Genomic DNA, 70,458 nt, shown 5'->3' on the forward strand with positions numbered 1-70,458 from the left:
ACACCTAATTTACCTTTTCAACTATTTTTCAAACTTTTAGAGTAAAACCTTTCTGCTTCAGTACATTTACGTGAAAAATCTCAATGGGTGCCATACAAGAAACGATCTGATACTAAAAACAGTGCTGTTGTAAAATCTGCCCCGAAAAAAAGTGAAGGTGTTGTGTATATTATAGTTAAACCGTACATCTAGGTTTATTCCTACGGCGCTCAAATGCCTCTTCCGCTTGGGGTGAGCTCAGACCTCCTCGCTGTCTGTATCGATGCAGTTGTTTCAAAGATGGCGGATTTCCTGCCGTCCCGTTCCCTCTTATCTGTATGTTTCCCCAACTGTCTCCTTACAAGCGGCGAGGTGGAACAGTTGCGGAAATCTAAAGAGATAGATAAGTGTATTAATCGAGATAAGCCTTATATTAAAAGGCTAGTGAAGATTCTGTTGCTTGGAGCAGGCGAGAGTGGGAAGTCCACTTTCCTCAAGCAGATGCGCATTATCCATGGGCAGGACTTCGATCAGAAGGCAAAAGAAGATTTCAGAGCTACTATATTTAGTAATGTTATAAAAGGTAAGACAGCCACTTGCTCATATTATAACGACATTTGTGATGCTTCAGTGTGTGTTGATCAGTTGCTTTAGAAAGAGTGTTAAATTGGAGGTTAGCCATGCTAGCAGAAGCTGAACCAGACACTTTTCAGTGTTCGACAATGCTAGTATGGTAAGCTGGTTAGCGACCAAGAAACGCCCGTGTTGTTTGTGTTTGTCTACGCGGTGGGTGACTGAAGGGGGCGGTGGCGTGTGCGTTTAGGGTCTTTATATGGATTTATTCTGGATCCCTTAAACGTATCTGCTCCTTCGTTCAGACAAGTCGCAAAACGTCAGTGAACAATGGTTTTGCATTGTCTCACTTCCCCCTTGGCTGAAGTAAACACATAAACTTGACACTTTATCTAGGATAGAAGGAATATTACACCAGTGTCCTTGAAAATGTGCCTGTTTACTGTTAAGCTGACCATCTTTGAATTGCATCAGAGTTATCTCCAGCCGAGCTCCAACACGCCTCAGCCTGAAAACGAAACATGGGCGACGTTCTTCGGAAAAGCCAAGTGTCTTCTGTCATTGTCAAGTTTTCCAAAAACGTATGATTGTGTATAAAGATTTACATTTTGATTAAAAAGATGAATTCTTTGATTGAATGATGTCTTGCCCTTAACACAGTTTCAATTCTGACAAGTGGGAGGCTTTTTCCTGTAGCTGTTGTCATCATAGAGGTACCGAAGCACTCCATCCAACCCTCCAGACAACTTTTGAGTTGGCACAGACTGACACCACGACAGGCTGTTATATTTCTGCGTACGTTTTCAAGAAGCCATGGAAGGTGCATTTATTTTGGTTTACTCCAAACAGTTCAACCATTTCTTAATTTAACAGCTGGCTTTCTGGGTTTTACCCAGTTTCACTGTTTGGGGTGATAACCTACAGTGAATTAGAGAATGGCCTGTTTTTTTATTTCCATGTTGAAGTTTTTCATCTCATCAGCACTGAACAGACTTAACTGCTACTGCCTTGTGAAGCAGTCGACTGTTTGTATTCACATGTGGCTGTTTTTCATTCTCACTTTTCATGTGGCTTGTGTTCCACATTAATGTACCATTTGTTGTTGTTTTCCCATCAACTTTAAGAGACTGGGCAAACTCAGAGGGCTCACTTATACTGATGCATTAGTGTTCGGCAGCAAATTGTGCTCCGTGATGGCTAATGTGAATAATCAGATGAGATGATCTGCTGCAGTGTCCATTACAGATCTATTAAAAAAAGCTAAGACCAGCTCCAATCAGGATCACAGGATCAGGACTCCCACTTGCTGGATGATAACGTGGGACCCTAGTTACAGCCCTCTTATGAAATCCCATACTCCTGGATGACTGTCATGCAGTTTATTTTGTCTGTATTGAGGAAAGTCTTTGCCCCATCACCACACACTTCCTCATTTTCAAGTTTGAGTCATTAAAATTTTGGGAGGCTACAAAGATGATTATTGATCTTAAGCAAATATTTTACTGGCATACAAGTAGTCAGAAGCTGAAACAATCATATTGTATGATCAAACTGGTTACCTCTCTGCAAATGCACCCTGCACAGGCACAAATGCGTATGTTACACATGAAGGTTTATCCCAGAACACCCAAAGAAACTTTCTTTGTATATGGAATCTTTTCTGATTCCCATTAGAATCACTGGCAGAACTGGGATGTCTGGGCAGTTTCAAACTTATTGATCTTAAAACTCAATTGGCTATTTGTAATAAGTAAGATTGGCCTGTGCTTTAGGCTGGTTAGTATTCTTACCACACCCCTCTGTGTTAACATGACACCATCAATGTTTCCCATACAAACACTTCATGTTGGTGGGCTGCAAAATATAGGTATGGTCTCTTATTATTTTTCTCCTTATTTTTTGTAAGAGATGCCATCAGCGATTAATTACCCATCTCCCCTTGCTTTTCACTCTTTGCATACCTTTCATAACTTGTGTCACCATACATGCTTTACGGGTATAGGAACAAGACATCTTCTGGTATTGCCCTGCTTTGAGACTCTAGCCATAAGACTTTATAGTGGTATGGGTAGTTTTACTTTTATTTTGAGCCAGTCATTTACAGAGAAAAGAAAATCAGTCATTTAAAGAGGGGGTATGGTGTGTTCCCATACAGATGTTGAGCTAGAATGCTGAATGTCTGGACTCAACGTGCAGCTTTTTAAACCTCTATATATTTACATGTTGGAGATCAGGGGTAGGCAACCTTTTCCATGACTGGTGCCACTTGGAATCACACTCATGCCCAAAGTGCCAATACTTGCTTCTTTCATTAAATCATCGTCAGTCGATAGGAAAGTCTCCTTTATGTATTCCCTGTCAGCGAATGGTTTTCCATGCTTCACTATGCAGTGAAAAAAGGTATAATTTCCTCTGTTGCCTGGTTTTTAACAGAAAGTTTAATGTGTTGCCCTATTAAACTTCGCTAAAGCTGTTTCGTGTTTGGTCCCCAACAAAGTTGCACAGTTGATTTCCTACGCACCATATTATGTTGGACAGAACAATTGGAACTTGTGTTTTTTGTCGTGATAAAAACCAAGAAATGGATGTGATTGCAAGCTAGCAGACTGACCTCCCAGGAGAGTCGCAGTGATGCACTTGCAAGTCACATTCAAGCACTTGTAAAGCCCTGATTTGAATTTATTATTTAATGTTATTTGTTAAATTTTGACATAACATTTATAATGTGCTCATTTTCTTGGGAAGTGTTAAAAATAAGACAATACAATAGTTTTTTTTATTTATTTATCTATTTTGTCCCCTGCCTCCCTGAAATTATTCTCTGCGTGCAGACATAAATAGCCTTCCGTGCCAGTTTTGGCACCCGTGCCCTAGGCTGCCTACCCCTGTTGTAGATATTCTTGCATCAGTCTGTAAACTGCTCAACAAATAGTCTGTTGCCTACTCTTACTTTTTTGAGTAATTGTGTCTTTTGTTTTTAAGTTATTTGGTATTAAAATCTTTGATGGATTGGATCTCAGCTCACAAAGTTGGATTTAACGAGAGAACAGGAGATAGAAACCAGATACAAAGCAATTAAGAAATGTATGTATTAGTAGTTAAGTAGCACTATGGTTTGAAATGTGACAACAAGCAAACTTTTAGGACTGTAGTTTAGTAACAAGCTATATGTAACCTGGTGCTCTAAGATGTGTCTGTAACATGTAACGTTAGTGAATCCTGGTTATGTCCAATTAGTGCTCATCTACCAGGGCTCTACACCAAGTTTTTTACTGGTAGCACTGGTGCGACCAACTTTCTCAGCATTCACAGCAGTCCTTGCAGTAGCATGTTCTCAAATTCCCAGCATCCTGCCTGTGAAATCACTGTCAGGCTCTATTTCTCTTTTATCAAATCCACTTATGATTCTGGTTCAGTTGCTAATTAACTCTGGTGTTAGGTTTTATCATTAAGTCAGCTCAATGGCACATAAAAAGTTAAATTTTCCCTGTTTGAAGAAATTCCTGGCTTTGGAGGAAGACACTGTCTGATAGAGACCTTACAATGCAGACTACAGTTTGCTTCCTGTCAGCTCCGTGGCACACAGAATAGAACTTGCAAGATGAGATCCCGTGAGTGGAAAGTATAGTGAGCAATGATTGTCACATTGGCATGAGTGGCCCGTGATACTTCATTTTACCACAAATACAGTCCATCTGGAAGGTTTTCGCATGTCTATACTTTTTCCACATTCATACCTCACACCATACCTCAAAATGGCAATGTGAGAAAGGTTGTTTATTGTATTTTGTTTTTTACATTTTTTGCAAATTTATTAACAATCAAAAACTAAAGAATGACATGCCCATCAGTTTTCTCAGCCTTGTCTCAGTCCTTTGTTGACTCACCTTTAGCGGCAGGTACAGCCTCCAGTCAGTTTTGAATGAAGCCTCGGGCTTGGCTCACCCTCTTTGGGGAGTTTGGTCCATTCCTCTCTGCAGCTCCTCTTGGCTCCATCAGGTTGGATGGGGATCATTGGTGCTCAGACATTTGCAGATCTCTCCAGAGATGTTGGGTTAGATTCAGGTCTGGGCTCTCGCTGGGCCCCTCAAGGACCTTCTCAAAATTGGCTTGAGGTCCAAAGCCCCCTGCAGCAAGTTTACATCCAGGATGTCTCTTTACATTGCTGCATCCATCTTTTCCTCAATCCTAGCTGGTCTCCCAATTCCTTGTGCTGAAAAACATCCCCACAGCATGATGCGTGGTGCCTGGCATTCACGCCAAAGAGTTCAATCTTTGTCCAATCAGAGCAGAGGATTTTCTCTCTCATGGTCTGAGTCCCTTTGGGACCTTTAGGCAGACTCCAGGTGGGCTGCCATGCTCTTTTTACTTAGGAGCTTTGCAGTGATTTCATTTTTTAATACATTTTGTATGTGGATATTGTAGTGTGACTTGACATGGTGTCGTGACTCAGTTCCTTCCTCTAAAAGACCAGTGGACTGCAAATCCTAGAAAATGATTCTTGTCGTCTTATCAGAGCATCTGGGGCCTGTCAGGTTTGTCTTTGTGGATGAGTAAGACAGCTGCTTTGTACAAAGTTGACATACCACCCCATCTTTGTCTTGAGTTTTGCCAGCTACACTGTGAAAACCCAAAATATTTCCACACAGCACTTCCAATAGCTTCTGTGAAAATGAATTTGGTACGAGGTTGAGTGTATCTGAGAAGACCTGCAGATCACCAAACAGCCTGAAAATCGTCTGACCCAGCCAGTCGATTGGTGCATCTCTAGCTTTAAGCATTTATAAATACAGGCTGTGTTGGAGGGGGAGAGCACAGGTAACACAGAAAAATGATTCACTTTTGGGAAAAACTGATCTTTATTTGGAGAATTATTAAGTTTAAAAAAATGATTGTGGCTCATGGTGTGTTTCTGCACTGTGTGAGGACCAAAGAAATATTGTCCTTTTTGATATCAAAGGGATTTTGGGAGCAGCCTCATAAAAATAACCCTTTAAAAGAGTGTGAACAGAGAAGTAAGATGCGTGAGGCTGGAAATACTTAACTGCAGCGTCAGTCAGAGGGAAGTAAATGATGCTTGACGTGGTTAGTCTGAAAAGTGTCGAGGGGGGTTTCCTCAGTGACGTGCCATCGAAGTCATTATACCTGTGACCATTTCTTCCCGTTCAAAGTTTTTTAATTTTTTTCCACAGTGAAGGAAATTATAGAAAACTGTGAGTGTTACCACCTTCACACCTTCATGCTCACATATCACATCCTGAGACAGCAGAAGTGTTGGTGTCCCATTGTTTAAGCTAGTGTCACATCACAGTGAGGCTGCCTGTAAACACAAAACAGAAGCTCTATATGCACACATACACACACTCAGACACTAGGGATGGGTACCTTTCCCATTTGAAACAATACAGTACCAATGCCCGGTACCTGGCAATCAGTATCGGTACTCAACAGTACCAATTTTCGGTACTTTTTTGTGTTCATGTGGTAAAAAGTATCAATTTGTTCAGTAATATAATATATATTTTTAAAACACATATTTATTCTTCAGTATATAATCTTGCAATGCTGTGTTCATTTCCAGTATGGAAAATTGTCTACTCTCCTATAGGGGTGTAAATCACCAGTTTCATGACGATACATTACGATATCGATTCTTTGGACAACGATATATTTGCCGATATCACAAAGTCTGTCACGATACGATGCGATGCGATACGATACGATACGATTCAGGGGCCTTTCGATGGATTTAAGACGATATAATGTCCTCACTGAACACAATCAGCTACATTTCACCTGAGACAAGAAAGAAATACAAAACAATTTTGATAGTTTTATTACTGAAATGTGGAATGATGTGCTGACCTTTTTGGTATGATAGTTTGTAGAGGATTATAGCCATCTTTATGATGTAATTATGTTTTAAAATTAAACCTGGTTAAATTCAGGTAAGGTATTTTTTTGGCCCCACAATTACCTTATGGGTCTTACTGTTATACTGTAATATTTGATCATTATATCAAGTAATGATGCAACACTATAATTAAAAATTACTGATTACATAAACTTTATTATTGACCTCCAACATTTGACCATTTTCTATCAAACCAAAAATGTGAAGCTTTGATTTTAATTAAACCCAAACATTTCTATTGTTCAAAATTAGAACTATCAACTTAACTAACTTAACATTGATAGTTTTTTTTACTGTGATGCCTGATAACCACAGTGTGTATGTCAGTGTGATCAGACTTTGTTTCACTGTGTAATAGTCGATGTGGAGGAGGAATGACACTAAGCTCTCGCCGTTTTACTTTTTAACTATATGAAATTTCATGAATCAGTGGCTACAAAATCAAATTATGAGACAACTCACTGCAGTCGTGTGATGATGCACTCCTGTCGTGTGTGCAGCCTGCATCCTCTGCAGTCAGGTCGACCGTATCTTACCCGGATACAGGAGAGCTATTTTATGATTGGCCGATATGTCCGGCTCCCTTTTAGCTCTGTGATGCCAACAGCGTCTTGCTACACGTTCGCCTACAGCAGTGTGACTCGGTGGGCGCTAAACAGTACATTTCACAGCAGGAGAAATATCAGGCGTTGCGTGTCAGAGTGAAAAGGTTCATGTGTTCAATGTGTGTCTCATACGCTGAGTGCGTGAGGCCTGAGAGGAAACTTCAGAACGACTCGCGGTTGGACGGAGATGGACATGCGTGTCCGGTGGGGATTTCAAAATAAAGGCGTACATTAAAGACCACAATGATGATCGATGTTTAGACTTTCCATCGATGTGATTGGATCATTGCTTAACCAATCGATGCATCAATGTATATTGATGGATCATTACACCCCTACTCTCCTACTCCCTTACTGTCACAAGGATGCATTTAGGTACCTTAACATGGTACCTTTTGAATTCAAGTGAATCGGTACCCGGTACTTCTAACAGAATTCGGTCGGAACCTATAAAAGTACCTAATTCGGTACCCATCCCCATCCCTATCAGACACTCACACTCATACATAGACATACATAGAGCATTTTCTGCCCTGCTGCCTCTGACACATCACCAACTTCTTCAAGCCTCTTTTGCATCGTCTCAGAGGCTGAAACAGTCCTCCCCTCTTCTTGTTGGCACTTCAGCAGGTGAATAAGGTGGTCTGCTGTGTACCAAAAGGTTTCTTGACCAATATAGACCAGAATAATCTTAATTATGGCTTCTGAGACCACACTGACTTGGGTTAAAGAGGGGCAGCTTAAAAAAAAAAAAAGAAAAAACTATTTTTCTCAAACTGGTGTCTTTGAAAAACCTTCTTTCAGCCTCTGTCTGAAATGCTCTGTTTTAGCTGCTGTCTCTTTAAAGGTAGGGTTGGCAGGAATTTTTTTCACTTGTTAGCAAACAAAACATTCAAACTGGGCTCCTCATGCTCAGTGCCAGCAGCAGCTCACACCCACAGCCTCCGACCGTGACTACAAGAACACACTCACTAGCCCAGCAACCACCTGTAGCATCACGTTTCTACATGGGAGAGATTTGAGAGCTGTGCATCTGACTTGGTGCTAATCAGGGGTATTTGACATATGCCTGGTTAGCAGAAAGCTAACTCAAGTTGCTCTTTGTCTTGTGCTGCTCTCCAAGTTCCTGAAAGTGAGTGAAAGTCGAGTCAAGCTTCACCCTTGTTTTGGAAAAAGCTTTATCTTTTTGGCACTTGTTCCACTTTGGTTGTTTTTTTCCTCCTTGCTACGTCCACTATCGTAGCTTCTTCCACTCGCCAATCAACATGCAAAGTTCCTTGCGCACTGGGTGTGCTGTGATAAGCTGAGGTAACCATGCTTACTCTCCACCCAGAAACGTCTCAACACAACCAAAACATTAACATACAGAAAGAATCATCCAGGCAGAGGAGGGGGTTGAGGCAGACACAGACACATGTACAGAGGCTGAGAGGAGACGACTGAGCAGGATCGTTCCTGTAAAAGTTGACATTTCATTTTTAGGAAATTCTGCAGACTCTACCTCAGGCTCCCTGGGTCACAAACTGGTACCCGCTCATTAGCCAGCCCTCTGGAAGTCTGGTGGGGCAGAGCTATAGGTAGACCTTGGTGTTTGAGACCGGACCCTTCAGTGTGTCATGAACCAGGTAAGAGATCTTAGAGTGATGGCCTCATCATTTCACCAAGTTTGTGAAGCTCTCATGCTATTTGTGAACATCCAGCATCTCTGTTCAAAACATGGGACAGCACAGTACCTCCTCTTTAAAGAAAACAAATAGTGGCCTGAAATACTGCATGCCTACAAAAGAGTTCAAGGCCAGAAATCATGTGTGTGATCAGTGAATTGTAGATTATATTGACAGATTAAAAAAGAGTGGACAGGAAGTGTCAATGACGAAACTGTAAAGAAATTTGGTAGTAATGAATAGGTAGATTGAAAATTTGCAGTTGAGTTGCTGCACCAGGCCGCTGGCATCATTATGATGTAGTTTAATGTCAAGATGTTGAGCTTGCACACCACACACAAAAGACCGAGGCTGCTCCTTCTCTCAGATGGTAACAGAAAACATGCTCCAACGACTGCACTGTGCTCTCAGACAGAAAATGCCACAGTGTAAATGCACTTTTACAGATAGAAAATGCCACAGTGTAAATGCACTTTTACAGACAGACTGCAGACCCCCCCCCCCCCCCCCCCCCCCCCCCCCCCCCCCCCCACACACACACACACACACACACACGCACACACACACACACACACACCACGGTTGTGACCTGTGGATACCCCTGTGTGCTGTTTGCAGAGCTGGCTCATATGTGTCATCTGCAAATAAGGGATTTCGAAAACCATATCTCCACTGATGAGCAGATTTTTTTCACAAGCATCATTTAGGTTTGCTGAAAGTTCTCACTTCTAACACAAAGGACTGTTTTAAATAAATGTATGGTCTGTAAAGCTACTTTGTGGCCTGTCAGTATCTTTGGAAATTTTTGCAAGAGGCTGGGTACTCTTCTTTGATTTACATTTGGGCACACTATACTGTAGTTTGTTATACTGTAAAGAAGGTGTTGATTTCTTCTGAAGGCTGTCGTTTATGCTTCTTATGATGTCTATCCCATGCAACAGAGAGGTTTTTGACCTGTGTTTTAACTTGATGTGATTATTTATTATTTTTAACTAGGGATGTCCTGATCCCTAGTATCGGATTGGGCCGATTTTTGCCTTTTTTCAAGTTTCGGTGATCAGGAATTCTAGCCAATCCTCTCAACCGATCATCCACGTTAGCGTCATAGAGCTAAAATTGCTACGTAGAACAGCAGCCACACTTAGCTTTATTACAGAACACGTGCAAAACCAGATACGTTACAGCAATAACATCTGCTTTACAGCATCCTATGGTAACTCTACAGGGACAAGCTGCTCAAAGGGTGAAAACAAGCAAACAGGGTATAGTCTGTTAGCTTTGCACTGTCAACTCTGTGGCTTCAGTATCAGCAATGTGGAAATACATCAAAATAGAAAGTGAAAACAGTCCAGCAGCCACATCTTTACTCTACGATCTTTTCAAGAGGTTTTCAGCTCGACCAAAACTTGGGCTGAACTATTAATGGAATTTAAACTGACAACGCAATGTCATAGAGTGCATTTCTCAAATCGCAGAGTCTGCAATTACAAAAAAACTAAAATTAAAAAAAAGTTTCATGTACACAAACCTGGAGGGGACCAAGTAACTTGTGCTCCTTCTTTCTCAAAACCAGCAAAAGTCAAAATGCTGTTTTTTTCTGGCAAAAATATTACACGTCCACAAGGCTGGAAGTTAAATCAATCAGTCAATATTCTTCTGTGATCGTGATAGTTAAGTAAAGATATATTATTTGTATCAATTCATGCTTCAATCTATTTCATTTCATCAGAACATGTAGGCCTTGCCTTCATACTATAGAATGATAAAGAATGATTTATAATTGTTTTTAGTAAATAATGCAAAAGATACCGATTTGAGAATCTGACGATTAACCCCAGTGTTTTCAGTTTTTGAACTGGACAAATGGCTTGTAAATGCCAGTCATATGAAAATAGGTGGTATTTTGACCCCGCTGAGGGGTTTGGGATCCAGAGAGTTTTAACTTCAAACTAGCTGGACTAGGTTCAATGGACTTAATAAGCTTTTACTATTATTTTTTACTATTTATTTACTTTTTTTTTTTTTTTTTTACTATTTTAAGTGTTGTTAACACACAAAACAAAAAGACTGCTGTTTCACTTTCTCACTTCTTCAGCAAATTTTAAACATGGAAGCAGTGTGGCCATGGCAGAGTCCTGTAATAAGGTGCTTTATCTTGTCATTAGTTCTGTCAGGTGTTTCACCTCACACAAGTGAACCTGTCTCTGCTGAAAGCAGAGTTAGCTTCACCCTTAACCTCCAGATATCCGAGAAATAAAATCATCCATCCAGTTTAATCACTTTGAGGACAAGAAATAAACCGTACATACACTGAAGTAGTGAGAAAGTACTCAAGTTGTTCCACGGCTAATTGTTACATATCCCAAGCTCATGTAGCTAGAAAACTTTGACTGCATGTTAAAATTTGTTTCATGCATTTCTGTAACAAGTTCTCAATATTTAGGTATTCGAGTGTTGGTGGATGCTCGAGAAAAGCTACACATCCCATGGGGGAACCCATCCAACCAGCAGCACGGAGACACAATGATGGCGTTTGACACCCGCTCAGCAATGGCTCATGGTCACGGCATGGTGGAACAGAAAGTCTTTCAGCATTACCTGCCATCAATCCGGGCCCTATGGGCAGATGAAGGCATTCAGAACGCATATGACCGGCGCCGAGAATTCCAGTTGGTGAGTTAACTGCTGTTCCTGCTTTGAAAATTAATGTTATTTCCCTTATAGTATACAGTATAGAACCATAAGCAAAAGACTGGATGGCTATATGGATAAGCTCAAACTTTATGGTTACCCCAGTTTTAACAAAGACATAACCAAGTTACAGTCCCCATCTCCGGTCTGCACACTGTACACAAAGAGGGCTGCAAAATTCTGTTAATTTTTGAAATCAGAAAATTTTAGCAGGAATTAACGGGGTTTTTAAAGTTATTTTGAGGGCTTTTCACTCTAATTGGATAGAGGAGGACATTTGATGGAGTAGGAAATAGGGCGTGAGAGAGGAGTGACTTGTGGGAACGAGGCCACAGGGTGGATTCGAACCTCGGCCACCCGCACAAGGACAACCCTCATGGAGTGTAACCAAGACCATTAGGCCATCTACACTCCAATTAATAGAATATTTTAAGTCAGGTTTTAGTTAATATATTGTGGCATTGTTTGACATTACAAATATATAATGATTATGAAGTATTTTACAAGTTTCTTGTTATATAACAGAAAAAAAGCCCCCCATGCTATCCAATGTGGGGGCATTTCAGATATGCTCACCTGGATCAGTTCCCATACATGCCCATATAAAGTGTCTGGGAATTAGAAACCTTAAACACAGCACAGATTAAGCCATGGCGACAGGTAGAAAAAAACTCTGTTAACTCTGTTTTATTTCCTGCTCCACTGTGACATTTCACCAAAGCAGGAACTGACTTACTTTTTTTTCCCTCTCCAAGTTTGATGCCTGCAAGTACCAGCACAGCAGGGATTTGTGTCTCTGTTAGGCTGGGCAGCCTGCTCAAACTGTGATTCAGCAGATGACTAAACTGTCTTAAGCCTAAGATAATAACAAGAGGAGAGCTGCAGAGCAGCAGCACATACTGTAACTCCTGTCATTCTCTGCTAAAAGTAGTTCAGTTAGTTTGATGAAAAACACACTCCAAAATTAAAGTCACTGTTTAAAAATATGTTAAGAATCCTTTATTCTGAAACAGTCTTGTCAGAAAAGGCATGCATCCAACTAAACGCAGCTCAAGGAGTAAAATAAAGGAAAGTTTTCAGAATATCTAGAGGGAAAAGGAAAATAATGTAAATATGGCACACATTCATCAAAAAGATCCAACTTCTGTTCACCTGTTGGGTGTAAAATCATCTTTCTCTGGTCTCAGGCGCACACATGAGGTGATCGAAGCATTGACAGGCTTTTAAAAATGAGGGGTCATTTCCCTCCTCAGTTTAATAAGAATTACCCAATACATTTCCTAAAATAACAAAATATTATTGATGTGCATAACCTTAAATGCTGACTTTTCTTCATCCATTATTTGAATGTGACTGTAAACATTTGGTGCATAGCTGGTGTATCCTTGCACAGAGGAGCATTGACTGTAACAGACACCCCCTCACAGTGGATGGAGCTGAGCTGCAGCTGCTGAACACACACTGACTGATACACACAGGTTTATGTTGGGCTGCTTTCTCATTACTTTCTAATGCTCTGCTTCTTAGTTCCCTCAAATCCATTACTTTTATCAGGTTAAGATTCTCAACATTTTAACATGCAGCCTCTTTCACTTACTCTGTGTCCTGACAGATATATCTTAAACTGTGCTTACAAACATCTGAAGCTCAAATCAGGGATTTTAGAGATATATTTATTTATATTTTATTCTAACACTGCCAACAAAAACACGAGTTCCTCAGACCATGCATACACACAAATAATGACCCCCAACTTTCTCAGAAAATGTAAACACACTTTTATCTAAATATATGACATATTTAAACCACTGTCAGTAAAAGAAAAAAAAAGTCTTTGATAGAATTTAGTAATAAAAACTGTGAATTCACTAAATGTGTTAAATAACCATAAAAATGACGTATTTTCATCAATGGCGTATCCTTGTGACTGTGAAGGAGTGGAAGAGTGGGAGATTTTTAATGCTGGACATGAACACAGCATTGTAAGTTTATAAAAATATATTAAATTAAGAAACTTTGAGATTTTAGTATTAAAAAAATAATGTTTCTTACCATATAAACATACACAAAGGTACAAAAAATTGGTACAGTTGAGTACAGATACCAATCGCCAGGTACTGGGCGTTGGTACTGTATCGCTTCAAATGTGAAAGGTACACAACCCTAGTGGTCCTAACAAAATTTGCTGGTATGCACGTGCCATGAATCCGACAGGGATTTTGTGTACGAACACTTATTGTATGCACAGAGTAAGAACATTTTTTAGCAGTTTCAGTGAATGATGCCCAGGGTCTTCCAGCTGGGGAAATGATTAGAAACTGCCCTGTAAAGAAACTTTCTGGCACTCTTTTGCAACTTCTGATGTTCAAACTTGGGAACTTGAACAGAGAGAAATATGCTCATCATCGTTTCTAACACTAACACAGTTGTTCACTGTTTAGCTTCAAAACATTGCTTTCAGTTTTTGGGATACAACAACAGTTTTAAATTGAACAATCACTTTAAATTACCCCAGATTCCATGTTCAAGTGTTTTGAGTCAAGACAGCAAACCCTTAATGTTCTCTGAAGCTGTCTTGGTGTGTTTGTAAATGAGTGCATTAATTTGTGCATGAATAAGTGAAATTGTATGTAGTGTCTGAGTGCTTTGAGTTCCCTGTGTTGACCCAGTGCAATATTAGAAATGAGCCATAGCCCTGGTACCATTGGTGTGTAAGTGTGCGGGCTCCCAGGCTAACAAGAGACTAATAAAGTTGGTTAAGAGGTCAAAAATGTGAAAAAAAAACCTCTAAACATGAATCCATCTCTCCCTGCTTCTCCACTGTTTCCTTTGTCTTCTTTAGGGGGAGTCAGTTAAGTATTTCCTGGACAATTTGGAAAAGCTTGGCCTGTCGGTAAGTCCCACCCACACTGCAGAGACTTCACCAATTTCAGGGTAAGGGAAAGCATGGTCGCAGATGGCTGTGATAACCTTCAAGTCAGTTTGTTGAAAAGAGAAGTGAAACTGTTTTCTTCCTGTTATCGATCATTTCCTCACACTGGTTTGTTTCTGTGTTCTCACCATGAGGAACACTAAGCTAAGCAAAACTGTCTCTGTGTCTCTATGTTCATACTGTGCTCTACAGGCTTTTTCCAACAAATCACTTGAAATAATCGTATCAATCACTTTCAAACAAGGCATTTATTGAATGAGGGAGATAAAGCTACAACAGATCAGTGCTGAAGACTTGAAGAGGACCATTTGCTAGCTCACAGTGTAAAGAGTTATAATGTCAAAGGGCTGTGTCAGGTGGACTTAGTGCTGAAAGGTACGACTGACCTAAAGTTAAGCCCTGTGCACCAGTTAGACTCACGCCCACCTAGGAAGGAGCAGGCATTCGTCTGTAAAATCAGACTAGTCGGCCTATTCAGGGCGATATAAACTGAAAATAAAAAAACTGATGGTGACACATGTTTCCTGGATGATTGATGGAAGTAGGTTTGAGAACAAAGAGGGTAATCCTTACTTTGTCTGGTGATTGCTGTGTTAATCAGTGCAGTGCGTTATCAGTCCATTCCCATTCAAGTCACTTAGAGCTAAAACCATTCCTGGAATAATTCCTGTACCTCGATTACAAAAAAATGATCAAGGAATTTCCTCCACTTTGGGAAATGGTTTAATTTTAGAAAGCTCAAAGAATTTTGTTTCGCCAGGACTACTTTTGATATGACATATAGCCCTAACACTATTTTAAGTGATTTTCTTGACCCCACCAGTGATTTCTCTTCAAAAAAGCAACCAATGACAAATCTAGTGACTTTTCTGGATTGAAAGCACGTATAGATCTGCAGCACAAGCTGCTTCTCAACAAGCAGAGTGTGCTGAGCCCCTTCCTATCTGAAATCTCTCACAGTTGGACCCCGAGCTCGCAGCTGTCTCTCTCAGAGCGCGGTAACTCTGGCCACATGAACCTTGCCCAAGCACGCTTCAAAGTCACATATGATGCAGAACATGATCGCAGCAACCACTCCTCACGACAATCAATTTTTGTTAGAGGGCTGTGTCAGACCAAAAGGACTTACCATCAATCAAAAAGTCTCTAAGTTGTAGCAGTGCTCTTTGTGTCACATTGTGCTGACTCTGATGAGATTGCGCTTCATGTTAGCAGACGCTTCACGTAGGCGGGCCATGCATGTGCCTAAAGTCTGGTTCATGTTGGAGTTGACCGCAGGCCGTACTGTCTGGCAGATGAATGGCACTGCAGGACAGTCATGCTAGAGTACAGCAGGGTTTGGATGGCCAGTGTGACTGCACCAGAGCAGGGTTAAAGCTGTGGTGTAAATTCCGAGATCTGTTTCCAGACATCTTCTATCTTCTGCATATCTTTTTTCCTATAACACAGCACCTCATTTATTTGATATAATTCACACCTTAGTCTCAGTCACAGGACCAACCAAACTACAAAAAAAGTGTGACTTACAGTCCGGAAAATATGGTAGATCAGATCATCAGATCATTATTCATCCTCAAGATCTTCACCTGGTCTTACTTTGAGTGTCTGGATCCCACAGCTCTTTCATTCTTCCTGCTCTTACCTTATGCTACCACATTTCATTTCAGTCCTGAAACATCCTTTTACTGGTTTTTCAGGTCCCATCACCTGCGTTTTCCCGCTTGTCACTGTCAGCACGTTCAGCAGTTTGAACCCCTGTGGCCCCTGTCCACGGGTCAAGTGTCATAGATAAAAAAAACCCAATCCAGTAGTGGTTACCATCAATGCACAATGTGAAAAAGCAGTTGCTTACACATTTAGTGAGTTGAATCCTCAAAGTCACTGCTCAGAATTGGATAAAGTGATTGGTTAACTTTTTTGGGCTTCAGGACCATTTTATGATCTGTTGCCTTTTGCATTGATAAGTCCAGCAGTGTTTCCAAAAAAAGGGAAATACTTAGGGAACTGATGCCAGTGTGTGTCAGTGTAAGCAGAGTCACAGCAGCATGGTCTAACTCAGGGACCCGGTGATGACTCATCACGTGATGAATGAGGATCCAGCAGAGCCAGAGCAGAGAACAGCATGTGTAAATAAAGGCTGGCCCAGGTCACATTAACATATTTACACATGAAACAAGCTCCTTTTACCTTAGCTTACAGGTTGCTTTATCACACACACACACAGACACACACACACACACACTCCTAAAACCCACTTTTGTTTAGACTTTGTGGTATTTGAGGAATGCCAGGAGTTCAGTAGGGATGTCCCCAAAGCATGAGCATGAGCAGTAAGTGTACTGTTTTGTTATTGATAGAAGAGTGAGATATGCATTTCTTTCCCTGACGTTCTTTTGTCATGATGATCTGTTTAATGCTCTGCTGAACCTTGTATGACCGTGGTCCATTTAATCATGTGCTCACAGGATTACCTCCCCAGCCAACAAGACATTCTCCTGGCCAGAAAACCCACAAAAGGCATTCACGAGTATGACTTTGAGATCAAGAACGTGCCCTTCAAGATGGTGGACGTCGGTGGGCAGCGGTCCGAGAGGCGACGCTGGTTTGAGTGCTTTGACTCAGTTACTTCCATCCTTTTTCTTGTTTCTTCCTCTGAATATGACCAGGTGAGTGTTGACCTTGTCACCACTTCAGGCTTGTATTTAATTCAAACTCATCAAACTTTCAGAGAGCTAATTTGACAACAAGGATTTAGAAATACTCAAAATAATCCAAAATGTAGTTTAATGATGTGTTTTGAGTGTTTTTCACTGTTCCCTCTGATTATAACCTCAATCTAAAAACACAGGTGTGACACTCTTCCAGATATTTGCTTTACTTTTGTGGGGAGTTTGTATGTGAGTCTCCCCCTTAGACATCTGTCTGATCCTAAGCCACACTTTAAAGTGAGATTATCTGCACCAATATTTCAGGTTATTTCTAAATGCTACTTCTCAGCTTCCCGATCGGGTTGAACAGAACCACATTGATTTTCAGTGCGGCTAAGTTTCTATGACGACACAACGCCAACTGATGAAGTTTAGTAAAGAGGAGAGAGATCTGAGGATTTACAGCAAATTGAAAGAAATATTTGGTACATTTCATTTTCATACAGTACATGTAACATAACAAATAGCACATGCTGCTTTTCTGTGTTTTTTTTTATTTTGCAGTAACTTTCCATGAAAAACTCTTAGGCTGATTGTGAGCAATAATAGGAAATAAAGGAGAATTTTGAACAATGTTTTTTTGAAGAGGTCAGACATTTTACTGACTGAATACTCTGCCATAACTTACTTGTGGTCTTTTTTATTTTTTATTTTTTATTTCATGTATTTATTATGTAAATACAGAATTATTAGATCATGTCTGCATTTTAGATATTTGTTTATAATGCAAAGTTGGTTAAAAAATTCAAGCATTTAAGTTGAACTTCAGAACCAGATGGTGATTTTTCAAAGTTGTTATTTTGACCTTTAGTTCCTGGATTTTTTTTCTGCCCCCCTAATCGAGGCCAAGAGAAACACCTTGGAGAGGTTTTCTAGTGCCAGGGGCCCATGACACATGTTGAAAAGTGCTGCTGTTGCTGAAAAGCAAAGCTGTGACTTTGAAACTTGTCATCACAGTCACCTGCGACCCCAGCACATGTATTTGTACTCTTCTTTCAGGTGCTGATGGAAGACCGGCAGACCAACCGGCTGTGTGAGTCCCTCAACATCTTTGAGACCATTGTCAACAACCGGGTGTTTGGCAACGTCTCCATTATCCTGTTCCTAAACAAGACAGACCTGCTGGAGGAGAAGGTGAAGCAGGTATCCATCAAAGACTACTTCCCAGAGTTCTCAGGGGACCCCAGGAGCCTGACAGACGTCCAGCGCTTCTTAGTAGAGTGCTTTCGCAAAAAGCGCCGCGAGCAGCAGCAGAAACCGCTGTACCACCACTTCACCACAGCCATCAACACTGAGAACATCCGGCTGGTGTTCCGAGACGTCAAGGACACCATCCTGCACGATAACCTCAAACAGCTGATGCTGCAGTGAGGAGGCCTGAGGGGAGGAGAAGGAGGAGGAGAGCTGGGTGGAGGAGAGCTGGGTGTCACGGTGCCTTTCTTTACACACACACACCCCAGCCTGTAGGGGGATCAGGTCGTTCCTGTCCAACCCCCCCTCCTCCTTCCCAGAGTTTGATCCACTCAGTTTTTGAACCTGACAGTGTATTAACCCACCACTACTACAGCCATTCCCCGCCTGCTCTCTGCCTTACTGAGCTTCTTCATCGGGACCCATGACAGCGGCCTTCGGCTCAGAGCCCAGACCATCCTCTGAAACCACTGTAAATGACTTCTAACCCTCGCCCTCTGTCCACTGTCTACGCTCTGCAGTGGACCGTCCCAGTCCCTGTGACTGGATTCCTCCTCATGTGCGGCTCTAACTCAGATGAACACATACTGTTGTGTTGGTTTTTGCTGCTCAGTCTGTTGCTGCAGGGGGAGGAGAAGGAGAAGGGGAGGGGTTTGTTGTTTTATTGTTGTATATTGTCACTGTGTGGCCTTCAGGCCCCCTGCAGATGCTGGCCACGTCAGCGACTGTTGCCTTCTATTATACTTCCTCCTTCTGTGTTGTTGCTAGTTTCTGCTTTCCCCTGGCGCTTGGTGATGACATCACTGGGTGCCTGGGTGGGGATTTCCTCTGGAGGCAATCGAACAGGAAAGTACAGCATTGACACTGTTTCTCACACACACACACACACACACACACACACACACACACACACACACACACACACACACACACACACACACACACACACACACACACACACACACACACAGAGAGCGGTTCCTGTTCCACAGTCCACTTAGTTCTTATTTCCTAATGGTTGTGCTTTATCTAATATATGAACATACTGTCTGTACCTATGCATTTTCTTTAACTTATATTTTATAGGGGTTTAATTTTAGTGGCTGCTAATGGGCTCAGCTAACTGCATCATCGGGGGGGGGGGGGGGGGGGGGGGGGGGGGGGCACGGACACAAACACTTAAATCACTTGTACAAATGAAACGGTGTATTTGAGGCTAGCTAACGCAGCATTATGAGCAACCAGTCAAAGTTTGCTGTTCCTCGGGGCGCATGCTGGACCACTCGACCAACTGAAACTTTTGTGCCTCTGACCTTGTGTATAATTCAAATGGCTGTCTTTCTCTGCGTCCACCAGAGAAAGCCGGCCTACAGCCAAGGCCATATAGCAAAGCTAAGCCCCCATAATTTGAGGGCTTCAGAAAAAGCAACACTATCAGTTTCATTTTCAGTGAATTTTCAGATATCAGCTCAGAACCTGAAACAACACAGTGATGTATGAAGGTTTTATATGTTTTGAAGACAGAGTGCAGTTTGGGCTGAACATTCCTCCAAAACTGTGGAAAATTATTTATCCACCACTCAGATCCTCCTTTTGAAGAGGAACTCATTGTTTGAAAGCATGAAAACAGATTCAGATCTCAAGCTTCCACCACGATTGGATCAGTTGACACAAGGCTCAGAGCACCCAGTGCATGGAGCTGTAGGTGCTGAAGTTAGAACTTCTAGGAAGCCAAGATCGCCCCCCAGGGCCGACACTGGTGCTCAAGTCCATGACCCTATGATCCCAACGTCTCCAGAAACAGGTGGTGTTCTGCGTGGATTCTTCCTGTGCTTTGGAAGAACAACTGTTTATTTGCTTTGCTGATCTTTTCACACTGTTGTAACAGAGATGAAGCCCCATGTGTGATCAGCTGATGAACTTTGCTCCTTTTTTAGAAGGTACCACCTGTTTTCTGTCTCCCTCTTTCTTCAATCAAAGGTTAAAAAAAGAGCTAAAGCCAACCTGTACGTCACTCCTAGTTCTTACTTCTACACTGTCATGTGCAATCTCTGTATAGTTCACAGTCTCCTCTGAACTCCTCTGCAGTCAAATGCATCAGTATTTCTCCGTCTCACCAGACATCCTCTTGTTTCTAACAGCAGATGAACCCTCCATGCACAGTGTATTCACAACCATAGTGTTATAGTCAGCCGTACTATGTTTTTAATGGTGTTTATTTGAGGCAGAGCTGTTGAAAGGTATTACCCAACGTTTTCCAAAAGTTTGAGGCCATGAACACCAGAGGGTCACATGTTTCAGAAGGTCAGAGGCCACTCTGCTCTTTGCCAACATCTTGGCATACGCTGGACGCTGATGGTCCAGGTGATCATTAAATTAACACAGGTTACAGAGTTTTGTAGTTTGTCTTTTATGCAGCTGCTTCATCAGCTGGAACAGGGAGGAAGAGTCAGAGAAAAATGCTGTTTGAAATATCAAAACTACAAGAGTAAAGTCAGGAGTCAGTCAGGGGAGAAAAGAAAAAACAATCATGATTCTTGGGAGGAAGGGCCTCTGGGGAAAAAAAAGTTAAGACGTGAGAAAATGATCAAGCTTCTGAGGAAAAATCACAAATTACACTTTATCCTCAAAATTCTAAGAAAATGAGATTTCAGGCTGAATTTTGACAGGAAAAGTAACAATCATGAATTAAAAGTCTGGATGTTCTGGAAGCAAACCAAGATATTCAGAAAGAAACAGGGTATTGAGAAAAACAGAAGAGAATTTTGAGGGAAAAGGCCAGAATCTGAGAAAAGCCAGGAGACTTCAAATTTATATCAGGGTCCTGGTGTTATTAAAGGAGTCCTACCTTCAAGTCAGAATTTTAAAAAATCATCCAGGTGTTCTCTTTTACCAATTTGAGTCAAGCTCAGGTTCTTCTTTTATTGGACTCCATCCTGGCTGTGAAACAGGGATGAGCTTAAACCATCAGTTCACAGCTTGGAACTGTTCAATGGCAGCTGCCAGCCACAGTCAGACGTGTGTCACATAACGAGTGGCTTTTCACTCTGAGAAGCTCGGAGCTCCTCTCTGAGTCGTGGTCATGAATCAGAGTGAAACTACACCCACTTCAGTCAGTTTGGAGATGACTGAAAACATCTGAAGAAGAAAACTTTATTGTTTCCTGTTTCCATGTAGCTTTACTCATGTAGCTTTAATCCAGATCAGCAGAGTCCAGGTCACTCTGACTGGGTGCTGGCGTGGAGCACTGAGGTCACATAGCTGATTGTGGTCGGGGTCCTGAGCCAGGGGAAAGAGAAAGTAGACCTAAGGGGCCGTCCACCTTAAACTGTTCATTCCTCCAACCAGCGGAGCGCTGGTCAGGGTGCCCCCCCCCTTCTTTCTGCATCTGGACGGAGTGTGCTGTGTCTGTGTGTCAGCATGACACACAGAGACTAGTGTGTGTGTCTGCTCAGAGCAGAGACCTCTTTGTCTGGACCCAGACTGATGTCAGGCCTGTAGATGGGTATAAACACAACATGAAGTCATAGCAGAGCTTGTACCCTGAGACGCTCTGTCAGCCTGAACAGACTCCTGTTGGTTGTTGGAGCACAGACTGTCACGCAGGTCTTTCAGAGGAGGTGGTGTGCTCTTATATACTGCTCTGTGTCATGACCTCTATACCATGGATGAAAACCAGAGGCCACAGAGACCGTCTCTCTCCTCACTCCTCGAACCCCTGAGCTTTATTGCCACCCATTTCAGCATGAGCAGTGCACATCTCTCTGACTGCCAACTGTTGCCATCCTGTGCCACTGGTTTGACCTATGGTATTTAACCCTGTTGTTTGTCTTTCAACATTTAAATCCATTTACACAAGATGAACTTGAGTTGGCATTTACTGCATCTGAAAACAAGTGGTAATAACTGAATGAACACTGGCGTCCACAATTAGTGCTTGTTTTCTCAGGCCCACCCTTTGTGACAGCCCTGGCTCCAGTAAACAGGAAACAAACCAGATCCCTGACTAAGCCAAAGAACACTATTCAGACAGAACTCCAGCTTCCTCCTCTCTGACCCTATCCTCTGGCTTTCACCTGCTTACTGTTGGGCTGCAGCGTCATAGGGATCCATGGAAAGTGTTGGGTGATAAGATTCCATCAAATTGTCTCCAAGTTTAGGAGCATAGCTCAAATCCTGGACACTAGAGGAGATGGAGGGGGGGGATTGAAACAGACAGCAGCAGGGAAGGGTTAAATCCTGAGAGAAGACGGCTGATTGGCTCAGAGGAAAAAGCCGTACTGAGGAAGATGAGACTTTGAATACTTGATTAAACTTTATGGAACAGTAGTCTTTCCATGTGTGGTGGTTACAGAAAATGTTTTGAAGCTGTTTTGGGGAATCAAAAAAAAGAAAGTGGCAGAAATGGAAATTTCAAGTATCTAACATTTAGATTTATATTTTTCTCCCCAAAGACACTTTCAAACTCTGGAGTCGTGTCTTGAAGAATCAAAGCTTTCCATTTTCAAACACAGTGTAATGTAGCGAGAGGAGCTAGCTCAGGATGTGAAGACTCCCCTGAATGAGAGCAGCCTGTTGGAGAATCAAAATCTGACTTTTTATTTTCATGTCATTTTTTTTAGAAGTCAGAGTTAGAGACCCACCTTTATGGGCTCCTCCAGACTGCATCACAGTTTCTTCTCTGTTAGTCTCAACTCCACACGGCCTGAAGTCAAAAGAAGCCCCAGGTTGGTTGGTTTTTTTTAAGGTAGATGCATGTTTAAAGGGTGAAAATACTGAGATCCTAAACCAGACTGAAGTTTGATCTGAACATGTGAGATGGGTTCACTCACTTTTCCCCTTTGAACAGCTCATGGTCAGTATTTCCTGTCATCGTCTGCCTCTCAGCTCTCCAGTTGATTTGACACCTGATCCCAAAGTTAAATAGAGAGCTCTATTGACAGGTTTGATTTCAGTGTTCGTCAGTGTTTTACCTAATTTTATCAACGTTCCTGTTCTCCAAAGCTCTGACGTGTTTGTAATATCTCTGCTCTCCAGGTTTTGTGTCTTGTGTGTGATCTGATGTGACTGTAACAGTAAATGTAATGGTAAGAATGTGATCCACTGTAAATAGTCGTCCATGGAAGCCACTGTCACCTTAGATAGTTCAAACTATGCAACATGGTCTGATGTGCTCAAACTGAACTCCGATTGGACTGACTGACTGAAGATTCTCCTAATGCCAATGTCTTACTGATGTCTTAAATCAAATGAGCAAAAAGAGAACTGCTAATAATCTGCCAAATGTACCGATGTTTAGTGCCTCCTTTTCCACACCCTGCCTCTGCTCGGCTCAAACCTCAACAAAGGTTTAGACGGGGGATGGGGGGTTTTGGAAATCACACCACCTACAGAATCTGATGTCCTGATGTAAAACGCAATAGGACATTTCTCTTCCCAGTTTTGTAATTTATAGTTATACAAGCTTTCAATGTACAGTCTAACTTATGCTGTTTGTCCTCTAATCTCCTTAAAATACAGTTTTTCAAAAAAGAAAACCCACGTTTGTCTTTTCATCTACATTAACTGACAAAATACAAGAATAAAAAAAGGACAAGTAAAAAAGAGTGTTGCCATCCCGATCCTCTCACTGCGGGGGAAGAAGAGCCACTGAGAAAAAAAAAGAAAGGGCCTTTAACTTTTCTTTATTTCTTTATTATTATTAATATTATTTTTTTTTTCTCTTTTTATGTCTCTGGGAATAAAGTTGGATTTCTGAGAACAAAAGCCAACAACAAAAACTGGCCGTTTTCTCCAAATGTTGAGATAACTAAGAATCAGACACTTCAGAGATACATTTCTGACTTATATCTTAAAATTATGAGGAAGTGACAGAATTCTAAGATTTATGATAGAATAAATTCTGAGAAAAAGTCCGAATTTTTTTTTTCTCATTGTTCTAAGTTTTCTGACTTAGGTTTTGAAATTAATTGTCGGAATTCTTAGATATGTGTTAAAGTTCTTAGAAAAAGACTGAATTAATCTTTAATTTTTCTAAGATTTCTGAAATTTGAGCTTCTTTCAGAACTCTTTGACATGTTTCATAACTCTGGCCTTGAGCTTTGAGTTTTAAAATGTGTCTGTGATGGAAAACAGAAATCTGACTCAAGTCTTGGAAGATAAGGGCCAGTAAAAAAAAAAAAATTCAAAATGAGGCCAGAAATGTTCCCATTAGTCTGACTCTTGATTCAGATCGCTAAAATTTAAGTTACAAACCTTACAAACCAAAGAAAAATGGCTAATTTGTGACTTTGAATTCTGAAATTCAAGTCAGGAGGACAAGTTTCTTCGTTTCCTTTTTCTTTTTTCTAAGTTTAGAATTTTGAGATCAGATTTATAACCCTGAGTTTTCTCAGAATTTTGCCTAAACATCAGAGTTGCGACAGAAGAAAAGGACATATACTAACTACAATCTTGGCAGAGGGGACTAAACATTATTTTAAAGGTTGGCTTCACCAAATTTTTTTAAACATTGTCTTTTATTTTGATTTAAAAGTTAGAACTTGGAGATTAAGTCAGAATTCTAAGATTTATTCATGACTTATTGAAAAAAGGGAATTTTTCTTCTCTGAAAATTTATTCACGCATTTCTTTGATTTCTGAAATTTCACACCTGGTTTTCTGTACTCACCTTAAGAATTTTATTTTGCGGGGCCCTAATTTCTTCTGTGCCTCAAAACCAATTTGCAAAAAAAAAAAATAAAAAGATATTTTTATTTATTTATTTTTTAAGTATAAGAAACCCAAACACAGAATCTTCTAAAAAAAAATCTCCCTTCCTGCCTTCACATGACGAAGAGTCCTTGAGCAAGACACCGAACCCCAACTTGCTCCCACTGATGTCCAGTGGTATGTGAATGAGTGTGACTGTGTTAGACAAACTGATGAAGCAGTTACTGGTGTCAGAGTGTGGATGGGGTGTGGATGGGTCACTAAGACCAGCAGTGTGAAGTGCTTTTACCAGAGACATGAGAAAAGACTACATGAGCACTGGTCCATTTACAATTCCCATCTTTTGGAAACTGTACTCCCTGGTGATGTTGACAGGGGACCAATGCTGTCACTGGTCACAGACAGTACTGCTGCTTAGCCAGCAGAGGGCGCTGGCTACTGCTCCAAACAGCACTGAACATGCATCAGGAAGCTGGAGTCAGTCAGCAGGTGCAGCTCAGGGAACAGTCATACTCCTGTTCATCGGTCAAAGAAAATATTCACCAGGTTTAATCTGTAGTCTCTACGCCTGGGGTCACCAACCTGGTGCCCACGGGCACCTGGGTGCCCTCAAGAACCACTTCAGGTACCCGCGAGGCATGTTCCAAAAAAGCACTGGTCACAATGGAGCTACTTCCTACAATCATTGTTCTGCAAATCATCAATAATAACTATGAAATAATTAACATTGACTTGTGAGCAGTCTCTTTACATAGTATTACCACTCCTACAATGATAAGTGTTGTTAAAAATGTGATACAATTTTGTTCAGAAAGTTTTATCAGACAAGTAGCCCTTTGTGCCACTCATTTACCGTGAGGTAGCCCTCAGTCTCAAAAAGGTTGGAGACCCCTGCTCTAGCCTCTAGCTCTCTAATAGAACTCTACTAACAGCTAACTTCAGACTGTGGTAGACAACCACACTTTGAACAAGACGCTTACTGTCAGCTTCCTACACTCACAGCTGACTCTCACATTCTGATTGTAAGAAATGATTTGGTGAATGAATTTAGAGTGAGGGTCTTTTCTCTTTGAGTACGCGAAGAAGCATTGGACGGTGGACCAGCCTGCCTTTCATTGCAGACGTGTTTATGGAGTTTAAATGCAGGAAGAAGCCACACAGGTGCTGTTTAATGCATAACACTGCTGAGTGAGTCTGAACATGACTAAACACTGTGAATGCGCAAATACACACACACAAACACACACACAGCTGAGATACAGGAAGATTTTATTAAGGAAATACAAAAGAAAAGAGAGCACTTATTCGATCAAATACAAAACTAACCAAAGTCATTTTAAAAAAGGATGTAAATTAGAAATAATTTAACAATATCAACAGTTTAAATAAAGGTCATACAGTGATTAAGAAAAGGTTTGTGAACTTCAAGTCATGGTTGGCAGAACATCACCTAAGTGATGGGGAAGAGGAGAGAGGAACAAATGGGAGTGGCTGTATGTGGAACATGTTGACTGAACAGCTGTACATGGCCTCTTCAAGTTTGAGACCTGTGTTTGTGCACCGTGCTCATGGAATGCCACTTTCAAGTCTTTTTAAAGCCAAGCCAGTGCAAAAGGTTTCAAACCTACATTCTGTCTTTTGGCCAGCTCCACTGGTTGAGAGAGCAGCTGTAGAGCTGAGGTTCTGAGGTTAAGTCTGCCTTCCCTCTCATGAGTTATTTTTGTTGATACAGAACGATGTCGGATATTTAAACCCTGACCCCATTTCACAGAAGAATAAGGTACACGCTGATGTCTGTTACATGATTAACATGTCACTACCAAAGTGCTGCTCAACCCTCACAAACTCCTGCACTCATCATCACTTTGGTTCTTAAACAAACAGCAGCAAGGGTCAAATAGCCAGCTTTAGATTTAGAAAACGTCGTGCACCAGGCAGTGGCTGACATGCAAGTAGCACAGGTGAGAAGTCTGGTATTGAGTATTAGTTTCTGTCACAGAGATCCCAAGTTCTGAGGGGTATGATGTTTGTTTCAGGAAGCTGCTCGGTGTGAACAGAGCCTCTACATAGGGCTTCTCTACGTATGTGATGAAAACATGATCAGAGATCAGTCTGAGTGACAGAAACCAAACAACAGATGAAAAAAGTGCATTAGACAGGCAAAAAGATGATCTCTGTGTAAACTGCATGACTACCTGTTCAAGTTTAGCATTAGCAGGAATCATTCTCCATACTCAGATTGTCTTCTGTTCATTTTGGTTTTCCCATAGCAGCTTAAAGAGACGGATGTGTGACGCTAAGGTGTGACACCATGTGTGACAGCCGTGCCTCTGATGTTGGACTGCTTCCTTTGTGCAAAGGACTCAAATTCAAGCTTGTAAGAATGTTAGAGGGCAGCACCTGAGATCCAGAGTCTTGTAGCAGCTATAGTGGTCTTGGTGACCATGCTGCCCCTCCCAGTGCAGGCTGTGAGGGTGGGGTTTAGATCACAGAAGCTTTGTCTGAGGACTGTCTGGCTGGACTGTCTTCTGGGGCCAAGTCCACCTCCAAAAAGTCCTGATGGTCACTGTCTTGAGTTATTCTCTCCTGTTCCTCTTTGTTCCTCTCGACCTCTGGGTTTCTGCTCTGCGTCCCACACAAGCCGGCCTTGGCCGGTCCCACCAGAGCCAGGCAGACGGCACTGAGGCCCATACCCACCGCACAGGAGTAGAAAGCAGCACCATATTCCTGGGTCACATCCACCAACACACCTGAGGGGACAAATAAGAAAGTGTTAGGATCTCTTCAGCGCCTCAGTGAGAAATGAAAACTAGAGTTGACCGAGGAGAAGAGCAGAGGCCTGGTATACCTCCTAGCGGGGGCCCTGCCAGCCCAGCAAAGCTCTGGATGAAGACATACACCCCCACAGCTGAGGTCATCTTCTGGATGCCCACCACGTCTTCCTCAGCCAGCATGGGGATGTGAGTGGAAGCCACTGTGCCCATGAAGAAGCCGTAGAGGGCGCAGCACACCACGAGCCCCCAGAACTCCCACACTTGAGTGAAGGCCACCAGCACCAAGCACAGCATGACTACACATCCCAGCAGCACCAGAGTCTTTCTGCAGCGCACTTTGTTCAACGCCACTCCGATGGACAGGCGGCCGAAGATCTCTGCCACAGCCATGACGGAGAGCATGTAGGAGGCCATGCTGGACTCCACACCTTTGCTTTTGCTGAGTTCAATGATGTAGAGCTGAGGGGCGAAGAAGCCCAGAGTGGCAAACAAACCAAAGAGGGAGTACCAGATGAAGGCACATTCTCTGAACACAGAGAAGTCCAGGAGCTTGGGGCGGGAGTGCTGCAGAGGACCTGCCTCCACCTCCATCACTTCACACTCCTTCTCTTCTCTGCTCGGGGTTTGGGGTATGGACGACGACGGCTCCTGGCCCGCTTTCTCCTGGCCCTCTTTCTCATGCTCTGCCCACTCCATCAGTGCCCCAGCAGTCCTCAGGTCAACATTTGACCCAGAAAGAGAGGTAACACCAGAGTCCTCCGACCCCCCAGAGACCCCTGAGCTAATGGAGGTTCTGGTTTGTTCATTCTGTAGCTCGCAAACACTCTGAAGCTGCTTCAAGGAGGGAGACTCATTTTCCAATTCGTTGTCCTTCTTCTCAGGATCTTCCCTGATAATGATTGGACGGAGCAAAAGTCCACAGCCAATGACAGAGGCCTGAATGATGCCTAGGATGAGCAGACAGTAACGCCAGCCGATCCGCTGCTTCAGTGCAGTGAAGGCTGTGGAGAAAAGGCAACAAAGGTTATTGTTTTTAGCTCCGTCATGATCTACCTACAGGGTCATACGTGGTCTTATATCACCAGCATCACATTTACTGACACTGCTCTGTCCTCCTGGGGTCTTTGCTGCTGCTCTTCCTGCCTTGGCTTTGGCATGCAACCCAGGCACATTAATACAACTTACCGAATGTGCAAAATAAGTTTTTTGTTTTTTAAAAGCATGGTCCCAGCATGGTGCTGGATTGTGTTTTATTTTTATTCGATTGGCACATTCAATATGATCCAGCTAACAGAGTTTGCCAGGAACAAGGAGCAGGGCTCTGACTCTGCTGCTGACTCCATGTTTGCTATCTCTTCCTCACGCAGGGTTGACCGTTGGAGCACCTATGCCAGCTGTCAACTTCTTGCTTGTACTCACCTTAAGAGCAGCTTGATGTGCAGGCCCGTAGTGTTTACAGGGGTCTTTACCCTGACCTAATCCTAATTCTTGTACTGCCATCTACTGGTCTGTGATGCATACTCCAGCATATTCAGACATCTTAGCAAGAACACAGTTATTTTTTCCAAACTGCAGAGTGTTGACTGGTCTGTTTTCAGTGGGGCAGTTTGAGAGTGAAAAAGCTCTTTGTCTGTGTTTAACCCAATGGCCGCTCTGTGACAGAACACACACCTGGAGCAAATGCAAATATGGCGAAGGATTCCCCGGAGGAAGCAACAGAAGTGACGAGGGCCCGCCGTCTGGAGAAATACTGGGCAAGAATGGTGACAGTGGGCAGGAAGGTCAGGCAGTAGCCGAGGCCTGTAAACAAGGGGAGAAAACAGAGGGGGCATGACAGCCACTGCCCGGCATGGGAGGGACACTGCATGGCTAGGGCTGTGGATCAAAGATCCAGGTGTCAGGCCGCTCCTCTGCCAGCTGAATGAGCTGATTCAACTTTGCTACACCTGCTGCAAGACAAACGTCATGTAAAGACAAAAAAAGAGAGACAAGGGAGAGGGAAGAAGAAGGGTTTGTTAAATTAGCTGTGGTCCATTTCAGCAGCAGACATGGTGGGAGAGCTAGCAGTGCTTTCTGTCCAAAAGAACACAGTTAATGTTTCCTGATACAAGTTTCATTGACCAATTTGTTCATCATCCAATCTTTGACTTCATTTCCATCCAATCATTGCGTCCTCCTCAGCCACTTCCTGTTCAATCCTTCAGTACTCATCTGTAAGAAAACTGTTTGGTTTTTACACTTTTCAGACTTTTTCCTGCTCTGCCCGGCTCTGTCACTCCCTCGCAGTGAGGGACAGACTGGAAAAACCAGTCTCAGTTTACGAGCAGGTCTGAAAGAATCAGATTAATGCTGCTTTTCTCATTAACACTGCTAGGAGTCCCTTCAGTTCTTACAAAACAAGCTGTTGGACAAAACAAAGCACATCAGCAAAACACACCCTGACAGAGAGATGGATGGACAAAGAGATGGATGACAGGTGGAGTGTTGTGATTGGAAATTACCTGAGACAATGCCTATAGTGATGTACATCTCGTTGATGGAGTTGGTGAAGGCAGAGGTGATGGTTCCCAGGCTGATAAGAAAGCCTCCTACCATCACCACTGGACGGTATCCGAAGCGATTGCTCAGAACGGTGGACAGGGGGGCTGGAACAGGAGATGAAGAGGGGGAGGGTAAAAATCCTCCAAATCCATAAACTGTAACTTCCATAAACACATGTCAGGAAGACTCAGCTGGTGGTTTTGTTAGATTGACCCTCGCTTTGCTGACTATAGATGGTGTCCAGTGACCACAGGTAAAGTATTTCAAACAGAGCTGTTAATCCTGTTTACTGTTGGGGATGACCGGATCAGCCCCTCAAAGCTAGATCGGGTAATGGTGGGAGAGGATCAGTCTGAACTTGACACTAAGGCTAAACTATGATTTGTTTTATGGGGTATAAAATTTTACAGCTGAATTGTCATTTCTGTAAGTTCTGAAGCTTTGCTTCGACTGATCCATCCATCCATCCATCTTCTTCCGCTTATCCGGGGTCGGGTCGCGGGGGCAGCGGCCTAAGCAGGGAAGCCCAGACTTCCCTCTCCCTAGCCACTTCAGCCAGCTCTTCCCGGGGGATCCCGAGGAGTTCCCAGGCCAGCCGAGAGACGTAGTCTCCCCAGCGTGTCCTGGGTCTGCCCCGGGGTCTCCTCCCGGTGGGACGTGCCCTGAACACCTCACCAGAGAGGCGTCCGGGAGGCATCCGTACCAGATGCCCAAGCCACCTCATCTGGCTCCTCTCAACGCGGAGGAGCAGTGGCTCTACTCCGAGCTCCTCCCGGATAGCCGAGCTTCTCACCCTCTCTCTAAGGGAGAGCCCGGCTACCCTACGGAGGAAGCTCATTTCGGCCGCTTGTACCTGCGATCTTGTTCTTTCGGTCACAACCCAAAGCTCATGACCATAGGTGAGGGTGGGAACGAAGATCAACCGGTAAACAGAGAGCTTCGCCTTCCGGCTCAGCTCCCTCTTCACCACGACAGACCTGTGCAGAGTCCGCATTACTGCAGACGCTGCACCGATCCGCCTGTCGATCTCTCGCTCCATTCTTCCCTCACTCGCGAACAAGACCCCGAGATACTTAAACTCCTCCACTTGGGGCAGGATCTCATCCCCGACCTGAAGAGGGCACTCTACCCTTTTTCCGGCTGAGGACCATGGACTCGGATTTGGAGGTGCTGATTCTCATCCCAGCCGCTTCACACTGGGCTGCGAACTGATCCAGAGAGAGTTGGAGGTCACGGCTTGATGAAGCCAACAGGACCACATCATCTGCAAAAAGCAGTGATCCAATCCTGAGGTCACCAAACCGGACCCCCTCAACACCCTGGCTGCGCCTAGAAATTCTGTCCATAAAAGTTATGAACAGAATCGGTGACAAAGGGCAGCCCTGGCGGAGTCCAACCCTCACTGGAAACGAGTCCGACTTACTGCCAGCAATGCGGACCAAGCTCTGGCACCGGTCGTACAGGGAACGGACAGCTCGTAACAAGCAGCCCGACACCCCATACTCCCGGAGAACCCCCCACAGGACTCCCCGAGGGACACGGTCGAATGCCTTCTCCAAGTCCACAAAACACATGTGGACAGGTTGGGCAAACTCCCATGCACCCTCGAGGACCCTGCTGAGGGTATAGAGCTGGTCCACAGTTCCACGGCCAGGACGAAAACCACATTGCTCCTCCTGAATCCGAGGCTCAACTAACCTACAGACCCTCCTCTCCAGTACCCCCGAATAGACCTTACCAGGGAGGCTGAGGAGTGTGATCCCCCTGTAGTTGGAACACACCCTCCGGTCCCCCTTCTTAAAAAGAGTGACCACCACCCCGGTCTGCCAATCCAGAGGCACTGCCCCCGATGTCCATGCGATGTTGCAAAGGCATGTCAACCACGACAGACCCACAACATCCAGGGCCTTAAGGAACTCTGGGCGGATCTCATCCACCCCCTGGGCCCTGCCACCGAGAAGCTTTTTAACCACCTCAGCGACTTCAACCCCAGAGATGGAAGAGCCCACCCCATCATTCCCAGACCCTGCTTCCTCCAAGGAAGACGTGCCGGTGGGATTGAGGAGGTCTTCGAAGTATTCCTTCCACCAATCCACAACATCCCGAGTCGAGGTCAGCAGCGCACCATCCCCACTGAGCACAGTGTTTACAGTGCACTGCTTCCCCCTCCTGAGATGCCGGATGGTGGTCCAGAACCTCTTCGAAGCCGTTCGGAAGTCGTTTTCCATGGCCTCACCGAACTCCTCCCATGTCCGGGTTTTTGCCTCAGCAACCGCCGAAGCTGCATTCCGCTTGGCCTGTCGGTACCTGTCTGCTGCCTCAGGAGGCCCACACGCCAAAAAGGCGCTTCAGCTGGACGGCATCCCTCACCACTGGTGTCCACCAGCGGGTTCGGGTGTTGCCGCCCCGACAGGCACCAACCACCTTACGGCCACAGCTCCGATCGGCCGCCTCAACAATGGAGGCACGGAACAAAACCCATTCGGACTCAATGTCCCCTACCTCCCCCGGAACACAGTTGAAGCTCTCCCGGAGGTGGGAGTTAAAGCTCTCTCTGACGGGAGACTCTGCCAGACGTTCCCAGCAGACCCTCACGATACATTTGGGTCTACCAGGTCTGACCGGCATCTTCCCCCACCATCGGAGCCAACTCACCACCAGGTAGTGATCAGTTGACAGCTCCGCCCCTCTCTTTACCCGAGTGTCTAAGACATGCGGCCGCAAGTCCGATGACACGACTACAAAGTCGATCATCGAACTGCGGCCTAGGGTGTCCTGGTGCCAGGTGCACATATGGACACCCTTATGCTTGAACATGGTGTTCGTTATGGACAGTCTGTGACGAGCACAGAAATCCAACAACAAAGCACCACTCGGGTTCAGATCGAGGGGGCCGTTCCTCCCAATCACACCCCTCCAGGTCTCACTGTCATTGCCGACATGAGCGTTGAAGTCCCCCAGTAGGACGAGGGAATCCCCAGACGGAGCACTCTCAAGCACTCCCTCCAAGGACTCCAAAAAGGGTGGATACTCTGAACTGCTATTTGGACCATAGCCACAAACAACAGTCAGGATCCGTCCTCCCATGCTTCGACTGAATTGGTGTTAAACATTTAAACACTTATTGTTGAAATTAATATCAACTTAAGTTATTCCATAAGCACTATTTTTTTCTATTTTAACCAAAACATTACCAGTCTTATCCCCAAAGCCTGGGTATTGGTATTGGGACCAGAAAAGTTGAGTAGTGCATCTGGATTTATTGTGGTACCTTTGATACTACAAATCCACACATGCAGAGCATGGGGAAAGAACTCACAGTGCTTCACTTTGTCCTCATTTTATTATGTTACAGCCTCATTCCAAAAGGAAAAATTCATTTTCATGATATTCTCATTTTCATAACAGGCTGCTCCATAAAATCTGTTCAGTACCGTTTATGAAACAAGCAACACATGACATGGCACACAACTGGAGCCTCATAGCTCGTCTGTGTTCTTCTCTAACGAGGTGATATGGGCTACTGACTGAAATCCAAATACTGTATAACACAGACACACACACACACACACACACACACGCACACACACAGCTCAGACTAGTCTTACAAGATCTCCTCAGGTTAATAAGTTAACTGTCTGTGGTTGGGGTGGATGTGAGTTCGGTTTGGCCCAAGGTTTCTGCCTGTTCAAGAAAGTTCCTCCTCTCTGTTGTAACTTGCTGGAAGCTGCTGTACTCATGGTGAATTAACCTGAGATCAGACTCCTTATCTGTTTCTTGAGGTTGGCTCTGTGTTAGTAATTTAACGTTGGCAGACCATCCCCTGCTCATGTTTTAGAAAAGCATCTTAAGATAACGTTTGCCATCTTTAGACATTATATAAATACAGTTAGATTGATAGTTTATTCATTGATTTAGAGCTGCTGTATGAGTTAAAGGCCAATGGTAACTGTGCCAGCTCCAGTGTCAGTCAGCTCAGCCCCTTCAAGGATCAACCACTGGGAAACAGGCTGCAGTGATCCACAGACAGAGGCAAGTCTGCCATGAGCTTTAGCTCATTTTGCAGAGTTGAAAAACAAACAGGCTTTCTGATGGCAGAGCGAAGTGCTGAAACTCAACCTGAGGTGAGTGATGGGCCAGACTCTCTTAGATCAGCTTGACTTGGCAGACCCAGCCCAGGCTGCACAGAGCTGGGGCTAAGCTTGTGTGTTGTTTCTGCAAACTGTTTCTCATTAATGGGGCTGAACTGATCTATATCCACTGGGTCTGGACTGCAGACATCTAACCCAAACAACACCTTTTCAACAAACTGAGCTCTTCCTCTAAACTTTGGTTTTGGCTGTTTTTTCCCCTCACTGACTGATGTTAGCACTTGTGCTGAAAGCACTCTCATCATTTGGTACAGTGAGATACGAAAAGCTGTCTGACCCGTGAAGGTAAAGATGAAGACACAGATGGAGATGACCCATGACACTCTGCTGTTGCTCTCCCCAAATTCCTCCATCAGGTCCTGGAGGAAGACGCCGAGGCTCTTCAGAGTCCCATACGTGCAGACTTCCACCACGAAGAAAGCAACAGCCACAGCCCAGCCCCAGCCACCATCAGGGACCTCTGGGTAAATGTTTGGACCTAAGCAACCCTTGGATTTAAGACCCCTCATGGTTCAATCAGACTGCCTGGAAAGAAAAACACATGGCATTAGACAGAAGAGGCTAACTGAACAGATGACGCTGTGAGCCAATCACAGGGTAAGTCCTTCACAGGACAACATGATGAAAGAAGATCCCATCATCTCCAGCAGACAGATTTTTCCTCCATAGCAAAGTCATATTTTTTCTGAGCAACAGAAAAGCTTCCACCATGGAAAGCTTCACTGGAGGTTTTTTGAGCTGCCAGCTGCCTGGGACCAAAAGAAACAAACCTGAGAGCCGATTACTCACACACAAACATACAGAGCCATGTGAGGCGGGTGCGTCACATGCAGGGGAACATGTGTACGCACACACAGACACACACAGACACACACAGACACACACACAGAGACACACCTGTTACTTTTGTCAAACACAGATCAACACCAAATTCCTTTGGCTTCAGAGCTACTCCTCCCTGATGTGTTATTTCTGTCATAATAGACCGCAATCAAACAAGATGATGTAATCACTGTTTACCAGAAAAGAAGAAGCCATCAATAATAACAGCAAGTAAAGAATCCATGGTTTCTTCAACTTACACAGCACACAGACACCAAAGCATTTGTCTCCACCCTGTAGTGTCAGCTATATTCACATGAACCATCTTTTTTCTTACACCAAAGTTATAAAGTTATGGCTAGGGTTGAGTATTGGCAAGAACCCCACAATATGATTCACATCACGATACTTGGGACATATGATAATACAATAATACGATACGATGTGATAATATTACAATATCACAATATAGTGATATATTACAATATTCTACACAGTTAACTATTTGATTAAAAGCAACTTTTCTATTTTCTTGTGTTTGAAATAATGAAAGTCAGATGCAGTGTTTCATCCAAACACTTAACTTGAAAAACATAAAGTGCATCAAGTTTGTCACTCAAACTGCTGTGACATTAAACTAATGTTGCAAGGAAATGATTGGGTGAAAGATGTGGTCAGTTGGTGATACTGATAAATGTCATTTGATGTAACAAATGTTACTTATAAAAATCTAATATTGCCCAAACATGACTATAATTATTATTCATCAGTCTACCACAATGTAAGAATTAATTTTTAAATGTTTATAAACTAACTGAGCCAAGAATAAAGAGAAACATTGATGTTTACGTCATCAAAACCCACATCAAGTTTAAGAAAACAATATTTTAAATGTACTGTGAGATTATATTTAATGTACAGGTTATGGGCAACACACAGTGGAGTAGCTCTTTGGCGCCATCTACCGCAGTGGAGGTGCCAAAGACCTACTGTACTTCCAATTCACCTTAAATATGAAATTTTATTTGAAGAAAAGTATCCATATCAAAACTTAAAATATCAATATTTATCACAGGTCAAAGTATCGCGGTATTTTGCTGTATCAATATTTTTCCACACCTCTTGTCATGGCTGTAACTAAATATCAGATCGCTTTGGGTTTGATGTCTGCAAGCTTCCAAACAAGAAGAAAGAATCCTAACCACGAGCATAAGCTCTGTCAGTAACTGCCAGACCTCTCATAGGACAGTTACTTACTCCATTATGTTTCATTTTTCAGGCTAATCAACATCATCACCTGTAATCTGTGGCATATAAGCATTTAAAACTACGACACTCAAAGTCATATATTCACACAAACAGTCATTTGAAACTGATGCAAGAGGTGCCATTCACCATTCTACTATATATATATATATATATATATATATATCTATATATATATATCTATATATATATATATATATATATATCTATATATCTATATATATATATATATATATATATATATATATATATATATATATATATATATATATATATATTTTTTTTTTTTTTTTTTTTTTTTTTTTTTTTTTTACACACACACACACACACACACACACACACACACACACACACACACACACACATCTGGGCGACGCAGTATTTCACGGGTGTATTTTCTGGATGCTCGATAGCCTATGTCCCAGGCTGCTGATGTTCACTATCTTCGCATTTTTATTAAGACTCCCTGTTGCTTTCTGTGTACGGTCCAACTTCCTTCCGCTCGACCCTTTCAGAATAAGATGGAGTGTAAACCATGCTGTGGACCGGCTACCGGTCCTGTCCGGACTTCAGGTCTACCATGAGGTCGGGTTTTCCGCAGTGCAGAGACGGAGTGATATCACCGTGAGGGCATCCATCGGGTTCTAAACCCTTGAATGCGATACAAATAAAAACAGGCAACAGGGCATCGTTCATGCCAGGTTTCTCTAGCTATTTTAAACAAAGACAAAATGAAATAAAGGCGCACATTTTGAACAGGTTGGTTTGTTCGTTCTTATTACAGAAATGTAGTCCCAGCTTAGTGCCTTAAATATGTAAAACAGAAAGATGAGTGTAGTTTAACCTTTAGCAGCACATGACACCCCCTCTCATCAACACCACCGTTACACATGAAGCCTAATCGCCCTATGCCACATCTGTGCCCCACGGTGACCTCAGCCCACACAGCATCACACAGAGAAAAGTTCACATCTTACCCACTGACAGCTCAGCACAGAGACTGGAACAGCAGCCTAGTCAAGCAGTTTCGTCGTTATTTCATTGGGCTGAGAGGAAGTTATTACTTTAAGGCTTTCTGCCGAGCTGAGCAGATGATCCACTATTCTAACATCGACACCGAGCTAAAATAATCATCCCAGTCACTGCGGCTTTTTCTAACTAGGTTTCTGCTCCATCACAACCAGCCACATCTTTTGTCTACAGTAGATTATTTCCTGCCTGTTTTGGCAGCTCTTTACCGGCTCAAGCCGGTATTTGGACGAGGGCGCGCAAATCCACGGCGTCATGCACGCGCTGGGCGTCCCTGGTGAGAGATGGGGAACGTCAGCCTCTCAGCGAGCAGGCTGCAGCCTTTCAGAGCAGCCTGCTTCCTCCCAGAGAGCTGCACGAGCCATGTAGCTCCATCAGGACTGCAGAGAAAGGGAGCTGGCTGTGTCTCGTCCCAGGCTCCAGCCCAAACGAGACTGTGCTTCTGAAGCTGAGGATTCCTGAGGAACTTTGAGAGCTGTGGACATTTTCTTATAATGTATGAGTAGACAGACACGTCTTCATATAGTCACAAGACTATAGCTGTTGAATTCAGTATTTCGAACAGTAGGCTAAGAAGGAAATATTGAGCTCGTGCACTTTTTGGACCAATACTGTAATTGTAGGAGAAAGTTAACACATGCGCAGTGAATACAGTGTGAAACCAAAACATGTGCTTATTACGACAATGTTCAAAGACAAGTCTGTTTCAGTTTGATCGTGAACGCAACACCGCTCCGTGACGCGCGTCAAAACACCTGTGAACACCTGTTTCTCTCGCTCTCTCAGACCTGAGTCCAAGAAAAACAAACAGCATCTGTTTAGGCTTACGAGTCAAACTGAACCAAATGTAAACAACGTTAGAGTTTTTGTTATGATTCAATGATGTACAAGTTTTTATAATCTAGTTCCATCACCCCTATGGGAAAAGCTTAAACCGAAGATTCTTGTTCAGTTTAGCTCAAGATTAAACTTAAACTAAAGATCATGTTTAAATGAATAAATAAGTAAGACACACCAAGGCAGCAGAATTACATTAAAAGCAGTTTTTAAACAATTTAGAAATGTTTTTTTTTTCACTTAAAAGATGTCATCTAATGTCAAAGTTAATGAAGATTTCTAGTGTAAATAATCCATTTTCATCTGTAATTCATGAGCGACCTACCTGTGTCTCCGATCTTCCTTTGGCAGGCAGAGTGTTCAAAGGTGATGTAAGAACACCTCACAGCGACAGGCTGAGTATGAGCTGACCAGAGGAGGTCCAACCCTAAAATCTGGTTTTCATAACTGGCTGAGAATGCTGCTGAGGTTTTGGTAACAAATGACCTGCATCTTAACACAAAGATAAAAGTACATTACAACAATTGTTGTCAAGACGTCAAGCTTGTCTAATTTTAAACTAGACAAGTTTTTTTTTTTTTCGATTAGATTTATTTATTTGTTTATTTATTCATGCTCCAGCCATTACCAAAACATCTTTGCTATTCTGTTCTACAGCTCTGGGATTGAAATCCAGCAGATGACTTTTTATTCTTGGGTTAAAAAGTATCTGACCCTTTTTAGTGTTGAACTCAGTAAAGGTCACACCATGTTGTCCTTTCTTTTCAAACGGCTCAGATACTCTTGTGGTGCACTGTGTTCTCAGTGATAATACAAATGTAACAAAAGTCAAATGGTTACATAAGCAGGTTGTTGAAAGTTCAGCACTCGCTCTGATAAAACCTGTTTAATGTGTCATGGAGTGTAACTGGCTGACACTTCCCCTGACCTTCCAACATATGAGACTCGGGTTGTCTTTCTCCCTTTGAACAGAGTGTCTCCTGTTGGTCAGTTGTATTATCATATCCTGTCAACCTGGGGGCCTTTGTTTTTAGAAAGTTCCAGTGAAATCTCAACTGACTGAAAATCCAAATATTAGATCAACGTTAAACTTGTTACTGTGGTTAAATGTGACGTGTCAGAATTCTCACTTTAATTTCTGAATTCAATGGATAAGTCAAAATCCAGAGATTCATCTGAACATTTAGAGAATGAAGTATTAGTATTAGTATCGGTATTAGTATTAGTATTTTGAGGAAACAAAAGGAAATAAAAAAGTAAATAAAATGAAAAAGTTTAATCCTAGAACTCAGAATTCAAAGCTGAACACAATTTTAATTTTTTAATTCCCTTACCTGTAATCTGCTCTTGAATGATTTACTAACAAGAAGATTTTGTTTTCTGAGCTATTGTTAAATAAAACTTGATGCCAGTGTTCAGTATAGCCTCTTCCGTCGTAGCTCCAAAGGAAAAGCACGTTCATTAAAAAGTGTGTGAGATGGAGCAGTAAGATGTTGGATATGAATTAATTGAATACTGCCACAAGCTGCTGTTTGACCAGAGTTAAGGTTTTTCAGGTCTGTTGCTTCATCTCCAAAAACAGTTACCAGACCCCCCTCAGGTTTATATGAATATCTGTTGGTTTTTCCAACATGATGTGAATCTTCACATCATCTAATGATGACTGTGGACTGTATGTAATGGATAAGCAGCATTTTGATTGTAGCGTACTCACCTTAGATTGTAAAATAACAAAGTTTTTAATGTCACTACAGACATCGCTAAACAGCACTGAGTTATAATCCTTTTCAAATAAAACACAGGAATAAAAACATGAACAGGTCAAAATCTGTGCTTTGCATAGGTTCATTCTTCCCCCACAGCAAGAGTTTATTGTTTCACTCCTGTTTTGGTTTTGTTCTATTAGCAAAACATTACACTACAAATAATAATAGGCACAAAGAAACGTACAGTACATACACCCCTCCTGAAATGTACCCATGAGGCATACACAGAACATGACAGTGTAGTAAAATACAAAGTAAAACACGTCTGAGTCTTTTATCATATACGTAAACTAAGTTTAAAAGGATGAGAAAGAAAAAAATTTGCTACGACATTGTGGCGTAATGTCAAATCTGTCAAGTAATAAAGCTTTAAATATTGTGGGTATGACTGCTCTGACATGCACCTTTAATGAGAACACCACAGAAAGATAAACTCCCTGACATATTTTCAGCAGCTCTCAACAGTTCACAGTTGATGTTTTTCAAACTCAACAGAAGTATTGGAGGAAAGTCAGAGGTACTCATGGTGCAGTGGGAAAATCAGAGAATTAAACATGAAGACCAGATTAATCTCTGAAAGATAGCTCAGTATCTCCAAGTTCAAATGAAAACATGAATCTATGCCATAGGAGACTTTTTTTCCTTCTTGCTGTTAAACTCATTTGCCAGCAAGTATCCATCTGTCTGTCTGCCTGTCTCTTTCTGGGATCACGAGCTCCGTGCCTGGCCTCCTCCAGTCCCGTCACGGCACCAGTTAATCTACCAAAAGACAAGAACAGACCCATCAGTTTAGTCCAGACAATGTGCAAATGAATTATTCAAGACATTAGTTGTAAAATGTGTTGAGCTCAATACATATCCAGTCAGCGTCAGTTAGAACTGCTTTTATTCATAATGTTGATTAGAAGGAACTTGTACATTTGGTTGTCCAAGAAGGAGTTCCCAGATTTGTTGTGATGAACTGATCACCAAATGTTTTTCTTGTGTTTGTTTGGCTCTAACTGGCTAATTAAAACTACTTTAATTAAACTTAGTATGATTGAAGAAACATGGGCTATTTTCTTTCGCTCTTTATGAAGTTACCATAAGCCTGAATGAGAATGACTGCATAGCAACAACACCTTGGTTAAGCTACCAGAATATCCTTCTGATTCAAAGCAACATAATCCTAACCTAAACATTTCTGCAGAGAGACAAAGCTATTTAGTTGAGTAGCTATCTTTTATAGCATTCATGTACTGCCTTGACAATATCTACTTTTTAACCAAAATAGTGGCAACAATAAAAGCACTGGACATCAGTCCTCATGTTGATAAAATGTCTAAAAACTGCAGTCCTGTGACCCTGAACATGTGTTTCATGCAAAAATTGAAAATACTCAGTATCTGAACCAATCATTCACTTACACCTCTCCAAAAAGTGTGACCAAAACATCACATGACCTTTATGAAGAGCTTTAGTCTGCTTAGCCAATGCTCAGTGCTACATTGGTTTAGCCAGGTGCACCAAGTAATGAATTGGCAACTTTCTGGTTTTTAGGCGTGGTAGGGAGTTTTTAAGTAATCCTGATCAACTCTCCCTTCTAGATATCTGCCTGATCCTAATCCACACTTTAAAGTGGGATTATCATCACCAATATAGGTGATTCCTAAATGCTGCTTCTTAGCTTCCTGATCAGGTCGAGGGACCAGACTGATTTACAGCATGTCTAAGTCTCTATGACAACACCACGCCGTCTGATGAAGTTTAGTAGAGAAAAGAGAGATCTGTGTTTTTCTCTGCTGAAAATGATTTCTGTGATTAATTTTGTAGTGATGGTGGACACTGGAGCCTGACTGTCAGACAGAAAAAGGACAGAAGAGCTGAAGAAAGATAAACAGGAGATAGAGCACCAGCTAAAGGCTAACACACAGGCCGAAGGCTAAACTACAGGTTAATGTGTTTGTGATGACCTTGACTCCAACCCACAGTCAGCAATTATTCTGCAGTGGTCTGTTCAAACTTGAGAGTCTATCAATAAAATGAAGAGCCAGGTTACGTTAATTCTGCTTGGTGAGGTTGGAGTTGGTAGATGAGCTCTGGTAGGACAGAGCCCGGATTCACTAACGTTACACGTTACAGACACCTCTCAGAGCACCGGGCTGGGAGTAGAGATAAATATAGCCGGCTACTAAACCATGCTACAAACTTTGCTACAACTACAGCCTGTCTGTTTCTTCTTTGCACATTCATTTTCTTTTTAAAATTGCAAATTTCTTTGATGTCTCACTCAGCGCACTATTTAACTTTAACGTGTACATATTTTAATTTTCCTCTGAACATAGTTTTTTTTTTATTATTCTCATTATTTCTTACTACTTAAGCTCTGTTCTATTACTTTTGTAATATTAAGCGTTAATTCACAAATAATTGTGTAGAAAGAGTGCAGTTCAATCCGGAGTCAAGTTCCTTGTCTTCTTGAAGATACTTGGTGAATAAAAGCTATTCTGCTTTGTCTTGTTGTTACGTTTCAAACCGTAGCTCTACCTAACTGTTGATAAATACCTTACCTCGTGGAGTTGTCTCGATCAAAGAAAAGCAGAGTTAAAAAGAAGATCTGGTCTGGCGCCTTGGTCCTCAAGGCAGTGGGGAGCAAATGCTCATGGGAAGGGAGTTTTTTATCGCTGGAGCAAACGCTAGTTTTTCCTCTTTAGATTGGTAAACTTGTGCCATTGAAGGAAGAAAACTGGTCTTTGATGCGTCTACGTAGCCAGTATGACGACCATTGAGTGTGAGAAGTGTCCAGCGTTCCACGGTCAACTTTTAGATCGTTTGGAGTGAGCCATACTGCTGCACTGTCAGTGTGAACGCACTAATGCACTCAGTACAGTCAGTGTAGATGTACAAGTGCACGATTTTGGTCACAGCATCAGAAGTCAGCTAGCATACTCTGTTAGTCTGGCTTTTGTTTTGTTGTGTCTGCAATAACACCTGTCACAGCAGAGCCAGCTACAGCTGAGAATTAGTATTTTTGGATGCTTACAGGAGGAAACTCGTTCTCGTCATCCAGGCACACAGGTCCAGCAGCAAACTCATGCTCTGGAATGACTTCTCCTTTCTTTGCTCCACTGTCTTCAGAGTAGCCTGGATAGAAAGATGTGAAGGTACCATGAATCAGAAGACAGACATTCTGGTTGTAAAGGCGGGACAGCACAAAAACCATGCTTCAAACTTATTTCTATGGCCAACGGTGTTTATAAATGGTGAGACAACAGTTAATTTAATTTTGTGGCAAATTTGAAGAACTCTAATAAATCAAACAAGAATTGGGAACCCTTAGTGGACAATGAAATCCCAGTTAACCCACCAAATTTGTAACTGTCTCACCCTCACCTCTAATCAAATGAACCAGCGTGAGCAAACAGAAGGACACCTGTTGGTGAACACTAACCTGTGAGGGTAGCCGTGACAGGACCAGAGGCTGGTAAAGCAGCGGTTGCAGCATAGGATGGACAGGCCTGTGTTTGCCCCACTGACCTCTCTGTCTCCTTTCCTTCATTGAGCTCATCATCATCATCATCATCATCACCACCACCACCAAAAAGGCTAAAAGGAAGAAGAGAACATGATGAAAGCACTTACAGTTTGCTCTGGTTCATTTCTCAGAAGAGAATTAAAATTCTCAAAACTCTTTGTTCAATCTTCACGTCATTGTGTCAGTTTCTCATTTCTTTGAGCAAGCTGCAAATGCTTTAGGACATCCATGCAAAGGATTGTGTACAATTCTCTGCTGTTTCCTACATTATTAGCTGCTTATGTCATGTGATTAAAATGAATTATCATGGGCCTCTGATGAATAGTCCCACCACCCACAACATGTAGTCATTAGTTCATTAAATAAGTCCTTACATGCAAAAAGGTTGAACAAGTTTTCAAATATGTCAAACATCTTTCCACACATTTTGGTTAGACTGTTTTTCTAAATCTGTCTGGATTGGTAAACTGCTCCCTGGTCAATCTTCTTGACTTTCTGTAAATAATGGAAATGTGTAAGGCATCAGATCAACCAATGATCAACCATTTTTCTGGAATAGCTCAAAGGTTCATCTCATGAACCATCAAATGGTCAGTATGTCTGTGTACTTTCCTCTGCACAGACAGTGGCAACAAGTTTCCCTTAAAGGACAACAAAGATCTGCCACACCCGTGCATCATGTTCTCAATCATAAGCTTACAATGGCCCAGGTTGGTCGAAGGATGCAGCCAAAAGCTGGGAGAACAACTGAATTCTCAATCATCAAGATTTTTTTGTGGACAGAGAAGATCTTTGAATTGATGTGGATAAGAATTTTTGGCCCAGCATACTGGAACATAAGGAGGTGTAGAAAGACTGCACTGCTCTGTAATTCCCACAGCACTGCATGACCACTTTTCCCTAAAGAGACTGTTCTATGTTCACATTTCTACTTTTGTTTCTGTTTCTTTGTGCTATGCAGCGCCTTCTTCTCCTTTCTGTATCAATGATGGGGTCAGTCAACAAATTATAGCACAAACTGTGTAAGAGAAAATGTGAACTTTGACCAGTCTCTTGTAATCAATCTCCCACACACACTAAGATGTAACTTACAATTTACAATAACTGTCTTTAGGCATTGTTTACATCAGAACATCCTCCCAGAGTTCACCGTTATACTGACAACATGACTCAGCGCTTTGATAGGTTCACTGACACAGAGATTTACTTTGAGAGATGAACTACTAAGGATTCTGAGAAAGAGCCTGGCTTTTGCATGTAATCTGTAGTGTTTTGCATTTTGAATGAAGTGTTTTGAGAAATGCACTGATTGTTTTGCAAATGGCGATGATGATTTGAGCAATGTTCAGAGCAACTGAGAAAAACTGTAACTTGCCAGGACAGATCTTTTTTTTGGTCTCTATATGACTGGTACCTAAATATTTGTGATCCTCAGAGGCACCAGACTATCTCAGCTGCCTGGTTGACTGTGAGGTGAAGATGTTGGTTTTGGTAGCTTCCATCTGATCTGCAGCGTGCAGCAGCTGTTGGGTTCAGTAGTTCAGGTTCCCTGTAGCCTCACCTGTGTTTGTGGGCCAGCATGCACTCTCCTCCATCCAGGGGATCCACGGTGTAGATGAACAGCTGACCATCAGTTGTTGCTACTAGCAGCCGCAGAAGCTTCTGGATTCTGAAACATGAAAATAAGTTTCAGTTAAGGTTGCCTTAAAAATGTTTATATCCATTTACATACAACTGTGAAGTGTCTTACAGATAGACCTTCTCCTCCTGTAAACATTCAACAGCCCCTGCCTATAAGGACCTGTAAAGAAGCTTACATAGCCAGGGTGCAAACATTCTCCTGGCAGGACGTCAGGAGGTGAACAGTGGCGAAGGCCCGGTCCTGGCTCATCATGCCTGATACCTGAGCAGGAAAGTAGCTGCTGGCTGCAGAGAACATCTTCCCAACATAGGATGTCCAGGTGGCAGCCTCGTCCCCTTCACTGCAGGCAGCAGGACAACATAAGAGGCTGCTCACTTAGATTTTAGGGGCAAGACTAAAAACAATACAAGTAAGTTGTGTTAAATGCACGTTCATCCTCACCTTGGTCCAAGCTGCTCCAGCTTGAAGATATGCACTGTTTCTGTGTTGCTGGATGCACAGAGGAACTGACCGTCAGGACTGAAGGACAAAGAGCGTATATTGACGTACCTGCAGAGGCAGAGAGAGATACAGATTCAAATTCATACACACACACACACACACACACACACACACACACACACACACACACACACACACACACACACACACACACACACACACACACACATCTCAACACTTAACACCTGAAGAATCGTGCATCAACTTGAATGGTTCTTATTCTGCTCACTGAGCTTGTGAGTACTCAAGGAGTGACTACATATGTGCCTGTAACCATCATCTTTGTCATTTACTTAAGTTAATATTCCAGCTTTGCTCCTAAACTGGACTCTTTATCTTTCTTTGTGGAGAGCAGATTGTAAAGAATGTGAACTTTAACCTCTTCATGCCTCTACGGAACTCAAACAGACGCTGGCCCTCAGGAATGGAAAACACTCGGATCACAGTGCCCTGGAAGAGACGAACAGGTTAGTGCCTGATGGGAAATGATCCTGATGGTTTACCAAGGTTCAAATACATTTCCCCTCAAAAAAGATTTACTGGTGATGTAGAGCTGTTCTGTCCTTGTTATGTCCCATGTGTAATCATGAAATTAAAACAGATAAATACACATTTAGAAGTCTTATAGTAGCTCCTCTGCCTGACATCAGAAAATAAAACAGTTACTGGCTCTGGAACCTTCACCATTTCCAGGCTTTGGCTCAAAGATAAAGCAAGAGGAGCACAGTGTTGATATGAAGGGACTGACCCCAGGGCTGGGGGCCAGAGCTGTTTTTTCCCATTTATCAGGAATTTTAAGATAAGATCAACTTTATTGTCCCCAGGAGAAATTTTCATGAACATAAGTGCAGTGCCGCTCTCAGTCAGCAGGATTCTCGGTTATAATGACTCCTGCCAGTAAATATTACTTGGCAGTTTTAACAAAAACTAAGCAAAAACATTTAACTTCCTTGTCATGAACCAGAGTGAATGGTCCCTCTTACCCTCTCTGAGGCACTGCCAAGTTTTGTGGCTGAGGCGTTGAAGGTAAGAGCTGCCAGAGGACTGTCATGAGCTGGAATCATTGTTACTGTGACCTGAAACCACAGAGGACATACAGCAAACAGGAGGACAGGGGGTTAGTGCACACATTTCTGTTTGACCTGGGTGTTTGGTCAGTTTACAGATAAAAAAAATTAACATCTTGCTTTGTTGGATCTTAAGAAGGCTCTAAGTAGAGTTTCAAAATGCAAAAAGAAGAAACGACAAAAAACCCCCATCTAGTCAGCAGTTTCTTGCAAACAACAATCAAAGGTAAACAGTCTGTTCATCAGGTGATCAAAGTTCAGAGGTCAGCCTTTAAAAGAGAAAATCTGCTCTAAAATGTGGATCAGTGTGATTTCCTGTCAGGTTTTCTCTCTGTCATGACCTCCTGGTTAACGTGGTCTGATTGTTGAGCTGCATCAGCAAGGCCTCTCACAACGTGCCATCGCTACTGAGGCTGATGCAGTAAGACAGCCATTTTGAATTTCTTCAAAGATCCAGAGGGTGATGGAACACGTTAGTCCAGAGGTAGACCCAGAAATATTTCACCAGAGCTGAGCCGGAGCATTCAACACGGGACGATCTTGGACCCAAATGAAGGCTGTTACTGGAGCCAACTGCAGCCCAATAACCATCAGACGCCATCTGAGAGAGAAAAGCTTAAGAACAAAACATGTCTTCAAAGGCCTCGTCTCCTTCAACGCCACAAACTCGCCGTTTGGACTTTTTCAGAGAGAAGAAAACATGGGACACTGACAGGAGAAGAAAGTTTGATTCTCTGAGGAGAAAAACTGAACCTCGACATCCTGATGGCTTCAACGTTACTGACACGACGAGGAGATCCCACTGGAGATGTTTTCACAGCGGCACAATGGAGGGGGCACCATCATGATCGGGGCTTTTTCCTTCAGTGGAACAATGGAGCTTCAGGTTGGTCAGGGGTGTTGTGGAGATGTTGCAGGGGGCCTCCTTCATGACTGAGGGCCCTGGTCTGTGTGGTAATGGCTGGGTTTTTCAACAGGACAACACTGCAGTTCACAATGGGCGCCTGACAGAGGACTTCTTCCAGAGGAATCAGCTCACTCTTTGGGACCATCCTGTGTGTTCCCCTGATCTAAATCACACTGAGACCATTTGAGAATGGATGGAGAGGAATGTTTACAGAAACGGACATCAGTTCAGACAGTGGATGATCCTCCAATGTTCCCACTGCCTGCAAACACTGGCATCAAGCATGTCTAGACAAATTTCTGCAGTGACTCCTCATTAGTGAGTTCCTTTTTTTTTTACTTTTACCTCTACTTTAGAGGTTTTCAGTTTTTTTGAGTTGTGGTCTTAAACTTTTGATCAGCTGATGAACAGACTCTCACTTTGACTGTTGTTTGCAATAAATTGCTGAATCATTTTTCTTTTCTCACTCCCATTTCTTTTATCTTTGTTCCATTTTAAAGCTCTTCTCTGAACATTCTTAAGATCCAACAGTGCAAAATGTAAATTCTTGCAATGTTTCAAGTCTTAAAATTCTGATCAGGCGTGTATATGTTAAGTTAAACCTCAACTTCCAGGATGTTTAACAAAAATAATTAACATTTATTTCTTTAAATTCATGGTTTATCCGTTGACTGTGAAATACATGGACCCATCTGTTCCTGGACAGAGTAATGAAATAGATCATCAGGGGAAATGCTGACTCTCAAGGGGGCTTTGAGCCTCCACACTAACAGCTCAGAGCGCCAGTCCTGTCAGTCAGGTAAGCTGCGCCTCTGATTGGTAGAACTTGTGATCTTAATATTTTCTAAACTGCTGAATTATGAAAAAATTACCCCCTATGAAGTCTGTAATGATGGAGAAATGAGTTATTCAGACCCAAGTCACTTTTGAACTTTGGTGTGTATGTGGTTCCCAGTCTTTCAACAGCCAGCCTCCAGTGGACACTGGATGAGCTGCAACTTTTAGCACTTCTGCATAGGCTTCACTTATTTCAAACCAGTTTCCTAGCTTAAGATGATGAGTCCCTTACAAAGTTGTTGGCATCATACACTATAATCTCCCCAATCGTTGCACTGCCGGGGTATGCCAGGTATGAGCTGGAATGATTGGTTGAAAGAGCACAGAGACCTGCAGGAAGAGGAAACAGAGACATAAACACAGTTACTGTTCAAAAAATAGGTTGAGCAACTGTGTGCAAAACAGCATTTAATACGTTACAGTCATCATGACCCATGTTGTTGATTAACTAAAACAGTTATTTTTAAAAGTGTCCTGAGTCAACTAGTCAAGCAAACAAAGAAACTGTGGCTGTTTACAAACCACGTGCTACATACTACATGTGAAAGTAGTGATCACTACATGTAAAAGTAGTATGTAGTGGGCTCTACATATTGCCTTCTGCTCTAGCATGAAGAGTCAGTGTTGAAGATACTGGAACAATACAATAAGAGAGATTTTAAATTAAAGGTAGATAAAATGTTAATAGAACAAAGCAAGGGAAGGAAATGTTCATTAGATTTTAGAGAGCTCTTATTAGAAATTGTGATTTTTTGGCATTATAATTATACTACAGCAGAATCATTGGATTTGATGCTTTACCTCACACCTATAGTGTATATTGATAACATATGGAAGGGATTGACTTTTTATTTTTACAGCTTATGGAGAAAACCTTTTCCATATAATCCATGCGTGATTAAAAAAGTGAATTACTGGATTTTGGGCTTTAATGAATTTGTAGAAGAAAACCTCTTTCAAGACTAGAACACTTAGACCTGAGTGCCACCTGCATACACAAACAGTGTTAGCGCTGTGCATTGTGGGAAACAGTATGTGAAGCAGACTGGTCTGTTGCATACTGAGAAGTTTTCCTGGATCAGTAGGACACCCAGGAAAATGTTTTCATACTGCAGATTCAGCATGTTTTCACGTACTGACTACTACATACTGAATGTAGGCTGGATCAGTCGGACTGCTGGGGTAGGAGGCAGTTTGGAAAACAGCTTGCTTGAAAACTGCTTGTTTGTCTAAGACATACTTGTCTTTCCAGTCTTTAGGTGTTGAAGTTGTACCTGAGGGATTGGACGGAGTGTTGAGCAGAGTTTTGAGCAGCTTCATGTCTTTGATGTTGTGGATATAAATGGATTCTTCAAGGCACACCACAAGCCTCTGAAAGACAGAGTAAACTCCACCTTTTAACACGACATAAGAGCTGTTGTCTTCAGTGTATCCTTACTCATTCAACAAACATTCATGTAGATACAGGCACTTCTTTGGGAGAGGCCCAGTAACAGCCAGCTGACACAGAGCTTAGGCTTAGGCTGGGACGAAAAACGAACATGGACTCAGGTGAACACATCAAGCTGTGGTTTTAAAGATGCAGCAGCTCACCTGTCTGTTTAGCCTGACAGACAGGATCTTGTTTGGGTAGCTGTAGTTGCAGATCTCTGTCCCCTTCTTGAAGTGGTAGATGTTCATGCAATGTGGCATAGTGGTGCTCACCACAACCACTAGACTGCTGGAGAACAGACGTTCCACGATGTAAACATCCAGAGTTTCTGTGAGGGGAGAGCAGAGAGCAGACCTGTGGCAGTTATTCATCAGAAACTTTCATGCTGACTTCATCAATCTGTAATTTCCACCCTAGAGAAGAATGAGAAGCATCTCCATCAAAAGAGCAGAAGCCGCGCTAACCTTCCGAAGATCATTGTTTTGCACTGAGACCATGATGACCTATGGTCTCACAACCAGCATGGCTTTCAGTTACATCTCCAAGCTATGAGTACAGAGTATCTTCCCCACACATCAAAGTGGCGTCAGCAGCAGCCATGTTTCTGCACAGGCTGCAGGAACTCTGTGAAACATGTAAACACAGTCTGTCTGAGAAACCAGCCATGAAAAAGCACAGATGGGCCAGTGAGCACTGGCATGTGGACAGGCTGACTGCTTGGTGGTTTCCTTGGGGTAATCTCAGCCTCTGTTTACACACACAGCGGATTGCTCTTATTGTCTGGTTTTTGTGAGGTTTGGTTTGAGGTCAACAGATGTAGATCATAGTGATGCTGAGCTTTTGATGTGATGAGTTCATTCCCTGATTTAACAGACACTGGAAAACTATGTCTGGCCTGCCTCCAAATTGAAGTGCCGCTGTAGCTGAGCTCAAAACCAGGAACATCCTTTGGACTAAAAAAAATGTAGTTTCTCTCCTTAAAGCTGACTCCAAGAGTCAGTCAACCTCTAACCCCCACCCCATCCACAAGATGCCCAAACCACCTCACCTGGCTCCTCTCAGTGTGGAGGAGCAGCAGCTCTACTCGGAGCCTCTCCTGGAGGTCTGAGCTGAACCCTGTGTCTCTCTGAGGCTGAGCCCAGACACCAGGCAAAAAAAGCTCATTTCACTTGCATTCACGGTTTTGTTCTTTTAGTCATTACCAGCAGCTCTTATTTTGAAAACATTGGTAAAGCTGTATTAACTGCATTGTCCAGTGACCCCCGCCTAGCGTATTTGATAGCAACGTATTTATCACAATCTAATCTCTGTAGTACAATCTCTAGATTTATGTTACTCTATCCTATAAATCTAAGCCTGTAGCTATTATCACAAAAACACAAGGTTTGACTGTCATATTCTTTTTTATATTGATTAGAATATTAAAATTAAAAAACGTAACAAAAAAGATAAGTATGTTTGTATGTCTGTGTGATATGTTGAAATAGAAATTTACAAAACGAAATAATGTCACATTTCATATGATTAAGGCTAAAAAATTCAGAATCATGTGGATTAATTTCAGCTACAAAGAAGTGTAATATGGTGAAAATGTTTTAAATGGCACAAGGACACAAATGTTACCCGTAGAAGTTCATTTGAAGTTACTTTGACATTACTTGAAAAAAAGAGCTGTTCTTTTCTACCGAAGGATTTTTCAGCATCCAGCCATGACACTACTTTTGGATGACATTTCTGCATTTTAGAGGTGAATAGACACTTGATTAACCCTTCCAGGTACAAGTGTGTGAACCTTAGACCGTGGCAAATGATAATGAAGGATAAAAATGCCCTTTTCACAGATTATTCTTTCCTTCAGTTCATCCCTCTGGGTTCCTGCCAGGTAACATAAGAAGATGTGACATTTCCAGGTAGCTCATCCACAGCAGATGAGCTATTATAAGACTGATGAGTTCACCCAACAGATCATTTGAAACTGAGTATACAGTTTCAACCTGTTTGTTAAAGAAATGTGATGAACAAACCTCCAGAGATTAGCTGGGACACACTTTTTTCAGGTCACTGAAGCAAAAAGGTTGGAGGATACTCTGTGACTGGATCTGTGTTGACAGGGCAAAGCTACTGACTGCATGTTGGTACATTTGGACATTTATTCACCAACTGATGTGGATGGAGGATTAGCCACACTAATGGAAGAGGCAGAGTAGGATTTTCATACTGACCACTCTCATGGATACAGTCCAGTTTATCCACCATAGTCAGAGAAAACAGCTTATAGCCTGTTTTAGTCCCCAAAGCCAAAGACCTGCAAGACACAAGCACATGAAACATCAGTACTTGAAGAGTTCCTCCTTTTCCTCCATGTTTCAGATACAAACAGGGTCATCAGAAGGGATTCAGGGAATAAGGAAGGATAAGTTGACTATTCTGCATTTTCCTGTACCCGCTGTTTTCTTCCATGGGGTGCCCCCTTGTGGTGAAATGTGTTGCTCATCGACATGCACAAACCTGCTGCCATCAAAATCTCTCAATGCATTAAAGTGGTTTGACTTAAATAATTCTGCCTCATTCACTGTGATACATTTTATTGAGGCTTGAGCCCTGTCTGGCAGTTTTTACATCTGTGGAAGGTTCTGCCACTGACATGGAGACGCAGTGTTTGAGATGGTAACCTTACGAATCTGTCTTATTAAAGAAAACACATTTTCAAATGTAGAAAGAAATTTTAAAGGAGTTATCCTTAATCCAAAAGAATTTACTCCCACACTTGAAATTTGACCAAAAACCTTGTGAGAATTTTTGTCCAAACCTTTTTTTAAATACAGTTTTCATGAAGTCTTTGAAAACGCTCCATTGTGTATCACACCTCCATCACCAAGACCAAGATGATGTATTTGCACAGCCATCAGTGGCTGTGAGTGTTCAGTAAACATGTTGACCATGACTGACTAAAGACACTCGTAGCCACAAAGATGACAGTGAGTATGGAGCAGAAAGAAATTCCTCATTTAACTGCTCTGCAAGCGAAGCAAGGGTGTCATTCTTTTTTCCTCTGAAGTCAGAATGATCCAGATTTTATCCAGAATATGTCACACAGTTAACTTTCACCCTGACAGAGCTGACGGAAGGAGCTCCTTTTAATTTGCGATAATATCAGAACAGTGACGGCTCTTTTCACAACTTTGTCCACTCTGAGTGGATAGTATGGATTCTCATGTAGCCTGTGGATTTCTGTCTGTGAGGAAAGCAGTAAATGAATAATCCAAAAAAGTCACTTCCTGTGCCAGAGGATACCAACAATCCAAATGTATCATCTCTTGCTGTGTGTTTGTCCACAAGATTAAATGTAGCGGTTTGGTTTGATGTTAAAGAAACAACTCCAGTTTTCCTCCTTCCTGTCCCCACACCTTCTCATATTTACATTCACACAGTCGTGCTGGGTCAGCTCTCCTAAGCCTAGACCTGTTTGAGACATCAGGTCATTTTAACACTGGTTATTTCCAGAAGAGCTACACATTCCTGTCCTGTCTGTTCCTGTTTCTGAGCAGGGCCAGACCTGCACATCTATACACAACACATCCCACTGCCTCTGGAGGACGCACAGATAAACGAAGATTCCGCTGATGTTCTCTGAATGTTGGAGCACAAAGCCAGATGCACAGAATGTACCTGGAAGGAAAGCTTCCTTCACAACATCCTGCTCTGATCTTTGGATTACTCAGAACTCAGACCAACTGTGAGTAGAGCTGCTGAAGCCCTGTGCAGTGTGCACTGAGTGAAGCGTACTCAGCATAAAGCAGCTAGTGAACTGCAGGTCACCCTCAGTATATCCTCAGAACCTGCATTGATAATGGTGGGGGTACGAAATAACCGAAATAACAGATTTCTTTTGTTAAGGGCAAAGCTTCCAACTTACCAAATTACTGAAGCAGCTTTGAAGAGATTTTTTTCCAACACAGAGAGAATCCAGACTTAACCCATCCCTCAGGTATAATTAGGGGTGATTATCGGCAAGAGCCTCAGGATACAATACCCATTACGGTACTTGGTCACAATATGATAGTAGCATGATATCACAATATTGTGATTTTTTTTTATATTCTACACAGTCAGCTATTTAAGTTGATTGAAGCGACTTTTCTATTTTATTGTGTTTGAAATATTGAAAATCAGATGCAGTTTTTCATAGTGATGGCCCGATGTGATACACTGATTGGTATCGGCACCTGATAGTACTATTTTTGGAGGATCAGATAGTATCGGATTTCGTTATGTGGTCGAGACCAGTCCAGTTGTCAAGCGTTTTCAGCATTGTCACGCTTTACGGCGGCTGTACATCAAACCACGTTGCAAATATGTCCGCTTTGTGGGGCTTCTTCTCTTCGGACAGCAATGATAGTAAAACAGCATCTTGCAGCATTTGTAAAATGATTGTTCCTCAATGAGGTACCAACAGGGCTCACTTAAATACAACAAATATGAGTCGTCATTTACAACGGAATCACCCAATGGAGTACAGGTATCAGGTCAGTATCGGCAAAACATATCATTAAAAAATCTGATCGGACCAGAAGTAAAAAAAAAATCTCTATGGGGACATCCCTAGTGTTTCATACAAACACTAAACTTAAAAACATGCACGTGCATCAAGTTTGTCGATTAAACTACTGTGATGTTAAACTGATTTTGTAAAGAAATGATTGGGTTAAAGACGTAATCATTCGGTGAAACTGATAAATGTCACCTGATGTAACCAATGTTACTCATGAAAAAAACTAATATTGCACAAAACATGACTGTGATTATTATTTCATTAGTCTAGTACACTGTGAAAGTTAAACTTTGAATGATTTTAAACTAATTGATCCAAGAATAAAGAGAAAACATAGATGTTTATGGCATCTAAACCCACATCATCAAGTTTAGGAATTAAATATTTTGAATATAATTGAGATTATATTTATAATAAGGTTTATGGGCAACAAACAGCGGAGAAGCTCTTCAGTGTCATGTACTGCAGTAGAGGTGCGGAATGCATATTGTTCTTCCAAATTACCTTAAATATGATTTTTTTTGTTTTATCAAAAATATCAGTATTAGGAGTTGAAACATCAATACTTTATCACAGGTCAAATTATCGCAATATATTACCCTATCAATATTTTTCACACCTCTAGTTATAGTCATGATTCACATAAAGCCTGGGCTATACTACTCAAAGCTTTAACGGTATTATACATGGACAGGGTACCAATGTTGATCCAAGACCACTTTGACAACACCACCATGACATACTGTAAATTATCATCAGATTTTCAAAATTCCGATGGGACATTAAAGACTGGTTTTAATAGCTAACCACTGATTCTTCATGTCTGCAAAGCAAATAGTGCTTAAAGAAAGTGTGACTGTTGTTTTAAATAGTTTTGAGCCAATCACAACAAAGGGACAAGACAAGAGAGAAAATTAATGACCAGCAATGATAGCAATAGCAACAACCTTGTGAGATAAGACAAGAGTGGCCCATAATGTACTGATCCCACATTAGAAGAAAATCACTTGGGAAAACAGCTTCAGGAAGACACAGGAGAAATCCAATAATGCTCTAGATTCCGCTGACAGCTCCAGCATTGTCAGAGGTTGGTGTTGTTTGGTCAGCCTGTAGCTGTTAGCTAATCTGTTAACTCATTTTAATCATAATCCAGTCAAGGTAACATGTCCCTGCTAATCCTGGATGGCTCACTGCCTAGCCTCATGTCCGGCCTAACTATTTGATGGAGTGAAAGCTGCAGATGTGTTCAAGCCCTCTAACAGAGTCGGGCTGCTTGCACTAGTCAAGAAAGGGGATTGGACATGATCATTATAATTTCAAGCATGTAAGCTTTTATTGCTTTCACCACAGGGGTAGATCCCCGATATCTGTTTGGGGACCCTGGTGGCCCTCCTGAAATTTTGCAGGAGTGGCAGGTTGTCTCGTCAGAGGTGTAACTTATTTTGAAATGAGCCTCTTGGTTGTGTTTCAGCAGGCTGCTAAAAGCTTCTTTGCGTTTTAATGTTAGAGCTGTAACTGTGACTTTAGACAAACGTCCTCTTTTGGGGTCTTTTAGAAGGATTATGTTTTGCAGATTAAGTTGTTGCCACTGTGTCTACTTTTTGAGTCATTTTATGGTAGAAGTTTCTGTAAATTAATCAGAGAAGAAAACCCTCATAGCTTTGGGACAGTCCCTAACCACCACCACTACTATAAATTCAATGCCCCAGTTTAGCCTCCTCAGTCCAAAAGGTCTTGCTCCTCCACTGTCACTCAACTACATCAGGTTTTTTGTTCCATGGCTGACTGACAGACCTGTTACCTGATGTAATACTTGCTCTTAGCTAGTTAGTTTCTGCACAGGTCCTGAAGAGACCCTGCTGCAAAGACCAGCTGAGAGATAACCTGTATTGGCCGAGAAGTGAGTCAGTTCATAGGATGGTCGTCCTATGAAACATAGAGCCTACATTTAAAGGGCAGGTTCAGGATCTGCTAGAAATGATTTCTGCTATAAAAAAAAAAAAGAGAGTGAAGTGTTTCAACTGTTTGACTGATCAACAGCTTGTGTGTGTGTGTGTGTGTGTGTGTGTGTGTGTGTGTGTGTGTGTGTGTGTGTGTGTGTGTGTGTGTGTGTGTGTGTGTGTTAAACAACACGCATCTGTTAAATTTCAGAGAGGGGTCATGTGAACAAGTCTCCAGGTCATCTACATATCATCTGTTTCTTACGTGGAGTCTTGGTTGAAAGAGACACAGCCAAACCGGAGCCCCAGTCCGTCCGGTCCGCTAGGCCCGCCCGCACCCTCTCCGGTCTCCATCCCGATCCCCAGCGACCTCCTGTCCTCCATCCGCCCTGGATTGGAGGCCTGGGATCGGCTGCACCTCCTCGCTCGATGTCGGCGGAAGACGGCTCCAATGTGGGAGAAATGTGTCCGGTTCTGGATGTATGGGCTGGGTCAACTCGACACGGAACAGACCGACTGGAAGCTCTCTTTCTAATACGCGTCAGATCAGGGACAGTTCGGTTATTTTAGCGGTCGATTCCTCCACGGGAACAAGGGAAAAGAAGCAAAACAAGAACAGCTGACAGTGTGACGTCATGTCCCGGTCTTATGCGATTGGTTGCAGGAAAAACGCAAAGCGCTGCAGAGTGCAGATCGCTCGCTTGTTTACCAGTGTTGGACAGTGCAGGGCAAAAAGACAGGGACAGATGAATGCAAAACACTGGGCGTATGAGCAGACCGAGAATAGCTGGGGTCAGGCCGGCCTGCAAAGACCCTTAATGTGCTGACGGGGCTTGCTGCACACATACGGGTGGATCCATGATCTGAACCTGGTCCTATTCCGCCCCCTAGAGTCCAGCTCCCCCTTCTTTATCTTCTTCTGATCATGATTCATCTCTACACTGCCACCACGCTTCCTTCTCACAAAGCACGGTCGGGAGCTCTTAAAGGCAGAAAAGGTTGAGAAAGGAATTAAGCAGGGACCGTTGTAAATAACCCATTCAATGTTATGTTCGAAGACATCCTACTTGTTGCCTTGTTACAGCGCCACCTTGTGGTGTTAGTTTGTTTCTAGCCACCTAACTTTTCCTGTCAAAGGAGATGAACATGAGGAGCAGCCCATATGTCAGTGAGCTGGGTAGTTCTGTAGTTTCGCATGCTTTCTCTTCTTCTCCTGCATGCAATGACAGCGTATGTTTGGGCAAATGTTGATGCTGCTTCCCTCACATAACCATCATACCCAGTGGGGTGGCTGTGGCTCACTGGCATAAGTGCCATCCCTTGATCGAAAGGCTGTTGGTTTGATTCCAGCTCGTGCAGCTGCATGTTGCGTATCCTTGAGCAACACAGTGAAAAATTGGTTGATTAGTGGTGTGTGGATGGGTATGGTTTGTGTAAAACTGATGGCTCCTACCAGTGGCTGTGAAGCAGTTTGAGTGATCAGAAAGGCCAATGCTATAGTGCAGGGATCTCAAACTCATGCCATGGAGGGCCAAGAGGCTGCAGGTTTTCTTTCCAACCAAGAGCTCCACCAGCTGATTCCACTGATTAGTCCCTGCTCTGTGCTTGAAGGTGAGGTAATCAGTGAAACCAGCTGGTGGAGTTCTTGGTTGGAACGAAAACCTGCAGCCTCTTGGCCCTCCATGGTACGAGTTTGATCCCTGCTATAGAGTGTTTTCAGGTGACGTCATCAACTTGAGCTTGGCCATGTTGGAGACACTTCACAACAGAATGGAAAAGAGCTTGTGGGTATGAAGGATCATTTTCACACAAAATGGTAATTACTGCTGCAGTTTTTTTTTTTGTTAGTTTGTTTTTATAGGTCATGTTACTCTATACCTTTTACACTTTAAAGGTGAAATACTATGCTTTAAGAACCTGAAAGTCATTTAAAGTCTCTGCACACTGTTGTAATGTTTTTTATGAGCTGTGTGTGTTTGTTTTAGAATTTAACTGAGATCGGATTGTAAAGCAATTTTTCTTTCTTTAAGACAACTTTTTACTGGATACATTGCACCGCTATAAGGTATTTATCATCACAGTTGCGACATCTGCAGCCCAGTGCTCCAACTTATCTGTAGGCTAACGTGACAATAAGTAAACTCTGTCAGATTGTATGTAGTTTAGTTGCTGTCTATATTTAGTGCAGCTGGTCTGAACAGACCACTGCAGAATAACTGCTGCGTGTGGGTTGGAATGGACATTAACACAAACAGCCCAGCCCCTGTGTTATAGAGTGATACAGCCCGAGTTAAAGGCTAATTAGCCTTTAGTTTAGGCTGCAAGTCCTTGTTGACCTGACCTGGAAGCTAAGAAGTAGCAATTCAATATAACCTGTAACCAGAAATATTGGTGCTGATAATCTCATTTTAAAGTGTGGATTACAGTCAGCCAAAATCTAAAAGGAGACTTTTTCAAGATCACTTTAAAACTCCTCACAGCATCTTTAATGTAGATGCTTGATGCAGCCTTTTCATGTATATGGGGGCTATAAGAACAGGATTGACTGTTTCTCCCCAAAATAGTTTGACACGTGTTGAGTGGTGGAAAAAAAAGTGAAGTGACCACAGAAACATTCTTGGAAGCAATTTTATTTAAAGCACATTTGCAGATTTTATTATCAGTTACTCAAAACACACATTTGCTCAAAGGTTCAGTGGCAGTGTTTTCCACAGAGGAGTGGTTTGAGTGTTCTTTGACCTGTGGGTGACACCACATGGACTGCTGGATTGTGGTCTCCTAATGCTGAAAAACAAAAGAACATAAAGTCAGAACTGATCCTTGAAGGCTGTACTAACACCATATTTGAAAGATATCCTGAAATGTTTGAATGACTTTAATGGTTTTAGTTCCTCTAACCTATTTACTCAGACTGGCTTTTGACCTACAGTAATGTGGTGAGATATTCCTGCCATTTTAATTGTATTGTATTGTATTGTTCTGTAGAATTTGAGTTGTTGCGTCCTGTTGTTGATTTTAATGGAAATGCACTTTGGTTACCATGTGTGTTGTAAAGGGCTCTACAAATTCAAGTTGATTTGATTTGATTTAATCCTGTTATCTGATTTGGTTTGGTTGTGTATACTTTACACATACTGGTTGTTGTTGTTGTTGTTGTTGTTGTTGTTGCTTTTGATGTTTTTTTTTTTTTTTTTTTTTGTGAAGTGTCACGTAATTTGACCCTGTAGAAAGATACATTACCATACAAACCCAAAGAATGGCAAACAGTGTCAACATCCATTCACATCCATAACAGGTCAACATCTGAGATGATGAATCAAAATACAGTTAAAGGCTCTGTGAGGATGTGATAAGTCAGATTGGAATAGTCTCACAGTCTGATCATAACCCACAATTTAAAATGAGTTAAAATGGTAGAGAACCAGGAAATGATAATTAGATATATGAATAAATCCATTAACAGCAAGTAGACCCAAAGTCCATGTGATGACACTGACGAACTGGAGTGAATCATGAACTGAGAAGAGTCATTCATTTCTCAACTTCCATTACACTCTCCTCTCTCCCATCGCGTGTCTCTCCCAAGACCTTGGAGTTGTCCTAGCATACCCTCCCTCTCTCCGTCTTTCATGTCCTTGATACGTACTGGCTGAACTAACAGGATGAACGGAGGAGGCCTGTGTCTCCCAAGTTTGCCCCTGCATCTCCCTGTCATGTCTTCAAAAGTAGCAAATATTTGATTTAACGTAAAAGTGTCTGACTGTTTTAACATCCACAAAGAATAATCTCAGTTCTGTCATGGTTCAGTCAGTACAGTTTGCGTGCGTGTGTGTGTGTGTGTGTGTGTGTGTGTGTGTGTGTGTGTGTGTGTGTGTGTGTGTGTGTGTGTGTGTGTGTGTGTGTGTGTGTGTGTGTGACTGACTCACAGTTCAGTCAGTCAGTCCAGGGTCTGAACAACAGTAGACACAAATCACTCACTAAATGTTCCCTCTCTGGACATTCCCTCACAAAGTGTTGCCTCACTGAGTGTTCCCTTACTGAACAGTTCCTCACTGGATGTTCCCTCACCAAGCCTTCCCTTGCTGAATGCTCACTCACTGAACATTCCCAAACGGAGAGTCCCCTCACTAGATGGTTCCTCACTGGATGTTGCCTCACTGTGCATTCCCTCACTGGACATTCCCTAAATGAGTGTTTCCTCACTGAACCTTTCCTCACTGGAAGTTCCCCCCTGAGTCTTTTCAGCTTATTAAATTTTGATTCACGGGCAGAGCTGCAGAGAAGTACTGAACAGTTTTGAACAAAACTTTTGAATGAATTACTTTACTGAATGATTTGGTAAACTGAAAACTGCTTTTGCTTTTTCTTGTTATTAGTAAAGATGGCCAGACCTGGAGCTGGACTGGCAGAAGAACAGAAGGGCAGAAAAAAAGCTAAATGGTTGAGTGATAGAGCACAGGCCAAAGGCTAAAGGCTAAAAATTAATAATATCCTTATAACAGTTGGTGATGGTGCTCATGGGAAAGAGTCTGTATTCTGGAAAACCATGACAGATTTCAAATAGTCCTCACAGCGCCTTTAAGCGATGATCATTTTAATTACGTAGTTTAATAACAGCTTGCTTTGGAAGACATTGAAGACAGAGTGTAGTCCATGTACCTTAAAATCCCAGATCACCATGGTTCCATCCAGGGCCACACTGCTGTATTTCTCCACTTTAGTTTTCTCACCAGCTACAACACACAGCTGCCTACAGGGGAGAACAACACATGCATGAACTGCTTATTAAATGAAATACCAACATGTTTCATATTGTCCATATGATTATATCATCAGAGTGACAACGGCCATGTCCCAGGTAACACAATAAAAACAAATGGTTCAGATATGTCCACTAGAGGGGGTAAGGCAGTGTGTTTCTATACAGGCAGTCTACCTCACTTAGTAAACTTAAGTAAAACACCTGGTGAAATGCTGATCTGTGTCTTTAGAATGAACAACACTAGAAAGGTGTTTTCTTCCTGAAACCTACAGGTGACTTGAAGTAAAGCCACATGTCCTTCATAAATCCAGTCAATCTGTTTTACTTGTAGCTGTAATGGCAAGCAACCATTTGTTCATTTTCAGTTCAGATCCTTTAGGCTTAGGCCTTTAGGCCTTTTAGGCTCTGCTTGGTCATAGCATCAGATATGCTTTGCTGGAGTGGAAATGCATCGATTTGAACAGAAAAAATCAAGTGGGACAAGAAGTTGTGCACTGAAACCATGTTAGAACATCCACTGCCTTCCTTCTTTTCTTACGGAAACAGCTAGGTCTAAGCTACGTTGCACATTTAAAGACCATTGAAATTATCTTTAAGTAATCAGATCAAATTCTGGGAATGCTAAAAAGTCATGTTGCTCTTCTTCTCAGATAATTTTTGCTTTTAAAGTGTTAGGTTCAATAACACTGAACCACAATTTGGTGACAGAAAATACCAACCTAAATCTGACGCAGAAGTCAAACTTGAGTCTATGCCCAAACTTTTCACCATGACAGCAGAATATTACTGAGGCTTGGGAGGAGAGAATGGCACACAAAGAGCAAATCAGGGGCTTCACCATGCAGTTTCATCAACAATTTCTTTAAGTTCTACCTGACATCATCTTTGATTTGGCCTCTTAGAGGAAGCATTTAATTTTAATGTCTTTGGCAGACAAACTGTCCTTACGTGATGCTGTTCTGGTGAATGGTGTCCAGCTCACTGCTGTCCTCCTCAGTGGCCTTCTTGTCCAGGTTGCGGAAGTGTTGCATGGCTGACATGCTGGCCTTTGAGGTCTGCTTCGGAATGTCCAGCTTTTTCACAAACTCCAGGGAACCTGGACCCTTATAGGTGAACTGATAAGGGCAACAGTCGTGGCCCTGATGGAAAGAGAATGAGGAGCAAAGCGTTACATAGCTGTACAAAGTTTGTATAAATTGATCTTTTTTTCCCCAAAATAATTTAAAACAATGTTTGGCAGAAAGAAAATCTTCAGTTTCGTGTAGATGAGGGCTACAAAGTTTAACACTTGTGAAAATAAGGAAACTAAGCAAAATGGACATATGACCTGTAAAAAACACAAAATGTTAAAACCTAATGGTTAATGCTCTTTTTAATGACTTCTCTGTGAAAATTTCACTATTATACCTGACTGAAACTATTTAACATTTACAGAAGCTACAGATGAAATTTTCATTCGAGAGAAAAATGGGGATAAGGTTAGCAAAAGGCAAATACATAATCAAAAACTTTGTGGAGGTTTTACTTCTTTTACTTGCCACAGCAATCATTTTTCCCCACTAGAAGGCAGTAGAAAGAAAAATAAAACACTTGAGTTAGTGCAAGGGATGCTTTAATAAAGCTCTAAATAAAGTATTTGACTTGAATTTAAGGAATTAGTATTTTCATCTTAAGAGCTTATGCTTGAGGTTGCTGGGCACTTATTTATACACACTCACTCCCACCAACACACCCACAGACCGGGGGATAGTTACCGCTGCAACAATCTCAGAGGGGCTGACATAGAGCACACTCAGTAGAGGGAGGTAGTCAGTGGTCAGCTGGGTTACTCTGGGTGGACAGAGGGTAGAAAGTTGTTGTTAAATAATGTTGTCAAAGTAAGAGCTGGACCAAATGTAAAACAGTATAAACCCTCAAAAGTTGTAATAATCTCAGATACCATCCCTTTCTTATCCTGTCCAACCATTTACTCAGAGATTGTTGTCAGGATGGAAAACATTTTTACCCAAATATGTTCCCCCCAGCTTTAAGGGGATACTTCATTTCCATTTAACCTGAAAATAAATTTTGAATTTCCTGAGTTAGTCTGACAGCAGTACTCACTCCTTTCCCTGGGTGGCATCTGCCACAGCGATGCTGCTGTTGTGAGCAACAAAGGCCAGCTGGTCTCCACTGGGGGAGAAGGAGACACCGTGGACCCAGCCTCCAGTGTCCTTATGCTCGAGCAGTACCTCTCCAAAAGGCATTTTGGCCCCCCAGGCTGTAGGTCCAGGCTTGTCCTCAATGTCCTTAATATAGGCTGAGAAAACCCTAAGAACCATGAAGGTCTGATGAGTGTGTGAACGTTACAACATTGGATTGCTTGTCATAGACCTGCTTTGGCAGTGAAACAGAGAAGCGTCCTCCTTTTTCACTGGGATTTTCCTACCTGCAGTTAAAGTCTGCAGACCCTGCTGCTAGCAAGATGTTGTTGGGATGCCAGTCCAAGCTCAGAACTGTAGAGCGTACAGACTTCTTTATGTGCTTACTCAGCCACCTGTAACGAGCATGGAGGAAAAAACAAATAGTGCATTTGAGTTTTGTAGCGATATGATAGTAATCTGAATGTCAGGTAATAATCTGGGGATCGCACTTGGTTCTCCTGACTCATTTATAGTATTACCATCCATACAATATAATATAAAACCCTGGCCTTTGTGTTAAAGAATGAGGTGTTGCATTTTTCTTGTAGTTCCTCTTCACCACCACTAATAGCTTTAATGGATTTACAGTTAAAAAGGTCCCTATTTCTCACACCAGTGTTTTAGGAATAAAAAACTCCTCTATGAGCCTATCAGCCTTTACTGCTTTATTATTATTATTATTATAGTGAAGCATAACCATTATTGCAATCATAAGTGAACAGGGAGCAGCTGCATATGCTAAGATTTACCTGCAAAATCCAGTTAAAAAAATCTTTAGATTATCAGTATGGACATAAACCCTTGTAAAATTAGCTACAAATATAGGTACAGATAGTTATTGTCATTTTACATTAATTTGACTGTGATTTAAGAGAGCAGAAAAGATGAAACGGGACTTGTTTACGTTGAGAAATGATCATAGTATGTCATTATTGGCATAATACTTAAAAAAACATCCAGGATGTTATTTTATAGATAATTTCTGTAATTTCACAGTTTTGTATACCATTCTTGAAAAACAGAAAAAATATTAAGGGATTTAGAGTAGTTAACCATGAAATTAGTATTTTGTTTTCACAGTATAAAATTACTGAAAGTATCTTTAAATCTATTAGCGTTTTGTTGTTTTATCACTGTATTCTTCTTCTTTTGATCAGATTTTGAGTTTCTCACCAGTCATTCTCCTTCTCAAAGTAGCAGACAGAGATGATTCGAGCTCCGCTGCCCAAAGCAAACTTGTTCTCCAATGGTGACCACTTCACGCAGCTGGCTGCACGGTTGATTCGCACCAAGACCAGGGTGGGCTTCCACACGTCATCCTTTAGAGTCCACACATAGGCGTTACGGTCAGAGGCACATGTTACGATGCGGTTGGACTCTGGGGCCCAATCAATACCTGTTGAAGTCATTGAGGAGGATGTAAGGCTTTCTGTTGAGGTGTGCATTTCTCCCATGAGATGTCACTACTTTATTGAAAGCAACAAGAGGCAAAATAGGAATTATGGGTTTAAACGGTGCTGTCAAAAACACCTGTTCAATTATTTAAGATTAAGATGTAATAAACATGAAGATGTTTCAAAGTGTTGTGTACATTTCAATTTTGAAGCAAACTGTGGGATCTTCACACTTTGGCTTCCACTTGGTGGTGGTGTCCATACCATGCCACAGAAATAAGGCGTACCGATAACGGGCAGACGTCATAGCAGGACGCATCCTACCACAAATGACTCACTTATAGCAACCAAAAGTTCTTGTACCTGTGATTCGTCCACTGTGCTCTGTCAGCTCGTGGATTTTAACCCACTCTTTGCCTTTCTTCTCATAGATTATCGCCACATTGTTGTTTGGACTCACTGCAATCTCTGTGGAGGAGCACAGGCTCAAAAGTGACATACATACAATGACATTCTTTATTCTTATAATCATTTGGATTGGTCTAAATACAATCAAACGTTTATGTTTTGTTACTATTTCAGTTTAAAAAGAAAAAAGCCCTCCAGTCCATCTCATGGCCTGACTGAGCTGCTAGCATGGCTGATGGCTCATTGAGACTCTTTCAGCCGCCGTATGTCTACAGTGTACTGATTTGGAGAAGTGTATAAGCAGAGTCAGTGGCATGTATTGTAAGTGTTCAACAATAAGTGTAGTGTCAAGTACATAAGCCGCTGAACATAAGTACAGCTGCTGGACCTGTGGTCCAGCTCTGAAGCAATGCACTCTGAGACAATTTCCTGTATTGATAATCAAATTTTCTGTTGTCTGTAATGCAGCTCTAATGCATTGGAGAGAAATAATGCACCTGTATTCTGCATACAGTTTCCCAGCCTGTATCGACCTGCGGGCTACAGAGAAAGAACACAGGAATATTCCTGCACATATTCATGCACATGTCTCCATCTGTCTTGAAAGAAATTTAGCAAGCTATGTTTTCTGGTTCACCTACGGGTCCTATCTTTGTTCCAGGCGTGGCAAGAGAGAGGCTCCAGGCCAAAACTGTGCTGCGACATGCCTGAACAGAGGCTGACAGGATTGCTGGAATGTGGGTGTGTGTGCAGATGTGCAGGTCTCCGTGTGAGGACAGGGATATGCTGTGTGGAGAGACAGATTTTAAAAACAAAAAGTCCATTTGACCCAAAGATTATGGAAACAATGAATTCTCAACACTTTTGTCTAATTAAAGAATCTTGCACAGTGCCTTGAATCAGATTTTTTTACATAGTCATGAACACTTGAGATCTCTAAAGAACGAGGTGATTGTGGCTTCATCTGCCTTTGACTCATACTTTGTTGCAAGAGTAATAAACTCCCGATAAGAGCATTCCTTATCAGGTGCAGCACCACTGCACAAACATGCTTTTACTGTTAAATCAATCAGCTTTTGCATCTCTCTCTTGAGCTAACCCGATTTCCTTAGCTTTATTCTCTGACACTGAGAGCTGGCTAACTCTTATAAGTACTCCTTTGTCACCACATTGTAAGGAACCAAAGTAATTTTATTCCCAACTTTTAGGAAGGTTTTGAACCAAACAATGTTGTACCTCTGGTATCTAGAGATACACTCCAAGTGTGACTTTGAGTTTCTGTTGTTCATTGGTTTTTGAGCAGGAAAAACCAAGAAAAAACAGATTGCTTGGCAACATACAAAAGATTTCTGCAATGGAATGACAATTTACTTTTTGCCACATAGAAAGCATAAACCAGTTTAGCAGTGATTGAAATGAAGCATGCAGGCAGAAACAATCATTGTCAGGGTCAACTCTTACCTTTCCTGAATATCTGTGGTCAGTTGAACTTAGTTTGAGGCGTTAATGTGAAGTGCAGGGCTGGATCCGTGGACTCTGGGCAGTCGACACGAATGGAGCAGTACAGGAAGTAACTGTGGTATTACTGAAATGAAGGAGAGAGGTGGGTGTGGCTGCAAAGAGCTGTTAAGCAAGCATCTCCTCTTGAGCAAGTTGGTTGTGATAAGCCATGCCACTTTGTTTTCTTCCGCAGGAGACCATCGACCATCCCTGCACACTTTAATGAATAAACAGGTAGTGAGACACCTGGGAAATTTGAATGGTCCAGGTCATCTGCTCAGCCGGGCCAGGTGAGGCAGGACACTGGGAAGGGAAATCTTTTTCTGTTTGTTTTTTTTTTCTGTTCATTTGTTGTTGTTGATAAATTGATGTAACCCTGTATAAAATATCTTAAAATCATGCTTTTAAATGATCAATGCAATCCTCCAGAAGATCATCATTTGTTTGAAATGCTGCTGCACAACTAATAGGCCAATAGAAAAGATAATGAACTCAGAATAGAAGCAAAAGAACTGCAGAATGCTGAATAACCTTTTTAGGAGATTTGTTTCAAAGCTGTGCCATAATGTATCATATTTGAACATTAAATTGTTGAAGGTATAAATATAAAAAGTATTTAATTTCAATCACTACTTGAGGTCATTCTAAATATAAAATGGATGTAGGAGGAGGGCCTTAAAACTCATCATGGCTGGCAGGCATTCAAACACAGAGGACGATGGTGGGCACTGAAAAAGAAAAAAAAAACGTCCTTTTTCGCTTTTTTATTTTTTTTCTGAGAAAAAAGTCAGAATTCTGACTTTAATCTCAAAATTATGAGGGAAAAAAGTCAGAATTCTGTCTTTCATCTTTCCGACATTTTTTCTCAGAAAAAAATTGTAATAAAATATTGGAAGTATTATTCAGCGGCCCTAATCCTATTCCGTATACAAGCTCATACAAGAGAGAGAGAACAATGTCAAAGATACCCAGTTATGCGTCATTGTTTTATAGGAAAGAGCTTTATTGTGAAAGAACCCAGGCGGAAGTGGCAGACATCCAGCAGCTGGAGGTAAACAAGCGACTCCAAGTCATATCAAATTCGGTAAGGTTGTTTTTTAGTTTTAATGTCCGTGTTTAGTTGCCCTCATTTGGAGAGCACTGTCTGTCGACGCTTGTTATGCGCTGCATCTAGCAAGTTTAGCAATTTTTGAAGTGTAATGCTAAAACAAAAGGCTAACAGTAAGCTGGTTAGCATCTACAAAATATTACAAATCCCTCAGGGTCTGTTAGGATAACTTTAGATTTCAACTGCAAATGCGTACACTCAATATACAGTCAGTAAACACTTACTGTTTGTTTCAGACATTAGAAACTTTGTTTGAGCTCAAATTACACAGGGGTAAATGTTAGCAAACACTCCTAACAGACAGTTTTCAACTTCGCTTCCATATTTAGTCAACTCGATGAAGTGCACGGATCCAATGGTTTGAAACTCTGAGAGAGTTTTCTTGTTTGAGTGAAACATAAAAACCGGACTTTGCTAAAGTTGCTTACCAAACCAACATTTCCACGTCACGTATTGAAAACTCGCCCATCTTCTCTCCCTTTCTTCTTTTTGTTATGCAACCATAGCAGATGTTTAGGTGTGCTTGTTTGGGAAATCGTCAGACAAAGCCAGGTAGGGTTTTTTTTTTTTTTTTTTTTTTTTTTTTTTTGGGGGGGGGGGGGGGGGTTATCTGGAGTCTGTGATTCAAAATCCCATACCTCTATAACTAAAAATGAAATCAAGTTAAAGCCGTCTTTAAACCCTTTTTTTCTGTGTGTTTTACTTTCGACATAGGCACATGTTGCATAATATTAGTGATGTGTTATTACACAAAATACAGTCACATTTGATGTCTTAAGTAATAAGTGAAAAGTGATCACGGAGCCATTAATGTGCTGTCACCAGACTCTGACTTGTTAACGTTTATTGAACTGTGCTCAGTGACCCCAGACTGTGTCATGGGATGACATCCCAACCTGACCCCTTGTTCTAGGTCTGCCTTCTTTCTCACTGTCTTATTTTATTTTTCTTTATTTTATTTAGCTGGGTTTAGGGGTTAAGAGCAGCTAAGGGTTGCATAGATAGTGTCAGTGTTGTCACCACCTGGGGCTTGCATGTAGAATAGAACTTTATTTGTCATTGCAACAAGTGCAACGAAATTGAATTTGAAATGTACAGAGCTTGGGTCCTTTGAAAGTGTCGGTACTGACTAGATTGGGTTAGTCAGGGTGCTCTGCTGATGAATGTGATGGATTGTGAGAGCTGGAATGACAGGGGGTTGCTCCTAGACACCAGAGCTAACAGTAAAAGTTGTGTTTTGGAATTTGATGCTGAAATGTGCAGTGACAGAAAGCCTTTACATCAGAGAGAGAAAGATTTCATAGAAGGACCAAATTCATATTGATTTGACTTTAGACATATAAGAAATTGTCTTCAGTCCGAACAGCAAAGATTCTTCAGCTTGTTATGATTTTTTCCCATGTTTAATACTGTATCACATGCTGGGCCTAAGCTTGGGAAATTGTCATTAAACTATTTGAGTTTCTGAATTTAAAAACTTAAAGAATACTTGACAAAAAAAACTATGCAGTATAGCTGTGGGGTACTGAGGAAACATCATCTTTATACAATCCTTTAGGCGTGGTATCTGCTTGGTGTCCACTCTATTCACATGCAGTGACCCTACCTGAGTAAGCCTCTTTAATGTGCTGTGATATTTATAGCTGTGAATGATAAAACTTACATGTCCAAAGGTAAAATTAGTAAGGTATAGAAAAGACAGCTTTCTTTCCTGCCATTCTATTTCTGTCTTTCCTCCTTCCATGACACAGGCAGACGATGGCATCCAGCAGTTGTAGCAGTGATGAGGAGCGCAGTCTTCGAGTGTGTGAACAGTATGTCCAGAAACACAACATCCAGCAGCTGCTCAAAGACTGCATCATTCAGCTGTGCACAGCCCAGCCAGACCGGCCCATGGCTTTCCTCAGGGACTATTTTGAAAGACTGGAAAAGGTGAGGACTGACCGAGGTGAGTGGACCTGGGCACTTTGCTCCTGGTTCAAGAAAAGTTTATACATCACAGATTAAATGCATCAATTGTGTTCACTTGGCGAGTCAACATAAGAGGCATGACATCTGAAGTAATTTGACTTGTAAGTGTAGGGATTTGTTGCTGAAGACTGCAAGTCCCTGGACCTACAGCAGGAATTGAGGTGTGAGGCAATTTGAAAATGTTTCCTCATGAGAACGCAAAACAATCAGTCAAAAACCACAAGTGTCTATTCAGTCAGTAACTTTGTGATAGGCAAGTGTTCTTGAAAAATAGAACAGAATATATTAGAATATATAAAAATAGAATAGAATAGAATAGAATAGAATAGAATAGAATAGATAATACTTTATTTATCCCCAGGGGTAAATTCAGGAAAAAAAACATTGCATGCTTGCTTGCACCTTCAGAAACCTTGTGTATGATTTAGTTTTAATGCCTGAAATACACCAGATATATCTGTAGTGCGACTCCGTTGCACTGCGTCTTGACTGGGTTCATCAACTCATATCAGCTGAGTGTTCAGTCCATCAAGCTGCATGACTGACAGACAGCTGGAGTCACAGACCCAGGAGTTCCTGCTCTTCC

General features: G+C 42.0%; 5 protein-coding genes across 8 annotated transcripts in view; 2 read left to right on the forward strand and 3 right to left on the reverse strand.

Annotated features, from left to right (window-relative positions):
- The first annotated feature begins 238 nt into the window (after positions 1-238).
- gna13b (guanine nucleotide binding protein (G protein), alpha 13b) lies at positions 239-23,791 on the forward strand. The gene is made up of 5 exons (XM_074696048.1): positions 239-562; positions 11,179-11,408; positions 14,269-14,319; positions 16,824-17,024; positions 18,066-23,791. The coding sequence occupies exons 1-5, from the start codon at positions 280-282 to the stop codon at positions 18,435-18,437; spliced, it is 1,137 nt and encodes a 378-aa protein (XP_074552149.1). The 5' UTR covers positions 239-279; the 3' UTR covers positions 18,438-23,791.
- A 2,442-nt stretch (positions 23,792-26,233) lies between these two features.
- Positions 26,234-37,800, reverse strand: slc16a6b (solute carrier family 16 member 6b). Of its 2 annotated transcripts, XM_074696018.1 has the most exons (6): positions 37,500-37,800; positions 34,712-34,959; positions 30,244-30,387; positions 29,414-29,542; positions 27,817-28,743; positions 26,234-27,718 (listed from the first exon to the last, which is right to left on the reverse strand). In XM_074696018.1, exons 2-6 carry the CDS (start codon positions 34,941-34,943, stop codon positions 27,450-27,452), a joined length of 1,701 nt encoding a protein of 566 aa, XP_074552119.1. In that variant the 5' UTR covers positions 34,944-34,959; positions 37,500-37,800; the 3' UTR covers positions 26,234-27,449. The 2 variants fall into 2 exon arrangements, with proteins under 2 accessions (XP_074552119.1, XP_074552120.1); XM_074696019.1 differs by lacking the exons at positions 34,712-34,959; positions 37,500-37,800 and having other exon boundaries at positions 26,235-27,718; positions 29,414-29,691; positions 30,244-30,377.
- Positions 37,801-40,199: 2,399 nt separating this feature from the next.
- LOC141809153 (WD repeat domain phosphoinositide-interacting protein 1-like) lies at positions 40,200-57,291 on the reverse strand. The gene is made up of 13 exons (XM_074696021.1): positions 56,812-57,291; positions 52,277-52,359; positions 50,216-50,382; positions 49,897-49,993; positions 48,855-48,952; positions 46,795-46,887; positions 46,191-46,261; positions 45,752-45,859; positions 45,486-45,650; positions 45,230-45,337; positions 43,585-43,739; positions 43,177-43,277; positions 40,200-40,913 (listed from the first exon to the last, which is right to left on the reverse strand). Exons 1-13 carry the CDS (start codon positions 56,928-56,930, stop codon positions 40,863-40,865), a joined length of 1,416 nt encoding a protein of 471 aa, XP_074552122.1. The 5' UTR covers positions 56,931-57,291; the 3' UTR covers positions 40,200-40,862.
- Positions 57,292-59,168: 1,877 nt separating this feature from the next.
- Positions 59,169-68,400, reverse strand: LOC141809408 (actin-related protein 2/3 complex subunit 1A-A). The gene is made up of 11 exons (XM_074696405.1): positions 68,330-68,400; positions 66,755-66,878; positions 65,935-66,079; positions 65,249-65,353; positions 64,665-64,887; positions 63,737-63,844; positions 63,412-63,618; positions 63,063-63,138; positions 62,257-62,447; positions 61,206-61,296; positions 59,169-59,330 (listed from the first exon to the last, which is right to left on the reverse strand). Exons 3-11 carry the CDS (start codon positions 65,996-65,998, stop codon positions 59,325-59,327), a joined length of 1,071 nt encoding a protein of 356 aa, XP_074552506.1. The 5' UTR covers positions 65,999-66,079; positions 66,755-66,878; positions 68,330-68,400; the 3' UTR covers positions 59,169-59,324.
- The window catches only part of prkar1aa (protein kinase, cAMP-dependent, regulatory, type I, alpha (tissue specific extinguisher 1) a), a 13,713-nt gene continuing 10,255 nt past the window's right edge, over positions 67,001-70,458 (forward strand). The window contains exons 1-3 of one of the 3 annotated variants that reach the window (XM_074696402.1): positions 67,001-67,083; positions 67,787-67,877; positions 69,653-69,833. In XM_074696402.1, the coding sequence (XP_074552503.1) occupies positions 69,660-69,833 (174 nt within the window). In that variant the 5' untranslated portion in view covers positions 67,001-67,083; positions 67,787-67,877; positions 69,653-69,659. Of the gene's footprint in view, positions 67,084-67,786; positions 67,878-68,407; positions 68,454-69,652; positions 69,834-70,458 lie in introns of those variants that run through there. The other 2 variants (XM_074696404.1, XM_074696403.1) reach the window with 2 other exon arrangements.

The sequence above is a fragment of the Halichoeres trimaculatus genome, unplaced genomic scaffold, assembly GCF_033239565.1.
Source record: "Halichoeres trimaculatus isolate MK-OKI-2021-1 unplaced genomic scaffold, fHalTri1.1 fHalTri1_scaffold_20, whole genome shotgun sequence".
Taxonomy (NCBI): Eukaryota; Metazoa; Chordata; class Actinopteri; order Labriformes; family Labridae; genus Halichoeres; species Halichoeres trimaculatus.

Excerpts from the sequence above, each read along its gene's own strand:
- gna13b (XM_074696048.1), top strand. The coding sequence starts at position 280 with ATGGCGGATTTCCTGCCGTCCCGTTCCCTCTTATCTGTATGTTTCCCC. Across the intron at positions 563-11,178 it reads ATTTAGTAATGTTATAAAAG|GTATTCGAGTGTTGGTGGAT; the intron begins GTAAGACAGCCA and ends CTCAATATTTAG. Across the intron at positions 17,025-18,065 it reads CTTCCTCTGAATATGACCAG|GTGCTGATGGAAGACCGGCA; the intron begins GTGAGTGTTGAC and ends CTCTTCTTTCAG.
- slc16a6b (XM_074696018.1), bottom strand. The coding sequence starts at position 34,943 with ATGAGGGGTCTTAAATCCAAGGGTTGCTTAGGTCCAAACATTTACCCA. Across the intron at positions 30,388-34,711 it reads CTTCATCTTTACCTTCACGG|CCCCCCTGTCCACCGTTCTG; the intron begins GTCAGACAGCTT and ends CTCCTGTTCCAG. Across the intron at positions 27,719-27,816 it reads GGCAGGGCCCCCGCTAGGAG|GTGTGTTGGTGGATGTGACC; the intron begins GTATACCAGGCC and ends TTGTCCCCTCAG.
- LOC141809153 (XM_074696021.1), bottom strand. The coding sequence starts at position 56,930 with ATGGAGGACAGGAGGTCGCTGGGGATCGGGATGGAGACCGGAGAGGGT. Across the intron at positions 45,860-46,190 it reads TTCCGTAGAGGCATGAAGAG|GTACGTCAATATACGCTCTT; the intron begins GTTAAAGTTCAC and ends CTGCCTCTGCAG. Across the intron at positions 40,914-43,176 it reads ACGAGAACGAGTTTCCTCCT|ATTAACTGGTGCCGTGACGG; the intron begins GTAAGCATCCAA and ends GTCTTTTGGTAG.
- LOC141809408 (XM_074696405.1), bottom strand. The coding sequence starts at position 65,998 with ATGTCGCAGCACAGTTTTGGCCTGGAGCCTCTCTCTTGCCACGCCTGG. Across the intron at positions 63,139-63,411 it reads GATGCCACCCAGGGAAAGGA|AGTAACCCAGCTGACCACTG; the intron begins GTGAGTACTGCT and ends CTGTCCACCCAG. Across the intron at positions 62,448-63,062 it reads CCTCTGAGATTGTTGCAGCG|GGCCACGACTGTTGCCCTTA; the intron begins GTAACTATCCCC and ends TCTTTCCATCAG.